Raw genomic sequence first — 72,089 nt, forward strand, 5'->3', positions numbered from 1 at the left:
ACCCATGATTCGGAGCCAAACAGGAGTGTGGGTATGACAACAGCTCTGTATACGCTAATCTTTCTGAGGTTTTTCAGTTGGTTGTTTTTCCAGACTCTTTTGTGTAGTCTTCCAAAGGCGCTATTTGTCTTGGCGAGTCTGTTGTCTATCTCGTTGTTGATCCTTGCATCCGATGAAATGGTGCAGCCGAGATAGGAAAACTGGTTGACCGTTTTGAGTTTTGTGTGCCCGATGGAGATGTGGGCGGACTGGTAGTCATGGTGGGGAGCTGGCTGATGGAGGACCTCAGTTTTCTTCAGGCTGACTTCCAGGCCAAACATTTTGGCAGTTTCCGCAAAACAGGACGTCAAGTGCTGAAGAGCTGGCTCTGAATGGGCAACTAAAGCGGTATCGTCTGCAAAGAGTAGTTCACGGACAAGTTGCTCTTGTGTCTTGGTGTGAGCTTGCAGGCGCCTCAGATTGAAGAGATTGCCATCCGTGCGGTACCAGATGTAAACAGCGTCTTCATTGTTGAGGTCTTTCATGGCTTGGTTCAGCATCATGCTGAAGAAGATTGAAAAGAGGGTTGGTGCAGCCTTGCTTCACGCCATTATTAATGGAGACGGGTTCACCATATAACCATGTAACAATTTACAGTACAGAAACAGGCCATATCGGCACTTCTAGTCTGCACTGATTTATGTGAAACTCCACTAGTTCCACTTACCCACTCCCTTGCCCATAACCCTCCAACCCCCTCACATCCATGTACTCATCTAACCTCCTCTTAAATGACAGAATTGACCCAGCCACAACTACTTATTCCAGAAGGTGATTCCACTCAGCCACCACTCTCTGAGTGAAGAAGCTACCTACCTCTTATGTTACTCCTAAAGTTTTGCCCCCTAACCCTTAGCTTGTGACCCCTTGTTCCAATCTCCCCTACCCTCAGGGGAAAGAGCCTATACATATTTACTCTATTCCCTTCATAATTTTAAACACCTCTATCAAATCCCCTCTCCACCTTCTACGCTCCAATGAATAAAGTCCCTGTCTACTCAATCTTTCTTCGTATTCAAGATACTGCAATCCAGGAAACATTTTTGTAAACCTTCTTTGCACTCTCTCTACCGTATTTATATCCTTCCAATAATTTGTAGACCAGAACTGCTCACAATACTCCAAACATGGCCTCACCAATGCCTTGAACAGTCTCAACATCACTTTCCAGCTCCGATATTCTAGTGGAGAGCAGAGATATGTGGATATGGTTTCAATTCTTAGCCATTTCCAAGGTCCAACGATCTCTTCATTGTCAGGTAATGACTCAAGATGAAAGAAACATGATATACTTCAAATTTTGTCAGGCAAGCAAAGAGTCATCATGAGTGTTGCCTGGTACCCCTAACAATTAAAAAAAATAAGCAAAATAGAGTCCCTTCAGAGAGATTGAGTGTCCGTGGATTCACCTCCAGCGCTCCCGCAGCCTCTGCGGCCGCACAAGACTCCAGTTCAAACCATCAGCAACTCAAGTCCGACATGATGAAGAAACCTTTGGCATCCAGGGCATTTTGGGAGACTTCCTGGCACTCAGCTCCTTTTCGGTACCTGTTCCCATGAACAGGTCCCCTGCAGCTCACAGAATGTATGGGTCCTTCAACTGCAAGTGGCCAGCAGCCCGAGCGCGAGAGGAACCTTTGGCTGCGGAGCCCCACCCCTGGTCCGCTGCCGTGATCACCATCCTGTAAGCTTGTCTCCTATGCTCCTCCTTCTCAATGCGAGAATGTTCTCCCCGTTACTGAGGGATATGGGCAGAGTGCTGGTAAGTGGGATTAGAGGAGGGTACTTGGATCAGTGCGGACTAGAAGGGCCAAATTGGCCTGTTTCCGGGCTGTAATTGTTATATGGATATTATTATTATTACTGGTTCCCGACACTGGTCCGTTGCTGCCCCTAAACTCTTCAACCCCTTGTGGCATGTTGCCCAGCATAGGCGCTGCTGCCATCTTGGGCACAGACCTCCATGATTTCAGGATTTAAAGAAAAACTCTTTTAACGCCTCGTTTAAAGTCTGCACGAAGCCTTCATTATCAGGACCAGGCAGTAGGACCCTGTGGAGCAGCACGGAGTCCCTGCTCCCCATTAACAAACTGAATGGCCATTTCAGTGATGAGTTAATATTTAGCACATTGATGTTGGTGGCCCAGGATCATGGATCAACCAAAATCGGTAAGGACAGAAGGCTCTCATCCCTGAGATATTGGCTTTTACAACAATCTAGCAGTCTCTTGTATTCTAGTTCTTCATTTCATTGTTATTTATTCCCCACTTAGCCCACTTTAAACACCCATTTGATACAGGAATGAGTCTGTCTATGTCTGCAAGAAACTGCAGTGAGCTGTAAACACAACCTCAGGTCATTATACAAACCCTTCTCTCCTCCATCAACTTCACCTTCACCTTGTGTTGCCTTAAGAAAGCTGCCAACCTATTAAAGGACCCTGGTCACACTTTTTTCTCCCTCCTAATGCTGGCCAGAAGAAACTTGAACTTGGACACATGTACCTCCAGATTCAAGGACAGCTTCTTTCTACAAGAATTAATCCACAAAACAGCTGGAGAAACTCAGCAGGTCCCACAGCGTCCATGGGGGGTTGAGGGAGGAAGGGCAAAGATACATCATCAAAGTTTCAGGCCTGAGCTCTTCGTCAAGGTAAGATTTTTTATCCTCGTGGGGGTCAAAACTAGGAAACTTGAAAACGGAGCAGGAAACCTAATGGTGCAAGATGGAGGCAGTGGGAAGTAGCCAGGAAGGACACGTGGCTGTAGAAATGATCAGACTCTTGAATGGGCCTCCCATTGGAAACACATTCTACCTTTCTCTATATGTTACAGTACAGGGGATGTTATGGTAAAGTTGTATAAGACATCAGTGAGGCCAAATTTGGAGTATTGTGTGCACTTTTATTCACCTATAACCATGTAACCATATAACCATATATAACCTACAGGAAAGATATCAATAAGATAGAAAGAGTGCAGAGAGGATTTACTATAATGTTACAGGGAAAAGTTAAGCAGGTTCGGACTTTATTCCCTGAAGCGTAGAATGAGGGGAGATTTGATAGAGGTATTTAAAATTATGAGGATAGACAGATTAAATGGGCTTTTTTTTATCCTGAGTGTAGGTGAGGTACAAACCAGAGGACATGGGTTAAGAGTTTACAGGGAACATGAGGGATAACTTCTTCGCACAGAGAGTGGTGGGGGGGGGGGGTGGAACGAGGTGCCAGCTGAGGTGGTGAATGCGGCCTCAATTTTAACATTTAAGAAGTTAGACAGGGACGTGGATGGGAGAGGTACAGAGGGCTACGGACTGGGTGCAGGTCAGTGGGACAAGGCAGAAAAATGGTTTGGCGCAGACCAGAAGGGCCGAAGGGGCTTGTTTCTGTTCTGCAATGTGCTATGGTTCAATGGAAGAGATTAGAGAAAAGAGTATTAAATGCAAGAGTAGTTAAAGAAGAGAAGAAATCAGTGGTGGTGGGGGGGGGGGGGTGGTTTATCTAAAATGCTGAGAGGTTTAAAGTTGTTTTGGAGGAATATGAATGCACAAAAATGGTGGAGAAACTCAGCAGGTCACACAGCATCTGTAAGAAGTAGAAGGTAGTCCTAGTTGTAGGTGGACAGTTCAATTCTCCACCTCAGGATCTCATTGGTCTTTAACTTTTCCCCAACTGTTTGTTGTTAAAGCATGAATGCGACTGCTCGTTGATCAGTCAGCAGGGTGAATGGTTTGCCAACTAGATAATGCCTCCAATGGCACACAGTTTCCTCTCTAGCCTGGGGCTCTTTCTCAATGGCTGAGTGCCGGATTTTGGGGGACCCTGGAGAAAATTGCCACCAGCAATTAAAGTCACAGGAATGGGGGAACAGGAAGAGAGGACAGCACGATCAGAGGTGTTGTCCCGAGTTTGACGTGGCAAATGGCACGAGTAGTTTCACCTGATTCTATAAGTTGTGAAGATTTGCTTCTACAACCAAGAGCTAAATTAAGATGGTAAGGAATTCTTTGATCAAATTGCTTTACAATCCCATGTTGACCTCTCATTTTTGATCTTCTCATTCAGCTCAAAGATGTTCTATGGCTTCTGGCTGTTATTATACTGATGAACAGCTCCACGGGAGCCAGACACACAGTTTAACATCCTTCCAATGAATCCTCCAAGTCTTCCAATTTAAAAACACACAGCAGGGCCGGAAGTACTCGGCCGGTCTCACAGCTTCCACAGGAGGTTAAAGATATATTACCGATGTTTCGGGCCTGAGCCCTTCTGCAAGGTTTGACCAAAGAACAGGAAAGATGAAGAATGGCAGGGGTTGGGGGAGGGGAGCATTTGAATATGATGAGGAAAGGTGGGCATTGACTTTGTCTCTGAGAAAACAGAGGGAAAAGGGAAGGTGGGGGAGAGAGAGAGAGAGAGAGAAACAGTGAGAGAGTTGGGGAAAGAAAAGATGACAGAGGGAACACAAACATCTATTGTCTCAGCTTTGCAAATTTCAATGAACCCTGACTCTTTGATCTTTTCACCAGATTTCCACTAGATGTCTATGAAAAGGGAATACTATCAATCAGCAATATAAAAGCGCGGATTTCCCAGTGACACCCATTTCAATTTCCCATCCCATTCCCTTTCCGATATGTCTGTCCATGGTCTCGTGCACTGCCAGACTGAGACCGAAAATTGGAAGAACAGCACCTCATCTTCTGACTGAGCCCCCTCCAAATGAAGTCATTAACAATGACTTCTTCTATTTCTGTTACTTCCTGCAAAGGCTGAGGAAAGTTCATCTCCCACCCTCCATCCTCACTACATTTTACTGAGGATGTTTCGAAAGCATCCTGTGCGACTGCATCACCGCCTAGTTTGGAAGCTGTCGCTCCTCGGACAGCAAGACCCTGCAGAGGATAGTGAAATCAGCGGAAAAGGGCTCTCTCCCTACTGTGAAGGACATTTACAACATGATGCAGATGAGAGACTATAAACATTGTGAAATACTCCACACATCCCTCATGCAAACTGTTTTCCATTCTGCCATCTGGTAGGAGGTACCGTAGCACTCGGGTACTTGCGTCCAGATTGGGCAACAGATTTTTCCCCCAAGCCACCAGTCTCCTGAACTCCCAGAACATTGGGGATAGTGTACCATGGACTGTTAATGAATGAGTCTTAGTATTCTAAGCTGACCTATATTTTTGTAAATCTGCTCCGTGGTCCTGGAGAAATGCTATCTCGCCCTTTCAATGCGAGCATGGAATGAACAATAAATAAAGCTGACTTGATTTGAGTTCTCCTTTATCTGCTTTTTTACCCTGGCCAATTTCATTTAGCTATTAATTTTTCCCCTCAACTGGAGGGTTTAGTAAAGGTAAATTTGATCCATTATTCCAGGAAATTTCATGTGATGTAGATAGATGGTCGTCATTTTACTTGTCAATGTCGGGAAAAGGAAATGCCTTGAAGATGTATAGTATTCCAAAGGTTAATTACCTGTTCCAATTATTACCAGTCCAAATTCTATTAACATATTTTAAGCAATTTAATAAAATAATTAAGACTTTTATTTGGAAAGGTAAACACCCATCCTTGAACCTGGATAAATTACAATTGCCAGTTGAAAGATAGTGGGGGGGTGGGGGGGGGTGGGTGTGGAGCTTTTGTTTGCCAAAGTTAATATATCATTATTATGTGAAGCTCCGATACCTCAGTGGTGGGAGCACTGGTCTTGTAAACCAGGGGTTGCAAGTTTGCCTCATTTCTGCGAGGGGCACTGGACAAAATGGTGACTCTATGTCTTCCTTACGGAAGACAAAGTTAAAGAATTTCATGTATGTCACATTCTAAAAGTAGTATTACATGACTATAATGGCACCATTACCTTTTGCTCGTAAGCAGTTAGCACATTGGGGTCTCCCACTGGAGAGAGCGCCTCCTTGGTATCATATCGAGTGTTCTTCTCTTCCTCCTAACCCTCCATTACAGTGAACTGGAATTCACTCTCTGCGTGTTGTTCTGACGACTGGCTCCACCCTCACCTACCCCAATATTTCCCACTTTACCTCGGATTCACCCGAGGACTATTGATGGTAAGCTATTAAAAGAGTGTTAATGCTTCTCACAAGTCTCTGAGTGCAATCAGTTGTGTTACTGTTTCATCGTATGTGTGAGTCCTTAAGAGAATACATGGGTGAAGGAGAAGGTTCTTTACTTTAAAGTTGTTGTAAACTGCACCATGAGGCTGCAAGTCTCCATTACAGCTCTGGATATTGTGTGTCTCCAGCTTTGTGTCAGCCCCTGGTGGCAGCCAAGTCTAATCAAACAGTCAGGCATTGCTAGTTGCCTTGCAACCACGTTTGCTATCATTACATCTCCCTTTCTGAAAACAAAAGTAGCTTGTTTTAACTAACATGTTTGCTTTGTATATCTCTGCAATTTTAACTTTAATCAGGATTTTACATTTTCATTATTATCAACATTGTTAACATTTTTTAAATTTGTTTTGTGTCTTCACCTTTACATACACTAAAACTTGAAGAGCGAATAAGATAGCACTACTTCATTGTAGAACAGCAGTCTTTAAATTTGCTCAATGAGTCTCTTAGGAGGATTCACGCATCTTGACGATCTCCTGTTTGATTGTCCTTGAATCTGAGTTGTTGCCTCAGACGATGTCTTCTCAGATGTGTATTAAGGTTGTTCAACAGTATCCGTCTTTCCATCGACTGCAGCTGGTCCCATTTGACGATCTTGACGATTTCTTCGCAGAAACTGCACCTTCATCTGTCTAAATGGTGTATGATCTTGGTTGGTCTTCACTAAGGACAGTTCCCTTCTGAGTCAACAAGTTTTATCCTTACTTGGTCACCATTGTAGAGTTCTGATAGGTTTTTTGTTCCTCTGTCAAAGTAATTCTTTTGTTTTTCTTTCTGTTGTTCTTTGAACTTCCTCACTTTCTCCTCCTCTTTTGTTTTTAGGAGGTTCTCCTGAATGGGTAGGTTTGATCTGAGCCAACATACTACACTCAAGCCGCGATGTGTGGTACACTAGGATGCCTTGGAAGAAGTCTGTGCCACTGTCTTTTGCTTTTTTCATCAGTCTTTTCACTGTCTATACCGATTTTTAGACTAGACCATTGGACTGTGGAAAATGAGGACTTGATGTGATGTGTACAAAGTCCCACTCTTTGGCGAACTGTCAGAACTTTAAATTGCAAAACTGGGGTCCATTGTCTGTGAAGACCTCGCTTGCCACACCATGTCTGGAGAATATGGCTTTCATACCTGTTACTACAGCATCTGCCATGGTGGTGTTCTGTCTACACACCTCTGGATACAAGGTAGTCCTTCCCTTCACATATAGGTCAGCGCCTCCCTTCTGGTGAGGTCTCTATGGTGCTGGGTGGGGCTTTAGTGGTTCTGCAGGATTGCTTTCTTGATATTTCTGGCATATTGTACAATTTGACACTTCATTTCTTATATCATTGTTGATTCTTGGCCAGTGAATCACCTCTCGTGCTCTTTTCGTACACTTTTTGATTCCGAGATGTCCTCCATGAATCCTTTGTAGCATCTCTTTTCTCACTCTTTGGGATAAGGATTTTGTTTCCTTTGCAGATGGTGTCTTCAATCACTGATAGTTCGGCCCTGCAGTTTCAGTACTCTGAAATGCCAGGTGAGCAGTCCTGCTTCATGTTGGGCTATCCATCCAAAATGTTTTTTTTTCTCACGCTACGAGCCCAAAGGACCCCAAAACCCAGCAGCAATAGATATTCACCACAACAAATGGTTACTTAAACAAAAGTTGTTTTGAATTATCTTTAAACATGAAAACAGAATCAAACTTTAACTTAACTCTATTTTTATTAACTTACTTAACTTAACCCAATTAACCCCCTTCTAATTCTAAGTGCAGGTGTGTGTAATGTGTGTGTAAATTTAATAAAGTTATTTGGTTCACAGTCCAATCTCACTTCCAAGTTATACTGTGCACAGAATTTAACATGTATAAAGTTCACCAGGCTTTGGTGCTCGAAAGGTAAATGTTTACCACTCAAGAAGGTTTTTGTAGGGTTTGCAGAGAGAGATTTGTTGTTACAGGATTTTCATAACTGAGATACCACCATTAGTCTCCTCAATGCCTCGCTTATGAAACTTGCCCCATCAGGGTTCTCCAGATGATAACCTCTTTCTTTCAGGCTACTACAGAGTTCTTTTCTGTTTCACTTATTCCAAGAGAAACACTAGACAGCTCATTTTCTCCTCTTGCAGGACACACAAGAGTTGGCCATCCTCCACTCTGGACTTCTGTTTCAGTTCCAACAAGCTTCTCCTGGCTGACACTGTTCAGTCTCCCTCTCTCTCTGAGACACACACAGACCGCTTGCAAAAACACCTGACCTTCTCCATCAAACAATAGAAGTGTTCTCTGGTTCATCTGTTCTTTTAGGTAAACAAGAACCCATCAGTGACCTTTCTGTGCACTCTTCAAAAGCCTTGCAAAAAGGTATCAAAAGACAGTATGTTCATTCACTCCATAATGTCAATTCAATTAACACTAACTTGTGAAATCTGCATAGACATTCTTCACAATTTCTGCAAGGTCACTCCGGATATGAATTCTTCAGTATTTCAAATAAGATCTGTTTAGTATGTATGTAACTTACTCTACTTCTCCCAATTTATCTCCCCAAAGCATTTCTATATATTCTGTCACACTCAGTTGTCTCAATGTTTCATTTTTGTTCGTCTCTGACTTCATCCATTCCATTTTTCCATCTGATATGGGCAGTGCACTTGTGATCATATCCACGAAGACATTCACGTCTTCATCCATTTTGCTGTTTGCGGGCTCTCTCCTGTCAACAGCTTGAGACAACGTGTCTGCTGTGTGCATTAGCTTACCCGGAGTGTACGATGGATTCAGTGTATAGTGTTTCTGTCTAATCGCCATTCTTTGTATTCTAAGTGGACATTCATTTAATGGCTTTTGGAACAATGCAATCAGTGATTACTTGCCCTGACACAAACTGATGAAATCTTTCTCAGGCGTATGTGATGCTGAGCAGCTCCTTTCCAATGTGAGCATATCGTGTCTCCGCGTCTGTCATGAGCATGATGTCACATGCAATGGGTTGCCAGTCATCGTATTTTTGCAGAAGAACTGCACCGAGCCCACTATGTGATGTACCTGATGATATCTTGATGGGCCTCGCTGAGTTGTAAAACCTCAGAACTGGTTCCTCTGTGAGCAGTTTCTTTAATTCACTCCATGACTTTTCATGTTCATGATTCCACTCCCATTCAATGTTCTTTTCTGTTAGTCGTCTCAATGGAGCCATCTTTTCTGAGAATTTACCCATATAGTTGACCATTCCATTAAACCTCTGTACGTCCCTTTTGCATTGTGGTTATGGCATGTTCCCAATAGCAGACACCTTTCTGGAATCTGGTCTGATGTCCTCACTGCCAATTACATCTCCTACAAATGTTAGTTCTGTCACCCCGAGCTGGCATTTCTCTCTATTCAGCTTCAGGTTTGCTTTTCTTGTTGCTTCCAGCACTTTCCTTCATCTCCCATCATGCTCCATTCTCGTGGTTCCCCAGATTATGATGTCATCCATTGAGGTATCAACTCCGTCCAGGTGCTCATAAACCATATGGATATTTTTGTGATACACTCTAGGAGCTGAGACAATTCCAAATGGTAACCTTAGGAATCTGTATCTGCCAAATGGACTAGTGAACGTGCACAGTCTTGAACTTGCTTCATCCAATTTTAACTGCCAAAATCCTGATGATGCATCTAACTTGCTTAAAAAACTTTGCATTTTCAAACTCTGACATGATTTCTTCACGTGTCAGAAGCTTAAAGTTTTCTCTCTTTATTGCTCTGTTTAGATCTCTTGGATCCAGGCAAATTCTAAGCTTTCCATTCTTTTTGTCCACAATCATGAGTGAACTCACCCACTCCATTGGCCACTCTGTTGGCTCATCTATCTTCTAAATCTTCTAAATCACATTCAGGCTTTCCATCCTGTCCAACTCTGCCTTTAGTTGCTTTTGAAGCCTCAAACAAGCCAGAAATCACCAAATACCCCACCCAGGGTTCCAGACGACAGTTTGGGAAGTGGGTCAATCCACTCCGCAACCCAAGTTGGAGCCCTCGAGACCCACTGACCCTGTACGACAGGGGGTCCAGGAAGTTCAGGGAGCCCAAAGTCCACCAGTACTGTGGCATTCGACCAGAATTACTAGACCCCCTGATAGACTTAACCTGTAAATATTTGTAAACTATTAGTTTTTTTTAATGTATGGTCTCTCTTTGCACCCACAGGTTCTCTTCTGAAGGAAGGGGTGAATGCAGTGAACTGGAATTCACTGTCTGTGTGTTGTTCAGATGGCTGCTTCCTCCCCTGGCCCCACCCTCACCGACCCCAATATAAACCTTAGTTCTCCCACCTTACCTCAGATTTACCTGAGAACTATTGTGTCTACCGGCCATTGATTGTAAGTTATTAAAAGCATGTTTTTGGTCCTCACTTGTCTCTGAGTGCAATCGGTCACGTTACATCGATCAAGTTACCTCCTGAGGCAAGATCTCACCTAACTCTATCACATATGCATTTGTTCTGGAATAAATTAGCCAGATTATTTAAATATAATTCATATATGAATGAAGCCTCGGGTATTTGGATGACTGAAAAGTTGTGTATTGATAAGTCCCCTTTTTTTCTGGAGGGTATGGCAAGGGAAAGGTATAATTAAATTGGGAGACCTTAATAATGGTGACAGTATAAAATTTTTTCATTAGCTAATCCACAGTATACCTCCAGGTCACAATTTTGGCGATATCTTCAACTGCGTCATGTGCTACACACAACTTTTGGTTCGACACAGCAACCACCGCTAGTTGCTACGACACTGTGCGCTATACTGGCTGGGCATGGTAATGGTCCCGAAACCTCATTTTATGATTCAGCCTTAACACAAATCTTAGGGTCTGTTGAGTCTTAAAATGGCATTGGAAATAGACTTGAGTGTGGTCTTTTGGGACACGGGAGAATGGGGAAAAAAAATTGTAAAATAATGTCAAGAGACCTGAGAGTGCGCTTAATTCAGTTTAAGATTTGCCACCGCTATTAATTGGACTCCAGTAAGGTTATATAGATTAGGGTTGAAAAATACCCCTGAATTTGAAGGACTCTCTGAAAGCCCATCTTACTGGTAACCCCCAGTTCCATTATTTTTTGTACTGAGGCTTTATATTTCTTTTTGACATTCCTGCAAATTTTTCTTTTCCTTTCTTTGATATACTTTAGGGGAGGGTTGGTGCGTGGTGGGGTATATATATGTATAATGCGTGTGGCTTTAAAATTCTTTTAAAAAAATAAAATCCCCTTGAATGCTGGCACTATGAGGTAGATAAAGAGGATTTATATTCTACTCCTCTTGAAATGAACGTTTGCATCTGGGATTTTTAACCTTAATATGATCGCTGCATTCCAACTCTCTGCTTCTTGCCAACCAGCCAGTGCTCTACCCATGTTAGTATGTTATACCATGGCCTCTTGCTAAGTAGCCTTCTGTGTGACTCCATGTCAAAGGCCTTCTGAAAATCCAAATACAGAACATCCACTGCAAGTGCTTTATCCAGCCAGCTTGTCGCTTCTGCAAAGAATTCCAATAGGTTTGTCAAGCAAAGATTTTCACTTGAGCAAACCATGCTGACTTTAGCCTATCTTGTCATGTGCCTCCATAACCTCATTCTTGACAATCGACTCTAACATCTTCCCAACCACTGAAGTCAGGCTAAACGATCTATAATTTCCTTTCTGCTGCCTCCCTCACTTCTTGCATAGTGGGGTGACATTTATGATTTTCCAGTCCTCCAGGACCATAATCAGAATCTACCGATTTATGAAAGATCATTACCAATGTCTCCAAGATCTCCACCGCAACTTCATTCAGTACCTGAGGCTATAATCCATCTGGTTCAGAGGTTTTGGACCATTCAGCTTTCTGAGCACCGTCTCCCCTGAAAGAGTAACTGCTAATGTCTTCAACACTGAAGACTGAGGCGAAGTACACATTTAATTCCTCTTCCATCTTCTTATTACCCCTTATTACTCCTCCGACATCATCTTCTAGTGGTCCCCTTGTAAGCCATGTGATACACTAAAGCAATAACAGCAGACACGTTTAGAGTTGTACTCAAGACCACTTTATTCAGGTCTCAAGCCCAAGTTTATCTCCGTTTTCCCGTTTCCTCCGCAAGTGGTGGAAATGAAGTCATTGGTGCACACAAAAGATTCTTACTGCACGTGGGTTTTTCCCCTCGATGAAGAAGGCACAGCACCCTCTTGGGAGCTGGCCTCCCTGCTGACATGTGACTGTCATTTTGAAAGCCTGTTCGCTTGTATAGTGACTGGGTCTTCACACTATATCTATTGTCATCTCCCTTTTACTCTTGAAATGCTTTTTATATTCTCTTTGATATTATTTGCGAACCTACTTTCATACTCCATCTTTTCCTTCCTTATGAGTTTTTAGTTGCCTACTGCAAGTTTTTAAAAACCTCCCAATCCTCCATCTTCCTTCTAATTTTTACTTCCATGTTTGTCCTCTACTTTGCTTTTACGTTGGCTTTGACTTCCCTTGTCAGCCACAGTCGTGACAATTTCCCCTTGGCATATTTCCTTTTGTTTTTTTTAAGTTTAGACATACCCCCATGGTAACAGGCCCTTCTGGCCCACGAGCTTGTGCTTCCCAATTTACACCCAATTGACCTACAATTCTCATATGTTTCAAAAGGTGGGGGGAAACCGGAGTACTCAGAGGAACACCACGCAGACACGGGGAGAATGTAAAAACTACTTACGGGCTCGCTGGATTTGAAGCCAGGTCGCAGGCACTGTAGTAGTGTTGCGCCAACTGCCGCGCTAACCAGGCCGCTCATTTTTGGTATGTATTTATCGTGCACCCTTGAGTTCGAGGGCCAAGAGGTAATGTTGCCGCTCGATAAAACCAAGGTTGGATCACACCTGCAGTATTGCGTCCAGTTCTGGTCGCCTTGTAGTGGCCCGCAGCCCACTCCGCGTAAATGGCCATCGAACGTGGCGATCGAGCAAGCAGCAGGCGGGATGGGAGACCCACTCTCCATAGGCTGCAGTAACAGCGGCCGAATCAACCAAACGCCATTAGCGGATCACTGGGGGGTCCAATCCAGGCCTGACGCCAATCGGCAGCCAGCTCTGCTCAAGCCATGCCCCGGTGGTGACACGCCGGCTGCCTATAAAAGGCAGAGCTGCAGCCCAATAAACTCAGTGTCGACTACACACCCTTTGTGTGAGAGTCTTCTTTCTTGTTATAACCTCGATCTAAAGCCATGCTATACCTTGAGCTATAACCATAACAGCCTGCCACAACCCCTACACGATCAAATGGTACAGAGAGAGAGAGAAGGAATAGGGTAAATCAGCCATGTTCATATCGAATGGTGGAACTGCCTCGAAGGATTGCATGGCTTTCTTCTCCTCCTATTTTCCATGTTAAGCCCCCAACAAGTTTTTCTTTCCTGGGTGAGAAATTAAAACCTTTACTCCAGGCGTTTTACTACAAGGGATCTGTATTCATGCAAGATGCCTTGCGTGATGCAAGGGATCTGTATTCATGCAAGATGCCTTGCGTGATGCAAGGACCTGCTTAATGTGTTCTTCACATTACACTGTAAAATATTTATAAAGAACACACACTGTGATTTAAAAGGCCATACTCTCTTTATCTTTTCTCCAGGAGTGATTTTTTGTCTAATTTGGACTGGAAAGCCTCAGATTTGGAATCAAATGCTTAACCAATTTGTGAAAGTTGGGTCAAATCAATTCCTCACTCAGATGTCAGCCACTTCCTCTGGCAAGCACTTTTACCTGAGTCGAGCTGGAAGGTCGTGCTTTCAAATGGCACCCTGGAGACTTCAGCGCAAGAAAATCCATATCTTGATATTCTTGAGTCCCACTGCTGGGGAGGAAATAGCGTGAAATGTTAAATCAAAGTCCTTCCAGCTCTTCCCAGTGGGACATAGAAGGTGGTATGCTGCACTGAGAGAGTGAGACTCGAAAGCCTGCAGACTCTGTGATCGTAGTAAAAACACACGGAAATGCTGGAGGAGCCCAGCTGGCCTTTCAGTGTCCGTGGGAGGGAAAGAAATATCGTAGCCGACGTTTCGGGCCTGAGCCCTTTTCAAGGAATAAGCAAGGATGGGCCAGAAGCAGGAAGTGTTAGAATTCAGACAGTTCTGGCTGGAGGAGGATCCAGCCCAACAAAAGATGTTCATTGGACATGATAAGAGGAGATGAGAAGAGGCGAGAGTTGATTTTTGCTGTGTGAAAAGAGGGGTAAAGGGAGAACCAATGAGGATGAAGTGTGGGGAGAAAGGGGGGACGGTTTAACAAAAGCCAGAGAAGTCAATGTTAATGCCATCCGTGTGGAGGGGGCCCAGATGGACGATGAGGGTTTGTTCCTCCAAATTGTGGGTGGTCTCAGTCTGGCCATGCATTAGACCTTGGACAGACAGGAAGGGGATGGGATGGGGAATTGAATTGGGTGGCCACTGTGAGATCCTCGCTATTGAGAGATGAGGCACTCAACAAAGCAATCACCCAGTCTTTTTGATGCAGAGGAGACCACAACGGGAGCACTGGATGCAGTCGGCAACCCCTGCAGATTCACAAGTGAAGTGGTGCTTCACTTGGAAGGGCTACTTGGGGCCCCGAATGGTGGTGAGGGAGGAGGTTTGGACACAGTTGGAGCATCTCCTGGAGTAGGTACCAAGGGGAAGGTTGGCTGGAAGGGAGGAGCGAACGAGGGGGTCGCGGTCCCTGCGGAAGGCAGAGTGGGGAACATGTGCCTATGTGGTGGGATCATGTAAGGACGTGGTGGAAATAGAGGAAAAGGATGTGTTGGATGCAGAGACTGGTGGGGAAGTAGGTGAGGATCAGAGGAATCCTATGTGGGGGGCAGAGGGGCCAGGTGAAATGTGCGGGTGATGGAGGATATATGGGTGAGGACCAAGTTGATAGTGGTAGAAGGAAAGCCATGTTGTTTGAAGAAGGACCAAGTGTCTATTTTATTAGTCTGGTATGTTAGAAATGAACAATTGCTACATGCCTTCATGAGATTAGCAATTTTTTTTACATACATGAAAGAGAAACCATCTTATAAAGATCTTGTGCATTTCAGTGACTTTACAGGAATGATTTAGCATCAGACACCTCAGGCGTAGATTTGATAAGGAGTATTTTATTTCTCTTCCACAATCGAACAGACCAAGATCTCTCAATTTCCTTCAGATACTTGTGTTAGGGAAATAAGCTCCTCCATGAGTGATCTGACAGGTCAAATCTAACAATCATTCAGCCGTGTGATTTTGGAGAACAAGAGCTTAATTACAGAGCGTGGAGTTACAAAGAAAGAAAAGATCAATTCAGCCTGAATACGTCTATCGTCTGATCTCGGAAGCCTGGCAGGCTCAGGCCTGGTCAGTACTTGGAAGGGAAATGTCCTAGGAGCACCAGGTGCTGTAGGTTTCTGTGAGGGGCATTGGACAAAGTGGCGACTCTCTGTCTGCCTTACGGTAGATAAAAGCTAAGGAACTTCATGCATGTAACACTCTAAATGTAGTATTATGTGACAATAATACCTTTGTCACCAAGTAAGGCCAGCATGGGAGAATGGTTGTGGGATTCATTCAGGAGCCTGATGTCTGCAGAGAAGAAACTGCCTTTAAGCCAGTCGGTCCACGCTTTCACATACTTGAGCATTTTCCCCACAGGGAAGAACATGAAGAGAGTGTGTCTGGGGTGTGACGAGTCCTTTAATATGTTGGCTATCTTTCCTTGGCAGTGGGAGATGTCGATGGAGACCATGGAAGGAGGGAGAGTTGCCTGATCTCCGAGGGAGCATTCACCACCTTCTGTATCTTCTTCCAATCTTGAGCAGAGCCGCTATCATCCCACGCTGTGATGCATCCAACAAGAAGTTGTTGAAGGATTGGTGGGGAGGCGGGGGGGAGTCTTCCTTAGTCTTCTGAGAAAAGAGAGACGTTGATGCTTTCTTGACCATCACCTCAAAATGGTTAATCCAGGTCAGCTCATTGGAAATACTTCCTCCAAAGAACTTGAAGCTCTCGACTCTCTCCACTTCAGCACTACGGGGAGACGGGGACGGGGGTGGGGGATGGGGGATGGGGGATGGGGGATGGGGATGGGGGACGGGCGGGGATGGGGGCGGGGAGGGATGGATTCTGCCTCCTCTCCTGAAGTCAACGATCAGGCACTTATGATTGTCTTATTGACAATGTGAGAGAGGTTGCTATCTTGGCACTGTGCCACCAGACTTTCAATCTCCTTCCAGAATTCTGTCTCATCGTTATCTGATACTGTGGTGTCGTCGGCAAATTTGAAGATGGAGTTTGAACGGTATTTAGTATAGATTTGTGACTGTAGATGGAGAAGAGCAATTTTTGTTTTGCTGAGGGAGTATAATTTCATTTTTGTTTCATTTCATTTCTTTCTCTCATGGCTGATTGATCATGGAATAGATGTATATTTGTCGGCACATCATTGTGGGCTGAAGGGCCTGAACTGTTCTATGTTCTAAATCACTATTCCAGAGGTTTTTATCCTGCTGTTATTAGGAAAAGTAGCCTCTGTTTTTCATGTAAATTGACTCTGCTTAACCATTTTATCAAGGATTCGAAAGGGTGCTGAGGTCAAGAAGAGCTCCTGAAGGGCCTTGGGTGCTGAAGGCTTCCCGATCGTATTGGAGGTTTGGTAAAAATACAATGATGGAGAAACTCATAAGGTCCAAGCAGTGTCTTTTATATGGCAAAAGTAAAAATGCAAAGATAAAAAAATAATATATCAAAAGTGTAATCTACATTTTGACCTTTGCTAAGGTTATGTATTTTTACCTTGGCTATATATTTGCAAAGCCGTCCTGGCCAAAGAAGAAACGAGCCATCCGTCGCGCATGCAGCCATCTTCAGCGGAAACTCTGGGAGATCCAAAATGAGTGGTGGACTAGCCTCGCCAAACGAACCCAGCTCAGCGCGGATATTGGCGACTTCAGGGGTTTTTACGAGGCTCTAAAGGCTGTGTACGGCCCCTCACCCCGTCCAAAGCCCGCTGCTCAGCTCAAACAGCAAAGTCCTCCTCAGCGACAAGATCTCCATCCTCAACCGATGGTCAGAACACTTCCAATCTCTTTTCAGTGCCAACCGCTCAGTCGAAGAATTCACCCTGCTCCAGCTCCCTCAACAGCCCTTAAGGCTAGAGCTGGATGAGGTCCTCACCCAGGAAGAGACATATAAGGCAATTGATCAACTGAAAAGTGGCAAAACAGCAGGTATGGATGGAATCCCCGGAGAGGTCTGGAAGGCTGGCGGCAAAACTCTGCATGCCAAACTGCATGAGTTTTTCAAGCTCTGCTGGGACCAAGGAAAGCTGCCTCAGGGCCTTCATGATGCCATCATCATCACCCTGTACAAAAACAAAGATGAGAAATCAGACTGCTCAAATTACAGGGGAATCACGCTGCTCTACATTGCAAGCAAAATCTTCGCTAGGATTCTCCTAAATAGAATAATACCTAGTGTCGCCGAAAATGTTCTCCCAGAATCACAGTGCAGCTTTCGTGCAAACAGAGGAACTACTGACATGGTCTTTGCCCTCAGACAGTTGCAAGAAAAGTGCAAAGAACAAAACAAAGGACTCTACATCACCTTTGTTGACCTCACCAAAGCCTTTGACACCGTTAGTAGGAAAGGGCTTTGGCAAATACTAGAGCACCTCGGATTGCCCCCCAAAGTTCCTCAACATGGTTATACAACTGCATGAAAACCAACAAGGTCGGGTCAGATACAGCAACAAGCTCTCTGAACCCTTCTCCATTAACAATGGCGTGAAGCAAGGCTGCGTTCTCGCACCAACCCTCTTTTCAATCTTCTTCAGCATGATGCTGAACCAAGCCATGAAAGACCTCAACAATGAAGACGCTGTTTACATCCGGTACCACACGGATGGCAGTCTCTTCAATCTGAGACGCCTGCAAGCTCACACCAAGACACAAGAGCAACTTGTCCGTGAACTACTCTTTGCAGATGATGCCGTTTTAGTTGCCCATTCAGAGCCAGCTCTTCAGCGCTTGACATCCTGTTTTGCGGAACCTGCCAAAATATTCGGCCTGGAAGTCAGCCTGAAGAAAACTGAGGTCCTCCATCAGCCAGCTCCCCACCATGACTACCAGCCCCCCCACATCTCCATCGGGCACACAAAACTCAAAACGGTCAACCAGTTTACCTATCTCAGCTGCACCATTTCATCGGATGCAAGGATCAACAACGAGATAGACAACAGACTCGCCAAGGCAAATAGCGCCTTTGGAAGACTACACAAAAGAGTCTGGAAAAACAACCAACTGAAAAACCTCACAAAGATAAGCGTATACAGAGCCGTTGTCATACCCACACTCCTGTTCGGCTCCGAATCATGGGTCCTCTACCGGCATCACCTACAGCTCCTAGAACGCTTCCACCAGCGCTGTCTCCGCTCCATCCTCAACATTCATTGGAGCGACTTCATCTCCAACATTGAAGTACTCGAGATGGCAGAGGCCGACAGCATCGAATCCACGCTGCTGAAGATCAAAATGCGCTGGGTAGGTCACGTCTGCAGAATGGAGGACCATCACCTTCCCAAGATCGTGTTATATGGCGAGCTCTCCACTGGCCACCGAGACAGAGGTGCACCAAAGAAGAGATACAAGGACTGCCTAAAGAAAGCTCTTGGTGCCTCCCACATTGACCATTGCCAGTGGGCTGATATCGCCTCAAACCGTGCATCTTGGCACCTCACAGTTCGGCGGGCAGCAACCTCCTTTGAAGAAGACCGCAGAGCCCACTTCACTGTCAAAAGACAAAGGAGGAAAAACCCAACACCCAACCCCAACCAACCAATTTTCCCTTGCAACCGCTGCAACCCTGTCTGTCTGTCCCGCAATGGACTTGTCAGCCACAAACGAGCCTGCAGCTGACGAGGACATTACCCCTCCATAAATCTTCGTCCGTGAAGCCAAGCCAAAGAAAAGAAAAAATAATGGACCCATCAAGTTTCTCCAGCATTGCGCTTTTACTTCAGCCACGGTGTCTACAATTTCCATGTTTTACTTCAGGTATCGGAGGTTTGGACCTAGACCTTGAGCTGCCGATGGTTTGAACCGGAGTCTGTGTAGCTGTAGGGGCTGTGGGAGTGCTGGAGGGTCTCTGAAGGGACTCTCTTTTACTTCTATTTTTAGGGGCAACGAGCACTGTTCAGGCCAACGCTCAGTTTATTAAGTTTATTGTTTTCTGATTGCACAAGTACAACCTGACAAAACAGCGTTCTCTGGTCCTTGGTGCAAAACACGCAGACACACAACCAGACATAACACACATACAGACAATACGTACAAAGGACAAATATTCAGATATACAAACAAATAAATATTTTATTTTTAATACAGCAGACAAAAGCTGAAGTATATCATGTATATTACATTTTTAATATATTACTTGACAATAAAAAGAACCTTGAAGTTATCTGTGCTGTCCTCTCTTCTCATTAGTACCCAGATTCTGGTGAATAATCACGTTACATTTCACCCTCAGATGTCAGCTCTTGATTAATTTTTCAGCATGACCGGAGAAATTGGATGCAATGTTTCAGTTGCCAGCCACAAAGTTCTTGAAGTTCCAAATATTTATTGCAGGATTCAATGACTGATTTCTTTTGCTTGCAGGTATCATCTAGGAATGGCAGGCCTGAATATAAATACACATGTAGTGAGGTCAGAAAAAAAAAGATCATTTGAATTTTTCTAATCCTGTTGAAAGCATTGAGCACTCAAAGGAGAAATATTTTGAGAAAGTGAGACTTGTATGTACATCTCTCTGGATTTCAGAACAAACTAATCCCAACAGTTACCTCTCTGTTTAAATGTTCCCAATGAGAATGAGTCTTGTTAGCCCTTCGACCCAGCTGGCATTCTGGGCTAGTCCCATTTGAAAGGGCTGGATATCGCAGATGTAGAGAAGATGTTTCCAGGAGAGAGAGGGGGGCAAGGACCAGAGGGCATAGCCTCAGGATAAAAGGACTCTCTTTTAGAGTGGAGAAGAGGAGAAATTTCTTCAGCCAAAGCACAGTGAATCTGTGGAATTCATTGCTGATCAGTTCGTGAAGCCATTGAGGATATTCATGGTCGTTGGATATATTAAAGCAGAGGTTGATTAGTAAGGGTATCAAAGGTTGTGGGGAGAATAGGATTGAGTGAAAAAATATATCAGAATGAAGGAGCAGAGTGGCCTAATTCTACTCCTAAATCTTATGGTCCAGAGTCCAGAGTTGAGAACAGCAGAGATTCACACCCTCCGAAAGGTGAAATTCTTCCTGGCATCCGTCTTAAAGGCCCACTTATTCTGAAACCCCCCTCCCCCTATGATCCCTCCCCCTATGCTCTTTAATAGTCTGTTATCCTGTCCCTTCTCGGTCCTGAAGCAGACTCCTGTCCTGATCCATTTCCCTCCACAGCTGCAGCCTGAGCCATTCAGTACCTCCGGCTGATTGGTCTCGATACCTCTTGTGCCTCTCTCTTGTTCTCTGTTCCTCACAGAGGGAAGTGCCCTTGATGCTACCCGCCTTCCTTTCTCCCTCCGAATCTTAGATATTTTAATGAGATCGCCACTCACCCTCTGGGAGTGAGCTCAATGTCCAGAGGGCAACGTCAATTCGACGGGAGCTGCTGACAACATCGTCACAGGAAAAGATAAAGCAACCAGAATCGAACATATGATGTCCATCCCACCAACCTGCTCCTTAGAACCATAGAGCACCGCAGGATGGAAACAGGCCCTTCAGGCCATCAATTCTAGGCAAATTATTCTTCTGCCTGGTCCCAATCAACCTGCCCCTCCCATCCATGTGCCTATCCAAATTTTTCTTAGATGTCGAAATCGAGCACTCATTTGCCACTCTAGTTGGCAGTTCATTCCATGCTAGCACCACTCTGTGCGCGAAGAGTATTCCCTAACGTCGTGAAACATGAAATTCTGCAGATGCTGTGAATGTAGTAAAAAACACAGAAATCCAGGAGGAACTCAGCTGGTCTCGCAGCATCTACAGGAGGTAAGATATATTACTAAAGTTTTGGGCCTCAGTCTCTCCTCAAGGCACAAGTGAAAACCAGGCAATCATCTCAATAAAGACTGAGAGAGAAAGGGGGTAGAATGGGAGGGAGAGGAGTCCAGACCAATGGGTCAAAACCAGTACATACATAGTAAATGGTAGGGCACTGAGGATCTGAGCATACACATGCATAATTCCCTCTATGTGATGACATAGGTGGGTAGGATTGTTGACAGAGACATACTGACCTTCATAAATCAAAGTATTGATTTAAAATGATTTCTAAGATATTTGTGAGGCCAAATTTGGAGTGTAGTGTGCAATTTTGGTCACCTAACTGCAAGAAAGATGCCAATAAGATAGAAACAATGCGGAGATTTACTTGGATGTCACCAGACTTCAGGAAATGAGTTTTACAGGGGAAGATTAAAGAGGTTAGGACATTATTCCCTGCAACATAGAAGAATCAAGGGAGATGTGATAGAGGTATTTAAAATGATCGGGGGGATGGACAGAGTAAACATAGGCAGGCTTTTTTCACTGAGGGTTGGTGAGAGATAAATCAGATGTTAAGGGTAAAAGGGGAAAAGCTTAGGGGGAACTTCTTCGCACAGAGAGTGGTGGGAGTGTGGAGCGAGCTGCCAGCTGAAGTGGTGAATGTGGGCTTGATTTTAACATTTAAGAAGAATTTGGACAGGTACATGAATGGGAGAGGTATGGAGGGCTAAGGAGTGGGTACAGGTCAGTGGGACTAGCTAAAAATGGCTCAGCACAGACTAGAAGGGCTGAAGGGGCCTGTCTCTGTGTTGTAGTGTTCTATGGTTCTAAAAGGTATTGGATAAGAGGATTTTGGCTCTGTGAAAGGATTGTGTTGCTAATTCATTTGCAAATTTATTAACCTGAAGCTTGGTAAGTAGTTCAGCAAATAAACAATTTTGATCACAAGCCCAATTAACTTTATAACAGTCCCAGTGCTACTGTTTATTTCAGTTAATTTTGCCCGTTAATTTCCGATTATGACGGAAATAATCCTTATTGTTACTGCAAGGACAAAAGGCATTTTAAATGCTGTAGGAAGCATAGAGCACGGTAACAGGCCAATTTGGCCCTACGAGTCCGGCCTGCCCTCTTTACATCCCATTAACCTACATCCCGGTACGTTTTTGAAGGGTGGGACTTTCACCAGAGCCTCCGGGGAAAAACCCCCCACGCAGACACGGGGAGAACATAAGAATTCCTTACGGACAGTGCGGGATTCGAACCCCGCACCTGACGCGGTACAGGCTCTGCGCTAACTGTTACACCAACCGTGCCACCCAAAAAATTCACAAATATTTGTGGGGGGCACAGACAATTAAAATTTACACGAATGGTTTTGCTGAAGGTGTAGCTTTTAGGGTTAGGGTTAGGGATGCTGAAGCAAGCCATGAAAGACCTCAACAATGAAGACGCTGTTTACATCCAGTACCGCACGGATGGCAGTCTCTTCAATCTGAGGCGCCTGCAAGCTCACACCAAGACACAAGAGAAACTTGTCCGTGAACTACTCTTTGCAGACGATGCCGCTTTAGTTGCCCATTCAGAGCCAGCTCTTCAGCGCTTGACGTCCTGTTTTGCGGAAACTGCCAAAATATTTGGCCTGGAAGTCAGCCTGAAGAAAACTGAGGTCCTCCATCAGCCAGCTCCCTACCATGACTACCAGCCCCCCCCACATCTCCATCGGACACACAAAACTCAAAACGGTCAACCAGTTTACCTATCTCAGCTGCACCATTTCATCAGATGCAAGGATCGACAACGAGATAGACAACAGACTCGCCAAGGCAAATATCGCCTTTGGAAGACTACACAAAAGAGTCTGGAAAAACAACCAACTGAAGAACCTCACAAAGATAAGCGTATACAGAGCCGTTGTCATACCCACACTCCTGTTCGGCTCCGAATCATGGGTCCTCTACCGGCATCACCTACGGCTCCTAGAACGCTTCCACCAGCGTTATCTCCGCTCCATCCTCAACATTCATTGGAGCGCTTTCAACCCTAACGTTGAAGTACTCGAGGTGGCAGAGGTCGACAGCATCGAGTCCACGCTGCTGAAGATACAACTGCGCTGGGTAGGTCACGTCTCCAGAATGGAGGACCATCGCCTTCCCAAGATCGTGTTATATGGCGAGCTCAACACTGGCCATCGTGACAGAGGTGCACCAAAGAAAAGGTACAAGGACTGCCTAAAGAAATCTCTTGGTGCCTGCCACATTGACCGCCGCCAGTGGGCTGATATCGCCTCAAACCGTGCATCTTGGCGCCTCACAGTTCGGCGGGCAGCAACCTTCTTTGAAGAAGACCGCAGAGCCCACCTCACTGACAAAAGGCAAAGGAGGAAAAACCCAACACCCAACCCCAACCAACCAATTTTCCCCTGCAACCACTGCAACCCAGTCTGCCTGTCCCGCATCGGACTTGTCAGCCACAAACGAGCCTGCAGCTGACGTGGACATTTACTCCCTCCATAAATCTTCGTCCGCGAAGCCAAGCCAAAGAAGAAGCTTTTAAAAAGGAGAGAGAGAGGACAAACTGCTGGAGGAACTCAGTGGGTTGAGAGGACCCGGTGAGGTGACGGTGGTGGGGGGGGAGGGTGGGGGGGGGTGGGGGATAGGAATGGTCTTTGACCCACTGTCATCAGGAAGGAGGTACAGGAGCATCAAAATCTGGACTGGCAGGGTGGGGAATAGCTTCTTCCCATAGGAGGTAAGTTTGATAAACAGTCGGCTGCAACAGTGTATATCATTCCAAAATATTACTGGAATCAAAATTTATTGCCATGTATTTGTGGTCAGCAACAATATTACAGGTGGCAATACTGCGATTTTAAAAATAAATTAACAAGTGCAAAACTAAGTGAAGGAGTGTCGGTAGTTCCTTGTTCATTCAGAAATCTGATGGTAGAGGGGAAAAAGCTGTTGGCCGTTTGTTTTCAGTCTCCTGTCCCTCCTTCCTGATGGTATCTGTGAGAAGAGTGTTTCATCTTGTATTCGTGTTGTAATGGTATGGATTGTATATGCTAATTGGCTCGGGCTGGCCTGCCCCCTGATGACATTCTTACCTGGACTCCTCCCCTGGGACCCAGGCCATAAAGGACAGGCCACCTTTCCCTTCCCTGCACTTCCCTAGTTTGGATCTGCGCCAGCTCAAGTCTTCTGTGCAATAAAGCCTACCGTTCCCCTCAAGTCTTTGTCATTGCAATTTTGGGGGCAACTGGTCGTGCCCAACGTGTGTGCGTGAGTTCCTAGACAACACATGGATGAAGGAAAAGGTTCTTTCCTTTAAAGTTGTTGTTAAAGCAGCAACCATGAGACTTGGAAACCTCCATTACCGATCTCTCATACAGCAGTCTGTATGGGGCTCCCTGCTAGCAGCCAGGTATAATCAAACAGGAAGTATGATCATTAAGGCATTTCTAGTTGCACTGCAAACATGATCACTATCATTGCAAAGAGGGCACGGTCTGGATAGTAAGGGTCCTTGAGGAGAGAGGCTGCTTTCTTGAGACATCGCCCCTTGTAGGTGTCCTCGATGGAGTGAAACCTGACGCCCATCATGGCGCTGGCCGAGTTCACAACTCTCTGTAGTTTTTTCTTTCCTGTGCATTGACATCTCTAAACCAGACAGTGATGTAACCAGTAAGAGTGCTCTCCATTGTATATCTGAAGAAATTTGCAGTAATCTTTGGTGATATACCAAATCTCCTTAAGCTCTTTATGAAGTATAGCCGCTTGCGAGCCTCCTTCTTAATTGCATCGACACGGAGGCTCCAGGACAGATCTTCAGAGATGCTGACATCCAGGAACTTGAAGTTTTTAAGCCTTTCCACTGGTGACCCCTCGATGAGGACTGGTTCCTGTTCTCCTGATTTCCCCTTCCTGACCTCAACATTCAGCTCCTTGGTTCTACTAATGTTGAGCGTAAGGTTGTTGTGGTCATGCCAATGAGCGAGTTGATCTACCTCCCTCCCGTACACTTCCTCATTGCCCTTCTTTGACTTTGCTGTAGACTGTGATGTTATTAGCAAATGTGTAGATGGTATTTGAATTGAGTCTAGACCCACGGTCATGGATGTAGAGAGAGAGATGGGTGTATATGATTATATGTGCTGCATAGTTTGTGTGTGTGTGTGCGCGTGCAGGTGGGTGTGTGTGTGTGTATGTGTGTGCAGGTGGGTGTATGTGTGTGTGTGTGTGTGTGTGAGTGTGTGTGTGAGTGTGTGTGTGTGTGTGTGTGTGTGTGCAGGTGGGTGTGTGTGTGAGTGTGTATGCGTGTGCACACGTGGGTGTGTGTGCATGGTGTGTGTGTGTGTGCGTGTGGATGTGTGTGTGTGTGTGTGTGAGTGTGTGTGTGTGTGTGTGTGCAGGTGGGTGTGTGTGTGTGCAGGTGGGGGTGTGTGTGTGCACGCGTGGGTGTGTGTGCGTGGTGTGTGTGTGTACAGGTGGGTGTATGTGTGTGTGTGTGCGTGCAGGTGTGTGTGTGTGTGTGTGTGTGTGTGCAGGTGGGTGTGTGTGTGTGTGTGTGTGCAGGTGGGTGTGTGTGTGCGTGTGCACGCGTGGGTGTGTGTGTGGTGTGCGTGTGTGTGTGTGTGTGCGCGCGCGCGCGTGGGTGTGTGTGTGCGCGTGGGTGTGTGTGCGTGGGTGTGTGTGTGTGTGAGTGTGTGTGTGTGCAAGTGTGTGTGTGTGTGCAGGTGTGTGTGTGTGTGTGTGTGTGTGTGTGTGCAGGTGGGTGTATGTGTGTGTGTGCGCGTGCAGGTGGGTGTGTGTGTGTGTGCAGGTGTGTGTGTGTGTGCAGGTGTGTGTGTGTGTGTGTGTGTGTGTGTGCAGGTGGGTGTATGTGTGTGTGTGCGTGCAGGTGGGTGTGTGTGTGTGTGTGTGGGGGAGTGTGTGTGCAGGTGGGTGTGTACTATGATCAAAGAACATAGAACATTAGAGCACAGTATAGGCCCTCCAGCCCATGAATTCGTGCCGAACTATATAAACCTACTTAACTATCTAAACCTTCCCTACATAAATCTCTAGTATCCATGTGCCTGTCTCAGTCTTTTAGATCCCCCCATTGTATCAGCCTCCACCACCACTCCCCGGCAATGCATTCCAGGCATCCACTACTCTATGTTTAAAAAAAACACTTACCACCATAAGACATAGGAGAAGAAATGGGCTAATCAGCCCATTGAGCCTGCCCTGCCATTTTGTCATTTCCCCACTCAGTCCCATTTCATGGCCTTCTCCCCATAACCTCCTTCCCCACTGCCATCGGATTTCTGACTGATCAATGAACCACAGACCTCACTGTCTCTTATCTTTGAACTAATTCATTTATTTATTTATTAAATGTAATTTATAACAATATTTGCATCTGTAATGCTGTCACAAAGCAATAAATTTCATGACACGTTCAAGACAATAAATTCTGATTCAGATTCTGTCAACACATCGTGGGCCGGAGGGTCTGTACTGTACTGTAATGTTCTATGTCCTTAAATGGGATGAGCTCAGAATGGTTAGCATGGATAGATGGGCTAAAGGGCCTGTTCCTCATTGTATGACTCCATGACTCTGTTTGCCTCAGGCTTCTTACAGCAGCCCAATGTTTCCATTGCCATCATTCCTGGTACCAGCTCCATGTCCCACTCCTGAGCCAATCTCTCAAGCCCCATCCTCTCATCTCACACACGAACCCACGGTCCAGCACTAACATGAGAACAACAGAAACAGGACCATCTTACCCATCAAGCCTGGTCCCCCATTTAACAAAATCATGGCTGATTTGAGGTTTATTAATAGAATGTTTGTCTTGGATAATTCGTCAGTATGGGCTAATATTGAATTAACTAATATTGGTGATGAAAATCTGGCACAAGTTATTTATAAATGGAACAGTAAGCTATTAATTATTAATAATAATCCACCAATGTTGAGACATTTAATTGAATTATGGAATAAAATAAATGATGAGATAGGTACCCAGTGGAAATTTTCAGGTACAACATCTTTGTATCAGAATAAACTTTTTCCTTTTATTCTTAATGATCATTTTTGAAAATATGGAATCAGAAAGGAATTAAAACTGTACAAGATTGTTATGAAGCTGGTTATTTTATTTCTTTTCAAAGAATGAAAGAAAAATATGAAATTTCCTGTGTTATTATCAGGCTAAGGCTTTACTATTGGATAATTTTGGACACACTTTGAGATTACCAAGACAATCAAGTTTTGAAATTTTACTTACGGAAGGTGGTGTAAAGAAATTTATTTCTGAAATATATAAACTGTTACAAAGTAAGATGTTAAAATTAGATATTCATGGATCAAGATTGAAATGGGAAAAAGATTTGGGAATTACAATCGACCAAGGTGATTGGAGATCTATTTGTAAGGACAGTATGTCTTAGATTATAAATGCTCGATATTGATTAGTTCATTATCATTTTTTACATCAATTGTACTTAACACCTCAGAAACTAAAGAAATATAATTTAATTTCTTCAGACCAAGTAGGTTCCTTTTTACATTTGACTTGGTAATGTGATATGGTTAAATTGTTTTGGAGATGGCGCAAGGATTTTTTAGAGATTCAATTACCAATGGGCCCAACATTGTTTTTATTAGGTAATGTTAAAAGGTTGAGTTTGATTTTGCAGTTGACTAAGTATCAAATTGCGTTTTTAAGGTTGGCAATGGTGGTAGCAAGAAAATGTATAGCCATTATTTGGAAAAACGAGATTGATTTGGGTTTGCAGAGATGGCATCTGGAATTGAGATCATGTATTCCTTTGAAAAAAATGTATAATTTACATGATAATTATCTTTTTTTCGAAAGTGTGGAGCCCCTATTTGGACTATATGGGTTTAAAATGTTGAATTCCCTGAAGCTTCTCGTGGTGGGTTTGCTTTGATCCGTGGTTGTTTATTGTATTTTTTATGTTAAATCTCCATATTCTCTCTTCTTTTTTTTCTTTTTTTGGGGTCTTTGGGGGTGGAATTAGGTCGGGTTATTCATTGTTTATTTAACATTTTAAATAAAGTATTAAAAAAAAGATCATGGCTGACCTGGCCATGGACTCAACTCCAGTTAACCCATCTATTCCCCATCACCCCAAAAACAATCTAATTAGCTGTGTCTTAAATACATTTAAGACATTGCTTCTTTGGGAAGAGAATTCTACACATTCACCACACCCTGAGAGAAGCTTATTTCTGTCCTTCTGACATACACCCTCCCTCTTATCCCACACCCAAGCAGACCCATATCTTTGCATGTTCATCTGATGACCCAAGCCCACCACTCCTCTCACACCTCACTCCTACTCACTTCTCCCAACCTACCTCCCTCCGTTTGTCAGCCTAACCTTCCTATGGCCACCCCTCTTCTAGTCCCACATCCACCTTTCCTCAATCCCAACATTAACTGCCTCTCCCCACCCCAATCTGTACCAGCCTTTACTGTTACCTCCCCCCAACCCTACTTTACTCTCTATCTCATACCCACACCTCTGTTCACAATCATCCGCACCTAACCCTTCAGGCCACCTCTCCGTATCAGCCACCATCTCCACCTCCCACTCCCATTTGGATCCTCATCCATTGCATCGTGCTCCTTGCCCCTGTTAGATCTCTGGTCTGACAGGAGCTGCTTAATTTGATGAATGCCCTTGATATCCTCTCCTTCACTCATCCACAATTCACAGTATTATTGTTCTTTCGACTCTCCCTCCCCTGGAGAAATGTCAAATGTGGAGCTAAAATAATTTAAGAGACAGATATTCAAAATAAGCCGAGGGTTGTAGGTCAATTGAGTTTAATTGGGCGGCACGGGCTCATGGGCCAAAAGGGCCTGTTATTGTGCTGTATGTCTAAAATAAATAAATTAAAACATAGTTAGGGAATGGGGTTGGTGAGAATTTCAGCTCACTTGCGATCACACCCAAGGACAAAAAGATAAACGCACTCCTACGTCCCATACAGATATATTCATCTTCAGCCCCATCCATTGAAAGGGTGAAGTCAAACATAAGCCTGACATATCTGGGGATGTGATGTTAAGGCTTTATAATACTGTGAGCAGGTTTGGGGTCTTTATTTAAGAAAGGATGTGCTGTCGTTGGTGAGGAATCAGAGATTCACAAGGTTCTACAAGAGGTGGTGTCTTAAGAAAGCAGCCTCTATCCTCAAAAACCCCCACCGCCCAGGCTGTGCCCTCTTCACTCTACTACCATTTGGGGAAAAAGGTGCTGGAGCCTGAAGGAGAGGACTCAGCGACACAAAGACAGCTTCTTCACCTCTGCCATTAAATTCCTGAATAATCTATGAACCTTTGTCTTTTTCTTAATTAAAAAAAATTGTTTGTGGTAAATGCTTACACTGTGATTCCACAAAACAAGAAATTGTGTGACATGTTCACAACAATAAATTCTGATTGTAATACTGACAAGGATGACTCAAGTAATGACAAAGTTATCATATGAAGAGAGTTTTCACAGTGCTTGGCCTGTACTCTTTGGAATTTAAGAGAAGGAGGGGCAATCTTATTGAAACGTTTTCAATACTGAAAGGCATGGACAGAGTAGATGAGGAAAGGTTGTTTCCCATAGTGGGAGAGTCTTGGTCAAGAGGGCACAACTTCCAGATTGAAGGCTTCCACTTAGAACAAAGATACAGAGGAATTTATTGAGCCAAAGGGTGGTAAACCTATGGATTTTTTTTTCCAGAGGCACTTGTGGAGGCCAAGTCATTGGTTGCATTTAAGGCAGAGTTTGATTGGTTCTTGATTAGCCAGGGCATCAAAGAGCCCAGAGAAGATTTACTAGAATGTTCTCTGGAATTCAGGAACTGAGTTAGTGTGATGTTTCTTTCATTTTAATAAAGGAACTTGGGTTCTTTTAAAACAGTTTTCTCTTCTCTTTGGCTTGGCTTCGCGGATGAAGATTTATGGAGGGGTAATGTCCACGTCAGCTGCAGGCTCGTTTGTGGCTGACAAGTCCGATGCGGGACAGGCAGACGCAGTTGCAAGGGAAAATTGGTGGGTTGGGGTTGGGTGTTGGGTTTTTCCTCCTTTGTCTTTCGTCAGTGAGGTGGGCTCTGCGGTCTTCTTCAAAGGAGGTTGCTGCCCGCCGAACTGTGAGGCGCCAAGATGCACGGTTTGAGGCGGTATCAGCCCACTGGCGGTGGTCAATGTGGCAGGCACCAAGAGATTTCTTTAGGCAGTCCTTGTACCTCTTCTTTGGTGCACCTCTGTCTCAGTGGCCAGTGGAGAGCTCGCAAAACAGTTATACTCTATTAGTTAAAGAACTCGCTCAGGACCATGTGGAAGCATTCATCTTGAATCCAACTGAGCTTCAACAAACTAGTCTCCAACTCCCTCTAGTGGTCAGAAGAATCTCTATCACTCTATCATTACATCCCCTTTCCTTGAGATGTTTAATCTAACAACATTACACACTAATACAGTATTCATTTCAATTTAAAGTTCAACATAATGTAAACACAGGCATGGGCAGAAACTTTTAAGTGTGCACTTCTTTTTCATTTAAGAGATTCAGTCTGTCAGGTACCTTGATAACACATGCGGATCTTCTTGACACAGGGGCTTGTATCGGCTCTGCTGGTCCACTACTGTCTCGCACTGGTGGTGTTTCCTCTGTTGTTGTGCAGGCTGGATCTCCTGCATTTGTCTGTTCCTGTAGTGTCTCCTCCGTTTTCAGCAGGCTCTTTCGATTCTTTCTCAGTATTTGACCTTCCTCTGTTCTGACAGTGGAGGATCTTGGATTTACTTCCTCCAAAACAGTGGCCTTTTGGTCCCAGGTGTTGGAATCTCTGAGTTTCCCTCTGTCGTGTTGTCCCAGTGGCCTAAGCTTCTTGCTGACATGTCATCTTTGCCTTTTGTCTCCATTGCAGAAACTTTTGTTTAAATTCGACATTTTGTTTGGGTCTGGAGAGTAGGGAAGTGTGGCGCATAGTCTATGTCCCATCAGAAGCTCAGCAGGTGACATGGTGAAGCTCTGTAACCCACTAGAGCTCGATATGAATCTGAGCCACTGTCTTGTGCTTTCTTGAGCAACTGTTTAATGATGTTAACTCCTTTCTCTACTTTACTGTTTGACTGTGGGTGGTGAGGATTTGAAGCCATATGTTGAAAATCATACTCTTCTGCAAAGTTCTGGAATTCTCTACAACTGTAGCATGGTCCATTGTCACTGTAGACAATTTGAAGAATTCCATGTCCTGCAAAGATGGATTTCATATATTTGATCACACAAGCAGCAGAAATGCGAGGAAACAGGGCAATCGCCGGATAATTTGATAGATAATTAATAACCAGCAAGTAATCCTTTCCAACCATGTGGAACAAATCAGTCCCAATTTCTGCCATGGTTCTGCTGGTAAGTCCATTATGATCATGAGTTCCTTTGTCTGCTTTGCGTGATGTTTCAAACAGGTCTCACAGCTGGAAATCATCCTGCCAATGTCAGCATTTATCCCTGGACAATAAATAGCAGTTCTGGCCCTCCTCTTGTATTTTTCCATTCCAAGATGCCCCTCGTGCACCCTTTTCAGCATCTCTTATTGCAATTATTGAGGAACGACAATTCTAATCTGTCTGGGTAGAAACCCATCAACAACACTCAGCTCAGCTCTGATGTTGTAGTATAGCTGGCATTCACATCTAGGCCATCCTTCATTCAAATTCTTGATGACCTTCTGTAGAACTTTGTCCTTTTCTGTTTCATCTGCGATCTGCTTAGATTTCATGTCAGATACAGGAAGAGATTCAATGACCAGTTTCACGTGGAGATTCACATCAGTCTCTGTGGAACTCTCATTGTGTGCTTCACTCTGTGTCGTTGCCCTGTATAATGCAGGTAACACAATATGTTTCCCTGGTGTGTACACCAATTCAAAGTCATAACGTTGTAGCTTCATCATCAGTCTTTGGATTTGCGGTGACATTTCACTGAGATTTTCTTGATTATCATTATTAATGGCTTGTGGTCTGTCTCTGCCACGAATGTTGATAGATCGTACACATAGTGATGGAATTTTTCAAGAACATAGATGAGACCTGCGCATATCAACATTCATCTGTAGTCATCATCCTTGATGCTTATGTGACTGGTCTCCAATCTTCTCCCACAGCCTGAAGTAGTACAACACCTCTTCCATCTTTTGAAGCGTCCGTAGATATTTTTGTTCTTCTTGATGCATCAAAGAATGTCAGAAGAACTGGCTCTTCAGTCATCTCCATTCTTTCTCGTGGTTGGCATCCACTTGAAATCACATTAGTCCTGTAACAACCTCCTTAGGTACATTGTTTTGGAAGAAAGGTTTAGTATGAATTTACCATTGAAATTGATCATTCCCAGCACTCTCATGGCTTTTTTATCAAAGGGTCAGGGCATCTCTAAAATTGTTTTCAACTTGCTCTTGCCTGGCTCCACACCTGCCTCTGGCAGTTTATTTCCCAGAAAGGGGATTTTCTTCACACCAAACTGACATTTTTCTCTGTTTAACTTTAATCTATACTTCTGGATATTTTGTAGCAGTTTAATGAGCTTCTCGTTGTGTTGTTCTTGTGTGGAACCCCATAGGATTACATCGTCCAAGTTCACACGTACCCCACTTATGCCTTCGATGATGTGCTCCATTGTCCTATGGGCCACTTCTGGAGCTGAGGAAATTCCAAAAGGCATCTTCAAACAGGAGTATCGGCCAAACGGTGTATTAAATGAATATAATTTTATGTTAAATTTGTGCAGTTTTTTTTGACAGAAGTCCTGGGATGCATTCAATTTAGTGAAAAAAATTGCACTGGCCCTCTCACTTTCAATTTCGTTCTTGGTCGGAATCTGATAATGTTCCCTCTTTATATTGGCATTCATGTCTTTCAGGTCCTGGTGTTTTTCCACTCCTGTTTTATGTAATGCTTCTTTTATTGTAATAAATAAACTTGGGTTCTTTTAAAACAACTATACTTTATTAGCTAAAGAACTCAGAACCATGTGGAGGGATCCATCTTGATTTCAACCAAAGCTGCCACAAATTAGTCTATGACTCCCTCTAGTAGTCAGGAGGATCACTAGCACTCTATCATTACAGTTAGGTCCTTTTTTTCCTGGGGCTTAGAAGAATGAGGGGAGATTTGATAGAGGTATTTAAAATTATGAGGGGTATACACAGAATAAATGTAATTAGGCTTTTTCTACTGAGGGTAGGTAGAAAAACCAAGGTGAAAAGGGAAAGGTTTAGGGAGAACATTAGGGTGATTTCTTCACACGGAGTCTGGTAGGAGTGTGGTACCTGCAGGCTCAATTTTGACATTTGGACAGGTACAAGAGTGGGAGGAGTATGGGGGACTATGGACTAGGTGCAGGTCTGTTGGGTGCAGCTTAGTAGGACAAGTCCTACTTGGCTTCCATAAATCTTCGTCCGCGAAGCCAAGCCAAAGAAGAAATAGGACAAGTGTAATAATATTAATATTTGGGGAGAATTTATAAGATTTAGAGCAGGTCACATACAAACACACATTTTAAAACATCTTATTTGAAAGACTGAAGAGTTCACATTGCAGGATCTCTGGAGGATGTAAGCACCTTTCACAAGTAGGCGTTAATTGACCATTGTCTTACCATGCTGTCTATCAGTACCCTTTCTGCAAAGTGCTCACAGAAAGGTCACTCCTGGATCGTTTACCTAAGATAACAACTTGAGAAGAAGAAAGAACACCTATTGTTTGCTGGAGAAGATGGGGGTTTGCAAGACATGAGTCACATGCTCTCTCTTCAGTTGGAAAAGAAAGAGAGTTGAGTTAACAGCTCAGTCAGTCAGTCAGTGTGTGGGTCACTGGCAAGTAACTGAAAAGTACAAACCAGGGAAAACTGTTTGAAACTGATGAAACCAAGTTCCAGAGCAGTAGATGTCTGGAAGTGCTATCTGTTTGATGTTTCTCTTGAAATAGAGGAAGGAATGGTATTCTGTGGTAGCTTGAAGAAAGAGGTTACCATCTAGAAGACCCTGATGGGGCAAGTTTCATGAGCGAGACCCTGAGGTGACTAGTGGTGGTACCTCAGTTGTGGAAATCCTGGAGCAGCAAATATAGGTTCTGTAAACCCTACAAGAACCTTTCTGAGCGGTAAACATTGACCTTTTGAGTTTTGGTGAACTTTATACATGTTAAATTCTGTGCACAGTAGAAGAATTGCCTGCAACCAGAGAACTTGGAAGTGAGATTGGACTGTGAACCAAATAATTTTTCTTGAATTTACACACACATTACATACACGTTAGTTTAGAATTAGAAGGGGATTATTTGGGTTAGTATAAGAATAGACTTAAGTTAAAGTTTGATTCTATTTTCATGTTTGAAGTTGATTAAAAATAACTTTTGTTTTAAAAGCCACTTGTCTTGGTGAATATCTATTGCTGCTGGATTATGGGGTCATTTGGGCTCGTACAACAATTCAGAAAAATAGTTTGGCTCAGACTAGAAGGACCAAAAGTCCCATTTCTGAGGTTTAATATTCTATGGTTCTAAGGACAGGCAGTGGGTCTGAGCGGGAAAATGATCACCTCATGATTAAATGGTGGGCCAGACTCAATGGGCAGAATGGCCTATTTCTGCTCTTTTGTCTTATGGACTTAAGTCACATCATATTTCTCCTGGACAGCATTAAACCTAATGGCATGAACACTGATTCTTTAACTTTAGATTAACCCCCATCCCACCCCACCTCAATCTTCCTTCCATTACTCTTTACATATTCCAGTGCTCATTTTTCCCTCCCTTCCCATTGTCTCACTTTCCTTCCAATACCCCATGTCCTCTTCGCTCCTCCTCAGCTCCTTACACCCCCACCCACCCCCATCTGATTTCAGACCAGACCTGAATCATTAACTGACAATTTCTACTCACAGAGTCATTCCTCCCTCCCCCCTGTGTCTACTTATAAACCAGTTGCCTGAGAAAACAAATAATTACACTGGCCAGGAACTTCCTTGGGATTGGGTGGTTGGGCATGGTGAACACATTGCACGATCCGATCCGAAGTATTTGTACAAACTAATAGTAGAGACATAATATGAAAGGTTCCATGTACACCATTCAGTTCCTACCTGTGGCTGGATGGGAAATATGAATGGAATGAGGGGACCCAGGAACAAAACCTCCTCAGCTCTCGAATCAGTTGGGCAGATGTGAAGACCTCCACTAAAATAGATACCATTGAGCCTGACACCAAGGACAGGATCAATCAGATCTCAGGCGCAATTCTGGAAGGGATTTTCCAAATCTTAAATACAGACACGGAGGTTATGAGCAAGATTACCACGCATTTTCTGCAATTTAGATGCTTTTTCCAGAGCTTCAGTGGAATGGAAAGACATCCTGAAATATATCAGAGTGCAGACTGGGATCAAATAGCCCCACTGTCAGTTGCTGGAGTGGGCAAAAGATCCATCCAGGGAACCACAATGAGTGCTGGGGAGAGGCCTAATTTTGGGGGGAAACACCGAGAGAGCTGAGGGAGGGGTCTATCTGGGATCACACTGTTCTAGGGAGAGGTCGGGAAGGGGAACTAAAAGGAGAATATGGGGGAAGGGTCTATCGGGGGTGGAGGGGAGGGAACACACCGAGATTGTTGAGGGCGGGGTAGTGGCTACAGAAAGCGAGAGGAGCAGCTTTGATCACGGAGGCCGGTGTGAACAGGGACATCCCACAACAGGAGGCGAGGGGACCAGACAAGAGCCAGGATAGTTCTGGGACTGTGGCTGGAGTGATGGCTGTGCTGGATTCCCATCGGGAAGCTACTGTTTTTTTTGTACTTACATCTTAAAATTGATTTGCCCTGAATGTTGCTTAAACATTGTAACTATTCACCTCCGGCACCTCGAATAACAGGTGGTTCAACATTGCTGCTCATGACTGGAAATTGAAATGTACCAGGCGCTGTTCGTCCACTGGGCCTGAACTATGCTGTACTATCCCCTCAAAGGTAAAATTTTGAGAGTACAGAGTTTGCATGTTCCTGTCAGGATTGAAGGCAAAGTTAGCAGGCAGAGGGAACCTTGGTTTTCAGGGAAAATTGAGAACCTGGTTTGGAAGAAGAGAGAGGTGTACTACAGGTATAGGCAACTTGGAGCAAATAAGGTACTTGAGGAGCATAAAAAATGCAAGAAAAAACCTCAAGAAAAAAATTAGGAAGGTTAAAAAAAAACATGATGTTGCTCTATCAAACAATGTGAAGGGAAATCCTAAGGGCTTCTACAGGTATGTTAAGAGCAAAAAGATAGTAAGGGTCAAAATTGGTCCCCTCAAAGATCAGAGTGGTCGGCTTTGTATGGAGCTAAAAGAGATGGGGGAGATCCTCAATGGTTTTTTTTTTCATCAGTATTCATTCAGGAAAAGACAGAGCTGTGGAAAATAAGCAGTGAGGTCAGGGAACCTGAACAGGTTAAAGAGGAGGAAGTGCTTGCTGTATTAAAGCGATTAAGGCTGGATAAATCCCCATGGCCTAACAAGATATTCCCTCAGACTTTAAGGGAGGCTAGTGTAGGAATTGCTGGAACTCTGGCAGAAGTATTTAATATGTCCTTAGCCACGGATGCCAGAGGATTGGAGGGTAGCTCTTGGTTGTTCTGTTGTTTAAAAAAAGACTTCAAATGTAATCTTGGAAATTATAGACTGGTGAGCCTGATGACAGAAGTAGATAAATTATTGGAAAGTATTCTAAGAGATTGGACATACAGTTATTGGATTACCAGGGACTTATTAGGGATAGCCAACATGTTTAACCAATCTTAGAGAGTTTTTTGAGGAGGTTACCAGGGAAGTTGATGAAGGAAAGTGTTATGAGCCCAGAGGACCCTATAAACCCAACAGCAATAGATATTCAGCAAGACAAATGGTTACTTAAACAAAATTTGCTTTTAATTACCTTTAAACATGAAAATAGAATCAAAATTTAACTTATCACTATAAACTTACTTAACCCCCTTCTAATTCTAAGCATACGTGTATATAATGTGTGTGTGTGTGTGTGTAAGTTCAGAAAAGCTCTTTGGTTCACAGTCCAATCTCACTTTTCACTCCTCCAAGTTCACTGGCTGCAGGCAATTCTTATACTGTGCACAGAATTTAACATTTATAAAGATCACCAGGCTTTGGTGCTTGAAAGGTAAATGTTTACTGCTCAGAAAAGTTCTTGTTGATTTTCAAAGAGAAGTTTGTTGTTCCAGGACATCCACAACTGATTTACTTCCATCAGACACTTCAGTGTCTCGCTGATGAAACTTGCCCCATCAGGGTTCTCCAGATGATAACCTCTTTCTTTCAGGTCACCACAGATTTCCTTTTTGTTTCTCTTATTCCAAGTTAAACATTAGACGGCCAGTCCTCTCCTTTTGCATAAACCACAAGGGATTTGAACAGGTCATCTTCCAAATGGGCTCCACAAGCTTGCCAGCTTGTCCTGTTCCAGTCCCAGCTGCTCTCTGCTGGCTGTATCACTGCAGATCTGATATATCTCTCTCTCTCTGTCAGAGAGAAAAGCCTGTTTGACTCTCTCTGCTTGCAACCAGACAATCTTCCAGGCAATCTGCAGCTTTAGCAAGATCTTTCATCTGTTGCCTTTTGTAAACAGCAATCCATTAGTGAAGTCTCTTGAGCACTTTTCAATGCTCTTGCAAATGCTGTGAATCCCCGATTTGTCTAGCATTAGCAGAACTTCACTATTTTAAATGAAATCTGTTTTACAGTGTTTGTATGTAACCTACTCTAGTAACCCTTTCCCAATTTATCTCCCAAAAGCATATCTACATACTCTGTCACAAAAGGTTGTGGATGTTGTCCACATGAGCCTTTGACAAAGTCCCACACGGGAAGTTAGTCAGGAAGGTTCAGCTGCTAGGTATTCATGGTGAAGTAATGAACTGGATTCGACAATGGCTGGACGGGAAAAGCCAGAGAGTAGCGGTGAATGATTGCTTATCAGACTGGAGGCCTGTGCCTCAGGGATCGGTGCTGGGTTCATTGTTGTTTGTCATCTATATCAATGATCTGGATCATAATATGGTAAATTGGATTAGTGAATTTGCAGATAACAATGAGATTGGAGGCGTTGTGGACAGCGAAGAAGGTTTTCAAAGCTTGCAGAGAAATCTGGACCAGCTGGAAAAATGGGCTGAAAAATGGTAGATGGAGTTTATGCAAACATGAGTGAGGTGTTGCATTTTGGAAGGACAAACCAAGAAAGGACATGCATGGTAAATGGTAGGGCACTGAGAAGTGCACTGGAACAGAGCGATCTGGGAATAAGGTCCCTGAAAGTGGCATCATAGGTAGGGTTATAAAAAGAGTTTTTGGCCTTCATAAATCAAAATATTGAGTATAGGAGTTGGGATGTTATGACAAAGTTGTATAAGATACTGGTGAGGCCAAATTTGGAGTACTGTGTACAGTTTAGGTCACCTAACTACAGGAAAGATATCGATATGATAGAAAGAATGTAGAGAAGATTTATTAGGATGTTGCCCAGACTTCTGGAACTGAGTTACAGGGAAAGATTAAACAGGTTAGGACTTTATTCCCTGGAGTGTAGAAGAATGAGGGGAGATTTGATCGAGGTTTTTAAAATTATGAGGGGGACAGACAGAGTAAATGTAAATAGGGTTTTTCCACCGAGGGGAGGTGAGATACAAACCAGAGGACATGGGTTAAGGGTGAAAGGGGAAAGTTTAGGAGGAAACATGAGGGGGAACTTCTTCACACAGGCCATGGTGGGAGTGTGGAACAAGCTGCCAGCTGAGGTGGTGAATGCAGGCTTAGTTTTAACATTTAAGAAGAATTTGGACAGGTACATGGATGGGAGAGGTATAGAGGGCTATGAACTGGATGCAGGTCAGTGGATCTAGGCAAAAAAAAAGTGGTTTGGCAGAGACTAGAAGGGCCGAAGAGGCCTGTTTCTGTGCTGCAGTGTTCTATGGATAAGTTGTAAACAACCACTGTAGAAAGCACAGATGATCAAAATGAAAAATTGTAAAATTGAGCCTTTAAAGGAAGTGTAATTGTCATTTATGTTCTCTAAAGGCCATTAAAATCCCCTTGGCGTCTTTTCATATCCATCACCTCTTGCTGGAAACTCAGCAGTAACTGCATTCTACTTGTTTCTTGTTCAGCTTGTGGGAAAGTCCCTCCCAGTCAAATACCATATTAACATCAAATTATGCAGCCCCAATTAGCTTAATCTGCTCCCACAGTAACTTTACTCTGTCACAGGAGACCCCTTTGCTCCCCCTGTTGCCCTCCTCCTCTTTTACCTGCCCAAACTCATTTGTTTCTGTCTTTTTTGATTTCAACGAAGGATCTTTGATCTGAAACATTAACTGTTTCCCTCTTCAACTGATGCTGCCCGACCTGATAAAGGGAACTGAGAGTCCTTGTGCAGTATAACCTGAAGGTGAACCTGCCTGGTGGGTCAGTGGTAAAGAAGGCAAATGCAATGTGTTCATTTCAAGAGGAATAAACTATAAGAGCAGGGACGTGATGTTGAGGCTTTATAAGGCGGTGGTGAGTCCCCACTTGGAGTATTGTGAGCAGTTTTGGGCTTTGCATTTAAGAAAGGATGTGCTGACGTTGGAAAGGGTACGAAGGAGATTCACCAAGATGATTCCAGGAACAAAAGGGTTATCATACAATGAACATTTGACAGCTCTTGGCCTATATTCACTGGCGTTTAGGAGAATGAGGGGTGATCTCATTGAAATGATTCGAACGTTGAAAGGCGGGGACAGAGTAGATGTTGAAAGGCTGTGTGATTGTGTGGAATGAGCTGCCAGTTAAAGTAGTGAAAGAGAAGATTGCCTTGGACAGGAGGGGTATGGAAGAAATGGTCTGGGTGCAATTCAGTGCGACTTGGCAGAACAGTAGATCAGCACAGACTAGATGGGCCAAAGGTCCTGCTTCCGTGCCGTAGTGTTCTATGGTTCTATAACTGAAGACCAGGTCATATGACAATAAGCATCAACCACTGAATAATTGCCCATGTTTCAACACATCACCTTAATCCAATTTTCTTGAACATGGTCTTACAGCACAGCAGTTTGCTTCAACATCGATTTAAGAAGAGCGTTAACCACAGCATTCAAAAAGAATTTGCTGGCAAATGGAGGTGATTAATGTTGACAGAATTCAAGATCAGATTAAAATTCTTGGGAACCAGAGTTTAAGCTGTCAAGCAATTTTTTCATATATTTAGAATCATGTTAATTTAACCCTTTGAACTCCGTGTTTCTGTTTTCAGAGATTGCCAACAAAGACTCCTTATCCTTGTTATACCCAACTACTAGATGATTCACACTGGTGTTCCTATTGTAGTTTACCCATGGACCCAGTCCAGAATATATATTATGAAAGATTAAAAATGGCCAGGGTTCAAAGGGTCAACCCTTGGGATATCTCTGTGGAGAAAAGGGAGTTGTAGAGTTGCCAGTGGTAGAACTTTTCATGACCATTTCCTGTCCTGTCTGTGTGGAGTTTGTATGAGCTCCCTCTGACCATGTGGCTTTCCTCTGGGTGCTGCCATTTCCTCCCACCTCCCAAAAATAGTCTGGATTGGTTGGTTAATTTGCATCTGGAATGTAGATGAGTGGCGGAGGATAGAGGAAGGTGGAGAGTTGATGAGAACGGGGGCATAGATTGTTGGTTGCTGAGGGTCACGTGACCTCTCCGTAAGTCGCATCACCTGCCAATCACTCTGCCCATCCATTAGTGCACACCTGACCGGTTGGCCCCTTTAAAAGACAGGGTCAGACTCCCCAGTTTACTGCACTTTAAAAACCTACCACAGGCAGCAGAACATTCTCCCTGCTCCTTAGTCCTGACTACAAATGCCGCTCAACACCAGGTCATGAACTCTGGGCATTGTTTGAGGAGTTATTGGTAAGGTGTACACAACACTTTGCGCCAGACCGTGGTAGTGAGCCATACCCCATTGCTACAGGGAATCAGGAGTGTGTGTTGAAGTCTCTGTCCTGTAAGAGTGTGCTAGTTAACATTACTGCACGTGTGTAATGGAGAGAGAGTGAGTTGGCGACCATGGATATCGGAGATCGATGTATCCAATGTGAATACTTATGCAGTTTTAGTATTAAGTGTTGTTTTGTGTCTTCCCTGTTAAGATTTCCCCATGTGTGCATAAAGATCATCCTTTGTTTGTTAGTCTGTGTGTAGACTTCTTTGGCTTGGCTTCGCGGACGAAGATTTATGGAGGGGGTAAAATGTCCACGTCAGCTGCAGGCTCGTTTGTGGCTGACAAGTCCGATGCGGGACAGGCAGACACGGTTGCAGCGGTTGCAGGGGAAAATTGGTTGGTTGGGGTTGGGTGTTGGGTTTTTGCTCCTTTGCCTTTTGTCAGTGAGGTGGGCTCTGCGGTCTTCTTCAAAGGAGGTTGCTGCCCGCCAAACTGTGAGGCGCCAAGATGCACGGTTTGAGGCGATATCAGCCCACTGGCGTGGTCAATGTGGCAGGCACCAAGAGATTTCTTTAGGCAATCCTTGTACCTTTTCTTTGGTGCATCTCTGTCACGGTGGCCAGTGGAGAGCTCGCCATATAACACGATCTTGGGAAGGCGATGGTCCTCCATTCTGGAGACGTGACCCACCCAGCGCAGTTGGATCTTCAGCAGCGTGGACTCGATGCTGTCGGCCTCTGCCATCTCGAGTACTTCGACGTTAGGGATGAAAGCGCTCCAATGAATGTTGAGGATGGAGCGGAGACAACGCTGGTGGAAGCGTTCTAGGAGCCGTAGGTGATGCCGTTAGAGGACCCATGATTCTGATTTAAATCTCATGTAACAGGACCGTAGGGAAAATTAGTGAGAGTGTGAGACTGCTGTGATCACTGGCTTCAACGAGGCAAATGATGTCCTTCTATGTAGAATGGAAGGTATTTATTTTGTCACGTTACAGGAGCTACATATTTCATGGACTTGGCGGTCTAAATCAAGAGTTTGGTATACAGTCACCAAAGCATTTCATCCTCAGGGTGTGTGGCCAAGGATGGATGATCCAGGTGACACAGACAGGTCAAGGAGGAAGATGCACCTCACATGCCAAAGAGTAATGTGAAAGGAAGTTAACACCTCAATAATATCGCCATCACTGAAGAACAAACCAGTGCGCCTGAATGTAGATGTCCCCTGGTCCCAATGGAATGGGGGGGGGTGGTGGTCAGATTCCATATGATCCATCAAGTCTGCCCATGGCTTATTTATCTCCTTCTCAACTTCATTGTCCTGATTTTTTGATTCCCTTCCCAATCCTTGGTCTTAAATACACCCCCTGACTTGGCCTCCACAGCCATTCACGGCAAGGAATTTCACAAATTCACCACCGTCTGGGTAAAGAAATTCCTCCTCATCTCTGTTCTAATGTGACATTTTTGTATTCTGAGCCTGTCCTCCTGGTCCCAGACTCCCCCACAATAGAAAACTTCTCCACATCCGCTCTATCCAGGCCTTTCAGTATTGGATAGCTTTCAATGAGATCCCCCCCCCCCATTTTTCTAAACTCCAGCAAGTACAGTCCAAGAGCTTTCCAACCCTCCTCATAAAACCCTTTCACTCCAGGGATCATCTTGTAAACTTCCTCTGGACCCTCTCCATTTATTTTTCACACTATAAACCATATCAACCAAAATATGTACGAACGTTTCTCATTAAATTTACACTGTGGTCTTTTCTCCCCTTTTTTTCCCCCTTTCCCTCCCTCCCCTCTACCCACCCCCCTCCAAAACCCATAAATATTCAACTTATACAATACAATAAAACTATAAAACAATATTTTCACACAAAGGAAAATAAACAAGAAAAATGTGTCATCTATTTATTACACACTGAATCTAGTCGTTTTGTCTTCTTATCATTTTTATTCTCATTCTAGGGGATGGAGGTCGTAGGCAAGCTCTCTCTGATATGTTCCATGTCTAGTTCCCAAATTTTCTCAAACATTGTGACTTTATTTTTTAAATTATGTTATTTTTTCCAATGGAATACATTTATTCATTTTCGTTTCCTGCATTGATTTAGCCATAAATTTGGCTACTTTATTCTTTTTACTTGTTTTGTGTCCAGTTTTATCCAACACTGGGTCCAAATTAAGGTTAAATGTGTGTCTGCAATCTTCAAAAAAAATATATCCTGCATAAACTTTTGATCCTCCTCGTTAGGCGCATATATATTGAGCAAATTCCAAAATTTTGAGTATATCACACTTTATCATTACATACCTCCCTGCCGGATCTATTATTTCCTCCTCTATTTTGATTGGTACATTTTTGTTAACTAGTATGGCTACACCTCCAGCTTTTGAGTTATAGGATGCTGCCGTTACGTGTCCTACCCAGTCTCTCTTTAGTTTGTTATGTTCCGCTTCAGTTAGATGCGTTCCCTGCACAAATGCCATATCTTTTTTTTTCCTTCTTCAATGAATTTAGTAATCTCTTCCTTTTAATTTGGTTATGTATTCCATTAATGTTTATAGTCATATAGTTCAACATGGCCATCCTATATCTTTCATACACCTCTTTTTCACCTCTTCGCCACCTCCATCCCCCTTTTCCCCATTTTCATCTCTTAGTTTTCTCTTATTGCACTTAATGTACGACAACAACATTTAAGACATAAAGTACCCCCACAGTTCCCACATCCACATCCTTAACCCCAAAAGCTCCCCCCTCTCTGAGTTGCCCCATATCCCTTGCCAGGCAACCACAACTCCCCTTTTCATTTGGATTGCGACCTTGTTCGCAGCGTTAACTGATTTTGCAGGGATGGTTAATCCCCCTCTACCCAGCCCTCTCCAGAAAACACTTTAAAAAAAATACATATAACAAAGCTTTCTCTTCTTTTTCCCCCCCCCTTACTCCCTTCCTTCCCTTCTCTTTTCCCTCTTTAGTTCTTTACATATACATTGTTTTTACATCTTTATATATACTTTATCCCCGTTCTTCATTCTTGTTACATCTCTTCATCTCTTCTCCTGTCCTGCAAACATTCTGCGAATTCTTGCGCTTTCTCTGAATCTGTTTTGCTCCCTGGGTATAAATATTTTAACCACGGCTGGATGTCTTAATATGAATTTGTAACCTTTTTTCCATAAAATCAATTTTGCTGTATTCAACTCCTTCCTCCTCTTTTAAGAGTTCAAAACTTATGTCTAGGTAAAAAAATATTTTTTGACCCTTGCATTCCAATGGTTTATTATCTTCTCTAACTTTATTCCTTGCCCGTTCCAGTATATTTTCTCTTGTCGTATATCTCAAAAATTTTATTAAGATGGATCTTAGTTTTTGATGTGCATATGGTTTCGGAGCTAATGCTCTGTGTGCCCTTTCTATTTCCATTCCTGCCTGCATTTCTGTCATTCCCAGGACCTTCCTTTTATAAATTCCTTCATGTCTGTGCCTTCTTCATCCTCCTTCAGCCCCACTACTTTTATGTTATTTCGCCAACTATAGTTTTCAAAAATATCAATTTTCTGAGATAACAACTCTTGTGTCTCTTTAATTTTTTTGTCACTTTCTTCCAATTTTTCTCTTAAGTCATTCACTTCCATTTCTACAGCCGTTTCCCGCTCTTCCACATTCTATACTCTTTTCCCTATTTCTGTCATTACCAGTTCTAACCTTTGCATTTTATCTTCTGTTCTTTTCATTTTTCTTTTAATTGCATTAAACTCTAGTGATAACCATTCTTTTTGTGATCTCATTTGTTCTTTAAAAAAGGCTTTATCTATATTCTGTTCATCAATTTTACCTTTTATTTCTCTTTGTCCATCAGTTTTACCTTCTATTTCTCTGTGAAGATCTTGGTCTTCTTCTTCCTCTTCTATGTCTGTATCTGGGTTTGTGTCTTCTTCTCTTCTTTGTGTCTGTGTCTCTTCTGTTTTTCCTGATGAGTTGCTTGTATCTCTTTGTTGGGCCTCTTTTTACTGGGCCTCTTGCTGTTGGTCCTCCCCTCCTGGGCTGCCCGTCTGTTGTTCCTTGCCCTCCAGCTGAGAGCCCTGGTGTCGGGCATCTCTCAGCTGCTCGGTCTGTCACAGCCCGCTCCTCTGCTGAGCCCCCCCTCCTGCCAGTGTCCTCTTTCTCCTCTGATTGCACACTTTTGTTTGGCTCCAAGAGCCATTTTATTAGTGTACCGGCTGGTGGGTCGTGGCTCCGCAGAGCAGGTACTGGCCTTGAGGGTCGGGTGCTCCTCGTCACCACAGCGTCCTGTTCCTTCTTGCAGGTAAGCCCTTCTTCTTTCTTCTCTGGTGACTATTTGACTTATTTTTTTCCAGTTGTTCTTACTTTCTCCTTCTTGTATCTTCTCTGTATCTTTATCTTCTATTTCTTATATTCTAATTTTGTTATGCTTTGCTTTTTCCTAACTTTTTTCCTATTTTCCTGGAGAGGGCTGGTTTTCCCGACCAGCCACAACTCCATCATGTGACTCCGCCCATCACCTCTTTCTTAAGGTAAGGAGCCCAAAACTGCTCACAGTTCTCTGAGTGCAGTCTGACAAATGCATTTTAAGGCCTCAACATTTATATCCCTGCTTTTATATTCCACCCCCCTCAAAATGAATGCAAGCATTTGATGCACAATCAATTACACAAAGTCCGAAGGTGCCAAAATTGCAGGTTTCTATTAGCAAGAGATGGACACATGGTCACTCACTCTGTCCTGGACTCAAACTGGGGGTGGGCTTGTGGCCTAACAGCCTTTATTGGGGAGAAAGGGGAGCAGTCATGAGCCGGCCAGTGAAAGCAGGGTCAACCAGGAAAGATAATGTTACTTAAAAATTGGTACAATAGTGGTTTCTCCAAAGCATTGCATTTGCCTTCCTTACTATTGACTCAACATACAAGTTAAACTTTAGAAAATCTTACATGAGGACTCATTGCCTGTTTATAAAATAGTCTACACCTTCATTCCTTCCACCGACACTGTACTCCATCTACTAGCTTCTTGTCCCATCTCCTATCCTTTCTGCAGACTCCCTGCTTCGTCCATATGACCCGTCCCTCCTCCAATCTCTGCACTGTCTGCAAACTTGGCTGCAAAGCCGACAATTCCATCTTCAAAAACGTCAAACTTATCACGTGTAGAGAAATGTTCTCAGCGCCAAGACCTGTGGAGCAAAACAAGATGCTGTGATTGCAGTTAATACACAAACTCTGCAGGTCCTAGAACGAGCATAGAAAGCAACATTTCCCGCCTTTCCGGCTGTGTGCCCCAGGTTCCTGAAATCCAATCATTAATGCTAGATTCTAAAATCTTACCAACCAACAAAGTCAAGCTAACTGGCAATCGCTCATTCATTCCAGAGATCATCCTTTCACTCCTCTGGACCCTCTCCAAAGCCATCACATCCTTCCTAAGATAAGGACCCCAAAACTGCTCACAGTTCTCCGAGGACGGTCTGACGAATGTCCCAGTACCAAACCCTGAGGAACAACACAAGAAAGCCTGCAAATGCTGCCATTTTAGTTTAATATACACAAAAATTCTGGAGAAACTCAGAAATTCTGAGTTCTGAAGAGCTCTGAGTTCTGTCAGGCCTGAAACTTTGCCTTCCATGCATGCTGCGAGATCTTCTGAGTTTCTCCAGCACTTTGGTGGATTAGGCCTGTTGGACATCACTGGTCACTGTCGGCCAACCACAAAAAGCCCTTTCTATTCCTACTACTCTCTGTCTCATGCCGGTCAGTCGGTCTGCTATCTTTCTTAAAATGCCATGGGTTCATATCAGCCTCATGTCTAGCACCTTGTCAAAGACCTTCTGAAAATCCAAGTGAACCACGTCCCTTTGTCAGTCTTCCCTGTTATTTCCTCAAAGATTTCCAAATGGTTTGCCAGGCAAGATTTCCCCTTGAGGAAACCAAACTGACTTCTGCCTATTTAGCCGTGTGCCTCCAAGTACCTGAAACCTGATCCTTAAAACTAAATTCTGACATCAAAATCAAGCAAACCAGCCCATAATTTCCTGTCTTTTTCTTCATAATAGTTTATTTTTCTTAATGATTTTAGATTTCACATTTATTGGTAGAGTACATACATGACATCACATAAAACCTGAAATTCCTTTTTCCTGCGGCAATGGAAGAATTACCAAAAAAAATTAACTGTACACAGTGTGAAACATGTAAACAAACAGTAAGCAAACTGTGCAATACAGAGAGAACAAAAAGAAAATCAATAAAGTGCACATGTAAGAGTCCTTAAATGAGTCCGTGATTGAGTTTGTCATTGAGGTGTCTGATGGTGGAGGGGGAGCAGCTGTTCCTGAACCTGGTGGTGCGGGTCTTGTGGAATTGACACCTTTTTTCCCAATGGCAGCAGCGAGAACAGAGCAGGGTGGTGAGGGTCTTTGATGATTGCTCCAGTTCTCCAATGGCAATGTTCCCTGTAGATGTGCTCAATAGTGGGGAGAGTTTTGCCTGTGATGTCCCAGATTGTGTCCACTACCTTTTGGAGAGCTTTATATTCAGGGGTATTGGTGTCCCCATACTAGACCAAGATGATGCTGGCCAGAACACTTTCCCCCACACCTCTGTAGAAATTTTCCGGGGTTTTTGGTGTCATACCAAACCTCCCAAACTCCTGAGGAAGTAGAGGTGTTGACGTGCTTTCTTCACAATGCCATTTGTGTGTTGGCTCCAGGAAAGATTCTCCAATACTGACTCCCAAGAACTTAAGTTTGCTCACCATCTCCACCTCTGCTCTCCCAATGATCACTGGAATGTAAACCTCTGGCTTTCCTTTCCTGAAGTCAACCATCAGCTCCTTAGTTTTGGTGACATTGAGTGTGAGGTTGTTGTTGGTGCACCATTTCAATCTCCCTCCGTACGCTGACTCATCCCCTTCCTTTATACAACCCACTATTGTGGTATCGCTGGCAAATTTATAGATGGTGTTATTGTTGTACCAAGCCACACAGTCATAGTGTAAAGTGAATAGAATAGGCAGCTAAGAACAGAGGCCTGTGGTGCACCGGTACTGATGGAGATTGTGGAGAAGTTCTTACCAAAAAAGTGGAATGACATTTGCAATTTTACAGAACCCAATGACTTCTGAAAGATCACTACAGAGGCCTCGACAATCATTTAAGCTGCCTCTTTAAGAACCCTGGAGTGTAGTCCATCAGGCTCCGGTGGTTTATTCTCTCAGACTTCTCCAGCACCTTCCCCTTATTTACAGTGGTGACACCCACGTATGCCCACTGACACTCTCAAACATCTGGCAGACCATTGGGGTCTTCCACAGTGAAATCCGATGCAAAATATTTGTAGAGTTCCTCTGCCCTTTACCCCACTATCATCTCCGCAGTGTTATCATTTACCAGAGGTCTAAGGTCAACCCTCACTTTTCATTTGCTCTTTATATAATAGGATGGGTTCAGTGGAAGATGGATCAGGTTATGAAGGACTAGGTTGTTGTGGAGTGCATTTACATAGGTCAGCATAACATTGTGGGCTGAAGGGCCTGCACTGTGCTGCAAAGTTCATGGCAGATTCCAACCCAGGATGCTGTTACTGTAATCGCATTGCGCTAAGTGCTACGTTGACTGCACTGCCCTTTGAAGACTATATTTGCCAGTGAACCAAGGTTCACTGGACTGGCTTCTGGGATGGTGGGTTCACCATGTGAGTAGAAAATCTCTGTTCCACACAACTTAGATCAGTGGTTCTCAACCTTTTTCTTTCAATTCACATACCACTTTAAGTATTCCCTAAGCCATAGGTGCTCTGTGAGGGATGTGGGTGGAAAGAAAAAGTTTGAAAACCACTGTTTCAATCATACTTAATTGACTCATTATGTGCAGTTTCATAACTCCAAAGGAAATGGGGCAATGACAATTTTTCTTATGCAAAATATTTCACTAACAATTGAATCTAGAGCAGTGATTCTCAACCTTCCCTTCCCACTCACATCCCATCTTAAGCAATCCCTTACTATTGACACCTATGGCATAGGGATTACTTAAAGTGGGATGTGAGTGGAAAGAAAAAAAGTTGAGAACTACTGACTTAGGTCATACATTGCTTGATGCCAATTAATGGAGGCACCTGCAGATGAGAGAGAACAACACACAAAGATACGGGAGGAACTCAGCAGGTCATGGAACATCCATAGAAAGCAACAGGCAGCTGGCATTTTGGGCCTGGCCCCTTCCTCAGGGAACTCAACACTTTTGTGCAGTGGCCTGGTGCCCATTAGTCTTTCATTGCCGTTCTGTACTCTCTAAATAGCGCGCTTCACACCGCTGTTCCTCCACTCCCAGAAGAACTCTTCGTATTGTAGTTTCTGAGAAATAAATTGAAACTTTAGATGACTTCATTGAAGCAGGCACAATTCTTAGGGGACTCGACAGAATGGATGGGGAAAGGATGTATCCACTGACTGAGAAGTCTACAACCATGGTCTCAGCAGAGGTGAGAAATATTGTCTCTCAAAAGATGGGGAATCATTTGAATTCTCTATCCCAGAAGGGTTTGGATAATCAGCCATTGAGGTGCAATCAAGAGAAAAGTCGGTCAATTGAAAGAAACTAGGGACATGGGGTTAGTGCAGAAAAATGGGCCCGGAGTGTGAGATCAGCTATCAAGATGTTCAAAGGGTCAAAGGTCCACTCCTGCTCCTAATTCTTATGTTTGTATGTTGTTAAGATCAGATGAAATACTATTTATTGTCATATAATGAAGGAGAAATGTAATATTATACAAAATTGCCCTTAGTCTGCCATAAAGCTGACAAAGATTCGCCATCAGAATTACCCTTACAGTCAGAGAAAGCGAGCAAAAGAGAGTCCACCCAGAGTCAGTGAGTGTCCATAGATGCACCTCCGGCCCTCCCACAGTCCCTTCAGCCACACAGACTCAGTTCATTACAAGCCATCGGCAACCCGACCCCAGATCCAAGCCTCCAACACCATGAGGCAACTGTTCAGCGCCCTTCTTGCCCTTGGCATCCTCTCGACTCCCGGCTCTGATACCTGGTTCTCACGAGCCAGTCTCCAGCAGCGGTTCCTCACCTGTAAGTCGGCAACAGCTTGCCACCTTTGTGTGTCCTTCCGCTGTAAAGCCCCTCGCCATCTTTTAGGATAATCTCCTCTACTTCTCCCCGTTTCTGGTGCCCTGTGCCAGTCTGATACTCACCCGGAGACTGCAACCCCCTCGAGGTCACTGCCGAACACCGGCGCCGCCATCTTGGGCCCAGACCCAGCAATCATAGGACTTTAAGTAAGTCATCATCAGCTCCTTTAACAGGCTGTTTAAAGCCTATGCAGAGCCATTGGCAATAGGACTGGAGGGTAGGTCCCTGTGGGGGAGAACCCTGTCTCTGCTTCCCGTTCTCCCTGAGTCTGCACCAGTGCAGTGCTCCCATCACATCAGCTCCAGCCCTTTAATGTTTTAATGATATATGGTAATAGCTATCAATTGAGACTTCAGGAACATGGGAACTGCACCACCTTCAGAATCCCCACCAAGACACAGACCATCCTGAGCTGGAAATCTATCTCCGGTCCATGATCATGGCTGGCTCCAAAGCCCAGAACTCCCTGCCTATGGGATCAGCTTATTACACGAACGTGGGTCAAGAAGGAAGTTTGTATGTTCTCCCCATGTCTTTGTGGGTTTTCCACAGGGGCTCCAGTTTCCTCCCACCCTTAAAAACATACAGAGTGTTTTAGGTTAATTGGGTGTACTTGGGCAGCATGGGCTTGCTGTTTGTCTACATCTTTTTAATTAAATTTAATGGATGTTGGTACTTTCAGTGGGGCCCAAATTCTATAAAAACGTATTGAATCTTGTCACATACATGAAGATACAGTCAAAAGTTTTGTTTTGTGTCCCATCCCATCAAATAAACCTCCATATACAGGTAGTGCTTGGATAAAAACATATTGCAGTAAAAGTAGAGTCGCATTGACAAAAGTGCAGGGTAGGGTGTCAAAGAAAACCATACTGTTTATCAGTGAAAGTCACCCATCCAAGAGGTTGATAAAAGGAGGAAAGAAACTAGCCTTGAACCTGGAGGTGCGTGTTTTCAAACTCGCACATCTTCTGGCTGGCAGGAAAGGGAGAATCTCAGCTGGAAAATCTCAGCAGGTCGCCCAATCTCATGGCTAGTAAAGGGTAACCAACGTTTCGGGTCTGGGCCCTTTGCTCTCTAGCACTTTTGTTCATTTCTCTGCAGATTCTTGTGATCTTGGGTTGAGCAGTTCCCATCCCCACACAGCGATGGCATCTGGACAGGATACATTTATAAAAACTAATAAGGGACGCTGGGGTCCTACCAATTTTCCACACGATTCTTAGGAAGTGGAGGCTTCGGCGCGACATCCACATGGTTGGATCAGGACATGTTATTGTAGACTAAAGTGTGGGGACATTTCCCAGATCCTCTCCAAACATTCATTATAAGTGTAAAAATATTAAATCTCAGAGTTTGGGTCATCGATGTCATTTTTAAAGAAAGGAAAGCCTACTACATCTCTGGTCCCTTGCTTTATTAACTTGAACTGAAAACAAAGAGGACTGGAGAACGCTGTTTTGTTAGGTTGTACTTGTACAATCAGATGACAATAAACTTGACTCGACTTGACAATTGCGAGTTTGAGGAAATCATTCAAGCCCCCCTTGGCAAAGGATCATTGATCATTAACTTTCATGGATGTGACTGGGAGATGGATAATGTAGCCATTTCGTACCTGAGTGGCCAATTGTGTCCTCCTCAACCTGTGGATGAAGTAGCCTGAATCAAACAATGGAGTACATCATCACTCCCTAGCCTTGAGATCTTTTGGTGGAGAAACTTTTGAGATAAACTTGCCCTCCAAAACGTCCATGGGCGACTTGTGGATCTCCCGTGAAATCTCCGGAATTTTAAATTTAAACATTGAAGCACGATCAATTAACCAAAAGAATTAAGTAAGAGGAACTGAAGGCTTTTATTAGCAAGAGATGGACAGCATCCCTTGAGTTGCTGGATCACACCGACCCGGGCTCGAACTGGGAGCAGGATTGTGGCATGACAGCCTTTATCGGGGATAAAGGGGAGGAGTCACAAGCCGGCCAGTGAGAGCAGGGTCAAACATATAAGGTCGTGGCACTTACATACACAAGTTGTTTCACCACTGACTTACAGCGTGGCAACAGCTTTATTGGCCCACGAGCCCATGTCGACCCATTACACCCAAATAACCTACACCTGCGGACTGATTTTCAAGGGTGGGAGGGAACGAGCACCTGGAGGAAACCCACACAGGCAAGGGGAGAAGGTGCAAACTCCTTACAGGCAGCATCAGATTTGAACACGGGCTGCTGGTCCTGCAGCAGCATTGCGCTAACCATGTAGCCCAAGTTGAACAAGTCAGGGGAAGGTGGCGAGGAGGCGGGGAAGTCTGAGGAGAGAATGGGGAGGGGGTGCAGGGATGGGGGGGAGCGATGGGAGGGGCGAGGAGAGAGTTGGGGGAGGGGAGGCTGTCGGAGTCTTTGCCTCCAGTCGAGACTCAAGCAGGAAATTGTCCAACATCTGGTGTTCAGAAAAGTAAATGATTTATCGGAGAATGTTACATCTGTGTTACTACCAGCTGCTGCTTTTAATCTATTCAGAGCAGCTTGATTGTGCAAGGATATGTGTAGGAATTTAAATCAGAGCATTTTCGGAAGGCACACATTATTTGCTTACAAGCCTAACTATAAAGAAATGAGGATTATTGACAGATGAGGGATGGATCATCTTGTGTACCACCCACAAGTGTCTGAGTCAATGCTTCAAGATTCCTGTCATGTACATAATACACAGAACTTGTTAACTCTTGCCTGCCCTAAAGCCTCACAAAGAGGTGCCCGTAACCCATTGAAAAGGGAAAGAGGAGCAAAAGGAACACTTGTCAGAGACACTGAGTATCCGTACAGTCTCCTGCCCTCCCGCAACCTTCTGTCCCTTCCAGCAGTGAACAGGAGCTCTAGGAGTCTGTGTCACCCCCCGCCCCCTTCCCAACACTCCGGTTCCCAATACCCATCAGCACCCGAGGCTCATCAGATGCCCCTGCTCGCCGTGATACCTGGTCCTCACGAGCCGTCCTCCAGCATACCAGTCTGTTGTGATTCCTTCAGCTGAGTCCCTCGCTGGTCTGTTGCTGGGGGCCCACTCTTCTCTAGGGGCCTCTCCTGGGCTTCTTGACATTCTACCACTCTGGTCCCCTGCATTGGTCCTCTGCTCCCCTGGAGGCCGCACCCTTCATGCTACATATGGGTGACGCCATCTTGGGCACAGACCTCTGTAGGTTTGCTGTTGTTAAAATAACACTGCCAGATCCTGTTACAGGCCGTTTAAAACCTTTGCAGCTTTGATTATGGTTAAATTTCTCCCTGGCTTGAGTGAACAAAGATACATCAATCTACATCAATGTGGAATGAGCTGACAGCTGCATTTTGTCATTTGGATGTATATACCGTACATGGATGGGAGGGGTATGGAGGGCTATGGTGTGGGTGCTGATCAATGGGACGAGGCAGAATAATACTTCAGCACAGATGAGATGGGCCGAAGGGCTTGTTTCTGTTCACTAGTGTTCTACTCTTACTCGAAAGAAAATGCCTCCCCCTATCACTGCAGGGTACAGGCCAGAAGGAAGTTGCTCAGCTCGTCAAGTCAGTGTTTGATCTCTGAAAGAGCTCGCCAACGATTCCAATGGACCCGATCGTTCCTCAAAATCCTTCTTTAATTCCTGTAAAAGCTGGACTGTTCCCCTGTTAGTTTTGAAAGGGGCTAAGGAATAGGAAGAAATGGATAACTGGTGAGCAAATCTGACTGACCTGAGAGGTTTTGCTCAATATTACCACGAGAAGAGTCACTGTCTCCAACCCCCACTGCAACTGGTGCCATGGCTCACATGGAGGTGATGGGTTGAAGGGCCTATTTAGAACATAGTACATAGGACATTACAGCAGGGTACAGGCCCCTCCATATTGTTCTGACCTATATATTCTGACCAAAAAATATAGTAAACCCTTCCTACCTTGTAACCCTCTATTTTACTTTCATACATGTGGCTGTCAAAGAGTCTTTAAATTCCCCTAATGTTTCAGTCACCCTTGGAAAGGCATTCCAGGCACCCACAACTCTGTGTGGAAAAACTTACCTCCTGATGCCATACTGCAAAACTTACCAACTCTATATTTTTTAAAAATTTTAACACTGCAGCATAAAAGCCCCACTGGCCCATGAACCTACAAACCCTGTATACTTTTGGAGGGTGGGAGGAAACCCACTGAGACGTAGGGAGTACGTACAAATTCCTTATAGACAGCGCCAGATTCGAACCCGGGTTCGCTGCCGCTGTAATAGCGTTAACCACTAACCATGCCGCCCGTAAATGGCAGAGCAGGTAGGGAGGGTTGAATGGCCTTTTCCTGCAGTTTTTTTTTTCTTGTGCTCTTCAGTTCAGGCCGCCTCGCGGCTGCCTCCCCACATCTAATGTATCTGTGTCCAGAGCCCTGACTGTGGTAAATCACTCTGTTTAATTATCTGGTCAAGAACACCTATTGGCCAGTTGGACATGTGGGCCCCTCCCCACAGGCTCCTGTATGAAGGTGACTGTTTCACCGCCTCCTGAAGCTCAGTGCAGGACAGTCAAACAGCTTGTGTTCTTAAGTGAATAGTCTTTCGAGTGATTAATGGTGCATCACTGACCTTTGTCCACTTCCTGTCTATTTTCTGTTTCTTTTACTTCAGTCTGTCCTCAACTAGCAGCAACAACAAAAATCCCAGTGTGGCAACATGTAGACTGGGTTTTCCATGAGGTTACAACGTTTAAATCAAAGCCCAAAACATTCTTCTGCCTCTAATGGATGAGTAAAATAAGCAGAGATCTGCTAGAGGATTCGAATTTCACTGCACTCTATTGGTTGTGAACAGGCCCATCTTTCAGTTCGCAGAACAATGACGGTCTTTCCCAAATTTCTCTTCTAATTCAAGGAGCACAGCAAGTAACCGAATGGTGAGGAGTCTGGGCCTGAAACATTGGTGAGCCTTTACTCCCTGAGGACGTTGCTTGACTTTGCTGAGTTTCTCCAGCAGGTTTGTATATTGCCCTCGACCCCAGTACCTTGCAGACTTCCTTGTTTAACTTGGGCCAGAGAGAATCTTATCATTCTTGCAATCTGAGCATAAACCCTAAGGTATTCTGTGCATACTTGAAGAACAGAACAATGATGAGCGTGAGGGTAGGGCCACTGTGAGGACAAAGTCCACATGCACCTGGAGGCAGAGGAGGTAGGCAAGGTCCTAAATGAGTTCACCAGAGAGAGGGAACTGGATCAATCTGAGATGAGAACAAGCTTATATGTTGGAACATGTTGAGGTAAAGAAAGAGAAAGTGCTGAATCTTCTTGAAGACATGAGGATTGATAAATCCTCAGGACCTGATGAGATATAACCTAGGTTACTACTGGAAGTGAGAGAAGAGATTACTGGGACATGATTGGCAATGGCCACAGGGGGCTGCACTGGAGATTTAGAATATGGTCAATAAGGTCCCTTGATTACAACAGGAAACAGGGAGATTCCTGGGGATTATAGACCAGTAGTCTAACATCAAAACATTGGAGTAGATTCTTAGGGACAGGATTCACAAGCATTTAGAAAAGTAGAGTCTTCACAGGGATAGTCAGCATGGCTTTGTGAGGGGGAGGTCGTGCCTCATGATCCTAATTGAGTTTTTTGAGGAAGTAACAAAGGAAATTGATGAAGGAAGTGCAGTAGATGTTGTGTATATGGATTTTAGTGAGGCATTTGACAAGGTCCACCATGGTAGTCTCATTCAGAAAGTCCTATGGCAGGAGATCCATGGAACCTTGGCTGTGTGGATTCAGAATTAATTTGCTGCAGAAACCAGAGGGTAGTAGAACATAGAACAAAGAATATTATAGCACAGTACAGGCCCCTCAGCCCTCAATGTTTTGCTGACCCAAATATTCCTCCCAAAAAGAGTACTAAACCATTCCTACCTCCTAACCCTCTATTTTACTTTCATTCCTGTGCCTGTCTAAGAGTCTCTTAAATGCCCCCTAATATTTCAGCTTCCACCACCATCCCTGAAAAGGTGGTGTAAAAGATTTACCCCGATGTTTCCCTTAAACTTTCCTCCCATCATTTTTTACTGATGTTCCCTGGTATTTGCTATTCTTTCCCTGGGAAAATATTCTGGCTGTCCACCTTGCCTAAGCCTCTCAGAATCTTGTAGACCCCCATTAAGTCTCCTCTCATTCTTCTGTCCTCCAAAGAGAAATGTCCCAGCTCTGTTAACCTTTCTCCATAAGACTTATTTTCCAATCCAGGCAACATCCTGATAAATCTTCCCTTCACTTTCTCTATAGTTTCCACATCCTTCCAAAAATGAGGTGACCGAACTGAACACAATACTCTACAGAGATTGGTAAAGTTGCAACATGACCCCTCGACCCTTGAACTCAATCCCCCTATTAATCAAGCCCACATCCCATAGGCCTCCTTAAACATGAGAGATGAATGGATTTGGTCCCCAAAATCCCTCTGTTCTTCTACACTGTTAAATATCTGACCATTAACCATGTGCTCAGCCTTCTGGTATGACCTTCAAAAATGCATCACCTCACACTTTTCTGGATTGAACTCCATCTGTCACTTTTTCACCCAACTCTACATCCTGTCTATATCCTTTTGTAACCTACGACAACCTTCAGCTCCATCCACAACTCCTCCAACCCTTGCATCATCCGCAAACTGACTGACCTACCCTTCCACTCCTTCATCGAGGTAGATGGAACGTATTCTGCCTGGGGGTCAGTGACTAGTGGAGTTCCACAGGGACCTGTTCTGGGACTCCTGCTCTTTGTGATTTTTATAAAGGACCTGGTCGAAGAAGTAGAAGGTTGGGTCAGTAGGTTTCCAGATGATACTTGAGTTGGAAGAGTTGTGGAAAGTGTTGAAGGTTGTTGTAGGTTACCACAAGATGTAGAGTTCAGTGGAAAAGTGGCAGAGGTAGTTCAAACTGGATGCATTTTAGAAGGTCAAACTTGAATGCAGAATATATAATTAATATTAGTATACTAAACAATGTGGTTGAACAGAGGAACCTTGGGGTCCAAATCTGTAGATCTCTCAAGTTTGCTGCACTGGTTGCAAGGGTAGTTAAGAAGATTTATGGTACGCTGGACTTCATTAAGGAGGAACTCAGGAGCCATGACGTAATGTTGCAGTTCTATAAAACTCTTATTAAACCACACTTGGAATATTCTGTTGGTTTCTGTTTGCCTCATTACAGGAAGGACGTGGAAGCTTTGGAGAGGGACAGGATGTTGCCTGGATTGGAGAACATGACTTGGAAGACAAGGTTAGCAGAGGCAGGGCTTTCCTCTTTGGAGTGAAGGATGAGAGATGATTTAATACAGGTCTATCAGCCTCCAACCTCCTTTGAAGAAGACCGCAGAGCTCACCTCACTGACAAAAGACAAAGGAGGAAAAACCAAACACCCAACCCCAACCAACCAATTTTCCCCTGCAACTGCTGCAACCGTGCCTGCCTGTCCCGCATTGGACTTGTCAGCCACAAACGAGCCTGCAGCTGACGTGGACATTTACCCCTCCATAAATCTTCATCTGCGAAGCCAAGCCAAAGAAAAGAAAGATTATGAGAGACATAGAAGGGTGGACAGCCAGCACTTTTTTCTTAAGGAGAGAGTAGCAAACACCAGACGACATCTGCTCAAGGTGAGGGGAGGAAAGTTTAGGGGAGACGTCAGGGGTAAGTCTTCTACACATAGAGCAGTGTGTGTTTGAAATGCATTGTGAGAGGTGGTGGAGGAGGCTGTAAAAAGGCTCTTAGACTGGAAGATGAATGCAAGAAACAAAAGAGGATTATGGTGTGAGCTAGGGAAGGTTTAGATTTGTTGAGTAGGTTTGGATCGGTCAGCACAACTTTGTGGGCTGAAGGGCCTTGTACAGTGCCATAATGTTCAATGCTCTATGTAAATTCCTAGTGAATTATCCATGGCTTACTGCCCCGGAGACCGTCCTGGTGAATCCTGCAGTCCTTCTGGTAAAGGTGTTCCCGCATGCTCCTGGGTTTAGACCCAGCGATGACGTCGATATATTTCCAAGCCAAGAAGCAGGGAGACGAAGAGGAGCTGCAGACGGCAACTGCATTTTAAGTTCAAGTTCAAGGTTATTAGCATGAGTAAACGTATACAACCTGAAGAAAAAATGCTTCTCCAGAATATAGTTGACGCCCAATATACAGTACATTTTTCTTTGGCTTGGCTTCACGGACGAAGATTTATGGAGGGGGTAAAAGTCCACATCAGCTGCAGGCTCGTTTGTGGTTGACAAGTCCGATGCGGGACAGGCAGACACGGTTGCAGCGGCTGCAGGGGAAAATTGGTTGGTTGGGGTTGGTTGGGGTTGGGTGTTGGGCTTTTCCTCTTTTGCCTTTTGTCAGTGAGCTGGGCTCTGCGGTCTTCTTCAAAGGAGGTTGCTGCCCGCCAAACTGTGAGGCACCAAGATGAACGGTTTGAGGCGATATCAGCCCACTGGCGGTGGTCAATGTGGCAGGCACCAAGAGATTTCTTTAGGCAGTCCTTGTACCTTTTCTTTGGTGCACCTCTGTCACGGTGGCCAGTGGAGAGCTCGCCATATAACACGATCTTGGGAAGGCGATGGTCCTCCATTCTGGAGACGTGACCCACCCAGCGCAGCTGGATCTTCAGCAGCGTGGACTCGATGCTGTCGACCTCTGCCATCTCGAGTACTTCGACGTTAGGGATGAAAGCGCTCCAATGGATGTTGAGGATGGAGCGGAGACAACGCTGGTGGAAGCGTTCTAGGAGCCGTAGGTGATGCTGGTAGAGGACCCATGATTCGGAGCCGAACAGGAGTGTGGGTATGACATTGTCATACAGTACATAATAATTACATAAATACATCAAGGTATCAGTTAAGATAAATGAATATAAATATTTTGGGTGATTTCAATCTCGAACCTATTTCCCAGATGTTTCTGATAGTAATGGCTCTAAGATACTGTGCGCTGGATGGAAAGGATCCTCAGTAATACTTTGAGCCCTATTGAAGCAACACTCCCAGTAAATATCGTCGATAGAGGAAAGGGAGACCCCAGTGATCGTCTCGGCTGTTTTGATGATCCTCTGTATTGACCTGGTCTTATGCTTTGCAGCTGCCATCCCCAGACATGACATTTTCAGTAGGGCTCCTTCTTTCGTGGTGGTAGAGACTGTGCTTCTCTGAAGCGTGGTCATAATGGCCCAGACATGTAACTCAGGTAGATAAGGTGGGGAAGAACGCAGATGGGACAGGTGCCTCCGTACCTGTTGATTCCTGGATTGCTTCTGAATTCCTGTATCCAGCCGTATTGTTTTCTCTGGAGCGTCAGGGTCTGATGAAAGTATATACAATTATGAGAAGCAATAATGGCATAGAGAGCAGAGTTTTGCTTCAGCCGAATACTACAAGCCTGCTTCACCATTCCTCAAAAGCGCAGCTGACCTGGCCGTGGATCCAGCTCCATTTCCCCAAGCCGAATGCTGGAGGGCACAACTTTAAAACAGTAAGATATAAGAGCGGAAGTAGGCCACTCGGCCTATTGAGTTTGCTCCGCCATTCCATCATGAGCTGATCCATTCTCCCACTCAACCCCACTCCCCTGCCTTCTTCCCATAACCTTTGACACCCTGACTGTTCAGATACCTACCAATCTCTGCCTTAAATGCACCCAACGATTTGGCCTCCACAGCCATCCATGGTTCAAATTCCTGAAGTTCACCATTCTTTGACTAAAGAAATTCCTCTGTACCTCTGTTTTAAATGGGCATACTTCAATCTTGAAGTAGGGGTCTCTTGTCCGAGACTCACCACAAGGTGAAACACTCTGTCCTGGCCTTTCAACATTCAAAATGCTTCAATGAAATCCCCCAATTCTCCAGAACTAAGGATTCCAGCCCAAGGGCTATACTATAGGGTGAGAAGGGCCATTTTTATTTACACAGGCAGCCAAGGGAGGTGGGGGAAGCAGATATGACAACGCTTCAAAGGCATTTTCAACAGACTTGTGAATGGGAGGGATATAACTTGAATGCAGGCAGATATGGCAGCATTAACATGATGGGCTGAAGGGCCTACTCCTGCATTTGACTGCTTGATAAGCATAAAAATGCAATAGAGTAGGAGAAGGAGCAGGTTGCTCAACACATCCAGCCTGATTAACCAGTAAAAAGGACCACAGCATATCAAATTATATAACAAATAGATTCAGATTCAGATTTATTGTCAGAGTACATAAATGGAATCACATGCAACCTTGAGATTCCTTTTCTTGTGGGCCAGGCAGAATCATCAAATAGCAAAAAATCACTGTACATCATGTACACATGTAAACAAATAAAGAAATGCAAACAAACTGACTGTGCAGTCCAGAAAGAACAAAAAGAAAACCAATAAAGTGCACAAGTAAGTGTCCTTCAACTGATTGAGTTTGTCATTGAGAAGTCTGATGGGGGAGGGGTAACAGCTGTTCCTGAACCGACTCTTGTGGCCCTTAGAACTCTTTCCTGCTGGCAGCAGTGAGGACAGAGCGTGTGCTGGGGCGGTGCGGATCCTTGATGATTGCTGCTGCTCTCCGACAGCAGCGCTCCCCATAGATGTCCTCGATGGTGGGGAGGGTTTTGCCTGTGATGTCCTGGGCTGTGTCTCTTATACTTTGCAGGGCTTTTCACTCAGGAGCATTGGTGTCAGCATGGCAGACTGTGAGGCAGCCGGTCAGCACACTTTCCAACAATATTTATTTATTTATTTTGATAGATCAAATACTTGCCTTGCATATGTATTGCTTGTCTGTATATGTGTGTTATATCTGGTTGTGTGTCTGCATGTTTTTGCACCGAGGACCAGAGAACACTGTTTCGCCGGGTTGTACTTGAACAATCAGATGGCAATAAACTTCACTTGACTTGAAATTTGCGGGGCTTGATAATATGAATGAAGTAAAGGTCATGTCCCCTGGCTCAGGAACAAAAGGATGCAATTTCAAAATGTAAGTAAAATAGAGAGTTCTTGGTGGGGAGGATTAGAAAGTCGTAGAGTAGGTTTCCATAGGCCGGCACAACTTCGTGGGCTGAGGGGCCTGCACTGTGCCGTAATGTTCTATGTTCTAAAAGAGTGGTTTTCAACCTTTTTTTCTTTCCACTCACATCCCACCTTAAGTAATCCCTATGTCATAGGTGCTCTGTGAATAGTAAGAAAATGGTTGAAAGCCACTGTTTTAATGGTACATCATTGACTCGTTATGTGCACCATTTCATAACTCCAAAGGAAATGGGCCAATGGCATTTTTTTCTCCAGCAAAATATTTCAGTAACAATTGGGTCTAGAGCAATGATTCTCAACCTTCCCTTCCCACTCACATCCCACCTTAAGTAATCCCTATGTCATAGGTGCTCTGTGAATAGTAAGAAAATGTTTGGAAACCGTTTTAATCGTACCTCATTGATTTGTTATGTTCACCATTTCATAACTCCAAAGGCAATGACAATTTTTCTCCAGCAAAATATTTCAGTAATAATTGGGTCTAGAGCAGTGATTCTCAACCTTCCCTTCCCACTCACATCCCACCTTAAGCAATCCCTTACTAATCACAGAGCACCAATGACATAGGGATTATTTAAGGTGGGATGTGAGTGGAAAAAAAAGTTGGAAAACCACTGATTTGGACATACAGCACGTTAACAGGCCATTTTGACCCACTGTGTTTGAAAACCAATGTGCTAACACGGGATGACTGAGAGAACGACAAATGTCTTCATTCAGCAGATGTTGAATATTTGAATTCTCTTCTCTAGAGGAATGTGGAGGCTCAGTGATTGAGTGGATGTGGATTTATTTATGACTGTCACATGTTTCCTGATACACTGAGAGGCTTTCTTTTGTACACCATTCAAAGGCTGGCAATGTGTCACCTCTCTCCAGCACGCTCTTGAAAAACAAAAATGAAAAGGGAAGAATAAAGAAAGATGCACGGTCAGAAAGGGGGTGGGGGGGGGGCAGTTGGGGAATTTCACTGTGTGCTTTGACATAGCCACCCCCGCTGCTCCCACCCCTGTAGCCACCGCCATTCCTACTTCTATTGCCATTACACATTGTCCAGCACGGGTGCCGAGGCTGACCTCGAGCCAGCTGCCGGATCTCCACTGCTTCCTCTCGACCCCCTTGGTCCCAGTTCCCGGAGGTCCACTGCGACCTGACAGGAGGAAAAACAGAGATTGATAGATTTCAGGACATCAAGGACATGGAACATTACAGCACAGTGCAGGCCCTTCGGCCCGCAATGTTGTGCCGAGCTAAATAAACCTCAACAATCTAAACCTTCCTGAGCTCATACCCAGAACCCTCTTTATTACATCCATGTGCCTATCAGAGTCTTTTAAATGTCCCTATTGAGCCATGGCAATGCATTCTAGGCTCCCATCGCTCCCTGTGTAAAAATAAATTACCCCTGACATCTCCCATAAATTTTCCTCCCCTCACCATGTACAAATGCCTTCTGGTATTTGCTGCTGTCACCCCAGGAATAGGAAAGGTCCTTATAATACTCCAAGGATGGTTAATTGAAAGATAAAAGATGAGATAGAAACATAAAACATGACAGCACAGAACAGGCATTTCGGCCCATTTACTCTGTGCTAAATTATGGGAATGTAAATGTGTGGGGATGGGAGGGAATTGGATCGTGTGCAGGTAAAAATAATTTTGTTCCATTCTGGCATTGTGTTTGGAGCACACAGCATGTGCCAAAGGGCATGTTCACGTGCTGTTCTGTAATACATCCTAACACGGAAGGAGGCCATTCAGCCCATTGGACAGTGTTGGCTCTCAGAGCAAATATTATCACCCCACTTGTGTCCTTTCACCCGATTTTCTCGCGCATACCAGAGGTTCCTTTTATAGTCATGTAATAATATGAAAAAGGTAATGTACATGACATACACAGGCGGAGCTGTTAGGGTAGCGGTTAGCACAATGCCATCAGCAATTGGGATCGGAGTTCGAACCCCCCGCTTTCTAGGAGGAGTTAGTACGCTCTCCCCGCATCTGAGTTGGCTTCGTCTGAGCACTCTGGTTTCCTCCCACCGTTCGAAACGTACAGGGTCGTAGCTCAATTGGCTGCAACTGGGTGGATCGGGCTCAAGGGCCAAAGGGGCCCTATTTACTGCACTTTCTGCCTAAATTAAAAATTTAAACTTCAAATTTTGCTGCAGAGAAAGGCAAAGGGTCACCAAGAGCAATGCTCAGCGCCCTCAATAATGAGAGAAAGGTCGTACGTGAGCTCCCACACGACGGGCAACTTTCAGCATTCCAATTAACCTACCATCACAACCTCGGGATGTGGGAATAAAAGAAAAGAACCCAGGGGAAATCTGCAGCCACAGGGAGAGTTGGCAGATAACACACAGGACAGGATCAGAGGTCAGGATTGAACATGGGCCACTGAAGCAGCGAGGCCGGCTGCACTTACCTGCTGCAACAATGCAATGACCTTTTCCATTACAGATAATTGCCAACAATTGAAAGCAGGGTAATCTTCAGGAGGAATCACCTCGAAGCTGGGTGGTAGTTGACAAAATATTCGGAGAAACCCTGCTAGATGCACACATTTAAAAATGAGTCACTTGGCAGAAAAGACCTCTGCATTAGCTTTTTTCTTCTTTTCGGGAGCACATAAACAATTCCTGTGCCCGGGCTTTAGACGCTTCAAAGCTTTGATCTGGTACTGGAGCCATAATTCCCCTGTGAAAGCATTGACCACAAATATCTAAAATAAGCAAAAGATCTCATCATGCAATTTACTGAGCTTCCTGCCAAAGGAAATTATTCCTAAGGATAGAAAGGGCAAGAGAGTCAAACGGCATCAAAGATAAAATATAGATCCAGAGAACACGACAACACAAATCCTGTGGCCCATCTCGTCTATCCCATATAACCATAAAACAATTACAGTACGGAAACAGGCCATTTCGGCCCCTCTAGTCCGTACCGATTTAAGTGATTTCCTCTAGTCCCACCTACCTGCTCCCTGCCCATAACCCTCCAATCCTCTCACATTCATGCATTGATCCAACTTTTCCTTAAATTACAAAATTGACCTTGCTTTAACCACCTCTTCCGGAAGGTCATTCCACTCAGCCACCACCTCTGAGTGAAGAAGGCCCCTCTCATGCTACTTCTAAACTTTTGCCCCCTAACCCTTAACTTATGACCCCTCGTTCCAATCTCTCCTACCCTCAAGGGGAAGAGCCTATTCACATCTACTCTAATCTATCCCCCTCATAATTTTAAATATCTCTATCAAATCCCCCCCTCAGCCTTCTACACTCCAATGAATAAAGATCCAATCTACTCAATCTTTCTCCATATTCTAGATACTGCAATCCCGGCAACATTTTAGTAAATCTTCTCTGCACCCTCTCTACCTTAGAGATATCCTTCCTATAATTTAGAGACCAGAACTGCACATAATATTCCAAATTTGGCTTCACCAATGCCTTGAATAGTCTCAACATCACCTCCCAGCTCTTATATTCTATGCTTTGATTTATAAAGGCCAGCATACCAAAAGCCTTCTTCACCACCCTATCTACATGAGAATCCACTTTCGAAGAATGATGAACCGTTATTCGAAGATCCCTCTGTCCTCTGCATTCCTCAATGCCCTCCTCTTCACTGCATATGTCCTGTTTTGATTATTCTTCCCATATGAAGCACCTCACACTTATCAGTATTAAACTCCATCTGCCACCTTTCAGCCCACTCTTCTAAGCGGTTCAAATGCTTCAGCAGTCTCTGAAAAGCATCTTCACTACCCATAACTCCCCCTATTTTTATATCGTCTGCATATTTACTCACCCAATTTACCACTCCATCATCCAAATTATTAATGTAAATGACAAACCACAAGGGACCCAATACCGCTCGTCCCTGAGGCACACCGCTCATCACTGGCCTCCATCCACCATGACTCTCTGGCATCTACCTTCTAGCCACTGTTGAATCCATTTGATTATCTCAACATTAATAGCATCTGAACCTTCCTTACCAATCTTCCCTGTGGAACCTTATCGAAGGCCTTACTGAAATCCATATAGACTACATCAACTCCTCTACCCTCATTAACCTTCCTAGTCACCTCCTCAATAAAATTCAACAAGATTTGTCAAACCTGACCTTCCCCGCACAAACTCATGTTGAGTACTCCTGATCAGTCCTTGCCTCTCTTATACATATTATCTTTGAGAATACTTTCCACTAGTTTACTGACCACCGACATCAAACTTATAGGCCTATAATTGCTGGGCCTACACCTGGACCCCTTTTAAAACAGAGGAGCCAATCCTGCGGCTCCATGACCCCCTCTCGTGACTTTTGAAAAATCACTGTCAGAGCGTCCGCTATTTTCTCCCTGACTTCCCTCAAGGTCCTGGGGAAAATCCCGCCAGGACCCGGAGACTTATCCACCTTTATATGCCTCAAAAGTTCCAACACCCCCTGTCTTGGGTAAACTTATACCTCTCATTTTGTTCATTTAGATTGGTCACAGTGTTTGAGCTACCGAAAGAAAATAGACACACACACCGAGAGCAGTTCAGTTTATACAAATGTTTATTACTAATTCAAAAGCTGATTTCACACTACAATATGCAAGCCCTTCCCAACTATACTTATCAACGCTTGGACTGGTCCCAACTGCCGAAGCGAGGCAACGACTGCACACTTGTAGTAGGTTGTCAGGGCGCCGGTAGCAGCTTCTCCACCTCCCCCGACCGGGACGTTGCTCGGACTCTGGCTGTTCTTCCTTCTTGACAAGGGGTGTTCCCACCCCTCGGAGAGTCTAAACTTCAGCAGCGGGACCACAGGCTTATATACCCCAAAAACAATTAATCATGTGCCTACTCCTTCTAATATTTGTCAGTCAAAATCAAAACTGAACATTACATTCTACAATTTAGAAGATTAATTATTATGGAACCAGGATGTTATAACTTCCTGGTTTATCTCGTAGATACAAAGACTTATTAAAACTTCTCGAGCAAGACAGGTTGTGACCAATTCGTCAATTTCAGAGTGTTGCATTTGACAACTGCTTTCCCTGGGCCTCACGGTGGAATTCCATTTCAAAGTGTATCTTCAGATAAGTCCCCATGGCTGAGTTTAATTACATCTGCTAGTTCTGAAAGTAAGGTGACCTGCGTGTGGACCCAGTGTCGTCAGTTCCACATAAGCAAAAAGCATCTGGGTACATGGTTTTAATCCTCCATTACATTCCACCCCTTGGTCACAATCTGTCATTTGCGAGGCCTAACCAGTATTTGAGTACAGAGGGAGCGAAAAAAGAGAAATCAAAACAACAATTACAAAGATAAGCAATGACGCGAGCAACCAACGGAGGATAGTGTGGCCCACTCCCCCAAATGTAGCAGTTAGCCATGAGAAAGGATTCCAACCAAGGCTCAAATTATCCTTGTTGGCCACAATACCCAGATACTGGAGCTCACGAACAGATTTTGAAACATGCTGAACAATAACATATTTATATAAGCTGCACTTGAGGCTGGTGACTGAGGACTTCCTTGGTGTAATGCATCGGACCGTGTTTCCCACGGGGAACTCCCTTGGAACGTCCTCGACATTACAAATCCAATTGCTGGCATCAAAGCAGCTGTTAAGCCAGATCACCAGGAGTGTAAAATGGAGAACCTGGAACAAAGAAGCCTGACACATGTCACTCACGATACCATAAGCGTTCAGTGTTTAAACAGACTAAATCATCCTGTCCCTCAATAGCTACCCACTGAGAGTTACCCTGGGCAGGTGTCACTATTTCCCCTTTTACAGGAGGGCCACTACCTGGTGGTTCCACCCATACCTTTTGTCCAACATTCTCTAGTTCGGGGATGGGGGGCAATGACTGTTATTCCTCTGGAATAGGCTGTAATTCAGGAGCGTGAAGAAGTCGGTGGAAAGGTGTACCTCCTTTTAAAGGGCGATGATTCAAATTGTCGACTGCCTGCTGCAGCACATGGCACCATCCCTTCTGGGTCCCCAGTGATGTTAACAAACGAATTTGTTCCTTCAGTAAGCCGTTCATTCGTTCAACTAACCCGGCAGCCTGCAGGTAATAAGGAATATGGTGGACCCATAAAATACTGTTGTCATTTGCCCAATCACAGATTGCTTTCCCGGAGAAGTGCGAGCCATTATCAGAGTGAATCTCCTCTGGAACATCATAACGATAAATCAAATGGTTTAATCCTTGGATAGTGCTAGCTTGGTCAGCTGTCTTGGTGGGAAAAGTAAAAACCAGGCCTGAAAAGGTGTCAACCATTACTAGGACGTAATATTTACCCATACAGTCTAGCATGGGGCCTATGTAATCAATTTGCCAGACCGCAGCTGAGTGAGCACCCCGTTTTATTTGGCCATACGGACCAGGTGGAACGGTATGGAACTTCACAAGCTGACATTCTGGGCATGTACGTACGACCATGCGGACATCATCCTGATGGACGGATAAAGCATGTGTACGGGACCACATAGCTGATCCCTTCTCCCCCAAATGACCACTCTGTTCATGTGCCCATCGAGCCAGGGGGACGGTATCAGCACAGCTGATAGTGGCAAGCTGATCTGCTACTGCATTATGTTGAGCCATGTTAGTCGCCATATTGGTATGGGCATCAACGTGATTAACGGTTATCTCACGATGGTGGGAAGCATCCCACAACAGCTGCCACAACTCTTTGCCCCATACTGGGCGGTCATGTATCATCCAGTTGTTCTTTTGCAAATCAGGCATCCATACCACAAGTCCATTAGCCAAAGCCCAGGAATCAGTAAACAGGCGAAGAGGGTGATCATGGGGATCTAGTGGTAAAGTGACTGCCTTCAACTCATCATACTGACTGGAGCCACCATCCCCCTCCTCCGATAAGTGAGTTCCTGACCTGGGATGGTAAGCCACCTGTTCGTGTACGCGGCCCACCCCTTCAGGCCCTCTGGTCGCACGACTCTGAATATACCACTTCCATTTAACAATAGAAGACTGCTGAGCCCGCCCGATCTTTAGATTAGCATCATTAGCCAGGACCCAATTCATTATAGGAAGTGCAGGTCGCAATTGAACATCTGCATCACCTGTCATTCTTTCAGTCTCTAGCAGGGCCCAGTAACAGGCTAGTAACTGTTGTTCAAAAGCAGAATAACGAGCGGCAGCCTCGGGCATGGTATGTGACCAGAATCCCAGTGGGACTCGGCGACCCTCTTGTTTCTGCCAGAGGCTCCAGGAGGCCACATCATCAATATAATGGTGAATTGAGAGGGAAGGCGATACTGGAAGGTGGGTGAAGGTATACTGGTGCCCCTTCCAGGTAAAGGCGAACTGATCCTGTGAGTCCTCAGCTATAAGAATACTGAAGAAGGTGTTAGCGAGATCAATGACAGCATACCATGTTCCTGAGTTCCCAGTAGCAATGTTTTCAATAAGGGTAACAATGTCCGGAACTGCTGAAGCAAGTGGTGGGGCATGTTTGTTCAAAAAACAATAATCAACTGTCATTCTCCAGGAGCCGTCCGGCTTCTGGACCGGCCAAACGGGGCTATTAAAGGGCGACGTTACGGGCCTCACTACCCCTTCTTCTTGCAGAGCATCGATGGTGGCAGTAATCTCTTCCTGCCCCCCAGGGAGACGATATTGTGGAATGCACACTGGTTTCATGGGGGCTGGCACCATCACAGGATCCCACTTAGCCTGACCCACTACTAGTTTTTTTGTAATAGTTCGAATTCCAAATTCAAATCCCCCTTGGCTAGTATTAAGGGCCATACCGGCCAACATATTAATACCCAGGATACACTCGTCAGTAGCAGCCACCAGGGCATGTAACCAGACAGGGGAAGGGCTATCACCCACCATGGCACAGACTTTTATTTCCTTTGCCAGGGTGACCGCTCCTCCCAACCCCTCTATTCGAAAGGCCGGTCCAGTCCAGAGGTCGGGATTACCAGGAATCACCGAGTGCTCTGCACCGGTGTGGACCAAAGCCAAGTATTGGCGATCATTACCCCCACCCCAGTGGATTGTTAACGGTATGTAGGGCCGTGGATCCCCGTGTGTGCGCCGTGTCTCGATGGAGTAGACACGGGAATCCTGCCCACACCTTCAGGCTTCAGAAGGGTTCGGGGGCTTCCAGGACCACATGCTATTGTTATCTTTAAGAGCCTGTTTAACCCATTGTTTTACCTCATCATGAGTAACTGGAGCAGGAGAAGCCAGCTCGATAGAAGCAGCAGTGGGAGCAGAAAGCACAGCTGGGCCAGGAGGACTCAGCAGCTGGGGATGATGTTCCCCTGCTTTTTGCCTAAATCGATCTCCAATGGCAGCCAGCTCTTTTACAGAGAAATCACGGATCATTGACTCCTTCTGACCCCTGTTCCCACTTTGGCTCACAGGGTCCTCCACCCAGTCTAGGGGAGGAGGTGGAGGCCATCCAACAGAGGGAGTAGGCCATAGAGCATAAGCAGGGGTTTGGGTATTTTCCCCTGGGTCCACATGGGAAACCGGGGTATCTATCCCTTCCATCTCTACCCTTACATCATCCCCCCTTCTGTCTGTTTGGGAAATCTGCTGCCTTATAGGGCGGGCGTGAACAGCAGATGGAGAGGGTAGTATGTTAGACACATGCTGAGGAGTATCTGCATTATTACCATTGTCATTCCAGATATTCCCATCCCAATCCTCAATTACATCAGGATCGTCACCATTCCTTATCATGGCATGAATACGATATGGATCGGGTTCTACTCCATGCCTTTCCTTATCTGCACAGAGCTGCTGCTGGAGTTTAATATTACGGCAAATCATTTGGACATGCTTATCTTCCCATTCTTTGGCTCTGTCCTGACTGGTGCGAACAATCTCGCTCATCATGGAACAGCATTGTCGCAGGACTTGTAGCTCCTCCTCTAATTGCTTTCTTTTGCACTGAGATTCTACTTCTCTTTGAATTAATTCTGCTTCACGCTGAACGGAGTGGCGTAATGCTGTGGCCAGCAACCAAAAACCATTCGTCAGCGTTCCCTTTTTATCAGGAAATTTACTTTCTCGAAGGAGAGTGGCAACCCGCTCTCCCAGAGGTGCACTTGATGAGTCTAACTTCTCATCCCAACTAATGGGTGGTCCCAACAAAGACAGGGTATTGGCCAACATGCCAAACCCATCGTCTTTGGAAGTCCATCCAGGAATCAAGAACTGCTCAGGGCTCATCTGTTTCTTTCGGCGAAACATCTTGAGACCAACCCTGCTCGCAGCGCCAATTGTCTTGGGTAAACTTATACCTCTCATTTTGTTCATTTAGATTGGTCACAGTGTTTGAGCTACCGAAAGAAAATAGACACACACACCGAGAGCAGTTCAGTTTATACAAATGTTTATTACTAATTCAAAAGCTGATTTCACACTACAATATGCAAGCCCTTCCCAACTATACTTATCAACGCTTGGACTGGTCCCAACTGCCGAAGCGAGGCAACGACTGCACACTTGTAGTAGGTTGTCAGGGCGCCGGTAGCAGCTTCTCCACCTCCCCCGACCGGGACGTTGCTCGGACTCTGGCTGTTCTTCCTTCTTGACAAGGGGTGTTCCCACCCCTCGGAGGGTCTAAACTTCAGCAGCAGGACCACAGACTTTTATACCCCAAAAACAATTAATCATGCGCCTCCTCCTTCTAACATTTGTCAGTCAAAATCAAAACTGAACATTACTTTCTACAATTTAGAAGATTAATTATTATGGAACCAGGATGTTATAACTTCCTGGTTTATCTCGTAGATACAAAGACTTATTAAAACTTCTCGAGCAAGACAGGTTGTGACCAATTCGTCAATTTCAGAGTGTTGCATTTGACAACTGCTTTCCCTGGGCCTCACAGTGGAATTCCATTTCAAAGTGTATCTTCAGATAAGTCCCCATGGCTGAGTTTAATTACATCTGCTAGTTCTGAAAGTAAGGTGACCTGCGTGTGGACCCAGTGTCGTCAGTTCCACATAAGCAAAAAGCATCTGGGTACATGGTTTTAATCCTCCATTACACCCCCTCTTTCCTAATCCCTACATTTTCCATAATCACCCCTTTTGCTTATCTTATCCTACACGATTCCATATCCTTTTCCCTAGTGAATACCAAAGAAAAGAACTTTTTCAATATCTCCCCCATCTCAACCGCCTCACCCCTTCGACCTGCATCTGGAACTTAGCCCTCCATACCCCTCCCGTCCATGTACTTACCCAAATTTCTCTTAAATGTTGAAATCAAAACTGCATTCACCCCTTTAGTTGACAGCTCATTCCACATTCTAACCTCTCTCTACATGAAGTAGTTCCTCCTGATATTCCTTTTAAACATCTCACCTTTCACCCTTAACCTATGTCCTCTAATTCTGGGAATCAGAATCAGAATTTAATGTCATGAACAAGTCATGAAATTTGATGTTGGCAGCAGCGTCACGGGGAAAACATTCTTATTATAACCATCTTATGACAATTACTATAAAAATTGAAATAATAGAGCATAAAAAGTAAGCCAATGTCTATGGTCCATTGATGATTCAGGAATCTGATGGGGAAGAAGCTGTCCTTGTGCCGCTGAGTGCTCGTCTTTA

This window comes from Narcine bancroftii, chromosome 2, assembly GCF_036971445.1.
Source record: "Narcine bancroftii isolate sNarBan1 chromosome 2, sNarBan1.hap1, whole genome shotgun sequence".
Classification (NCBI taxonomy): domain Eukaryota; kingdom Metazoa; phylum Chordata; class Chondrichthyes; order Torpediniformes; family Narcinidae; genus Narcine; species Narcine bancroftii.